At 41.1% G+C, this 72,089-nt stretch overlaps 1 long non-coding RNA gene across 2 annotated transcripts; it reads left to right on the forward strand.

Moving 5' to 3' along the window:
- The first annotated feature begins 35,429 nt into the window (after positions 1–35,429).
- LOC147250843 (uncharacterized) lies at positions 35,430–55,164 on the forward strand. 2 transcript variants are annotated; one of them, XR_015119019.1, is made up of 4 exons: positions 35,430–35,455; positions 53,490–53,561; positions 53,681–53,788; positions 54,434–55,164. It is a non-coding gene; the product is annotated as an uncharacterized LOC147250843 (long non-coding RNA). The 2 variants fall into 2 exon arrangements; XR_015119020.1 differs by lacking the exon at positions 35,430–35,455 and adding an exon at positions 52,846–52,872.
- Positions 55,165–72,089: the final 16,925 nt, after the last annotated feature.

Consider the following 72,089-nt stretch of genomic DNA (forward strand, 5'->3'; position numbering starts at 1 on the left):
AACAGAGTGATTCAGATGTCAAGTAGATTCTCAAAAAGGAAAGGATGATTAGGATTTCAAACACGCACAAACACGCACACACACGCACACACACACTTACAAAGATGAAGGTCGCTCAATATTCAAATAATTACTTATCATGTTTTTGTCACAGTGCGGGTGCTCTCTATTAACCTTAGTTAACCTTTGAACCTTATAACGGGCTAACAAGGATAAATCATATAGGGTGTTCTGGATGTAGCTGTTATTATGCAGAGAGGCTTTATTCTGTTCCGTAAATATATATTCTTCTGCTGCAGCCCAGAGGATAATTACAGCACATTGTAAATGCATTTCTGTGGTTGCCAAGAGAAATACAGTTGTTACAGTAAAGATTTAGCCCTACAGAATCCTGAATCCAAGACAAAATGTGTTCACGATTATGCACATTATCATGTTCATTATTTCAAAGTGGATGCTAAGCACTCTTACAGAAGAGTTGTCTACAGAAGGACTGAACGTTTGGAATGAAAGGCAGCGGGCCAAATGGTTTCATACTCACTCGGTGGCCAGGCATGCTAACACGCTGGCTGCCAGTGGCACTCTCCACAGGGCAAATAACTCCTCAGGGTGCAATTCACAGCTGCCTTCCAAATTGCATGTTATTTAGTTGCCTAGTCACATGACACTTTCAGTCTGCTGCATCATATGTCATCTCCTTTCAGAGAAATGAGAGTCTGTGCTTTTTTTTTTTTTTTTTCATACAGCATTTGCTTGAAGCACTATTCGGCTGGAACATTACCAAATAAAAACAAAAGTGAATATCTAGTCCATACCCAAGGATACGTGCAAAACTAAATGCGGAGTTGAAGAAATGTGGTTGTTGTGACTTTTCAGACCAAGGACCTATGCAGGTGGAGAGTTTGGTCAAAATACAAATACGCAGTGTAGCATAGCGTCACGACTTTGGATTGTGTTATTGTTGGAAGTGCTGGAGTTCTTTCATGCATTTACAGAAGTCTTGACTGTTTTTACCTCTTTATGTTTATTGTAGTAAAAGAGTTAACATGATGTTGTATTGCATCCAAACAAAACTGTAGCACGTCAAGCGTGCAAAAAAAAAATGTATTTAAATTTAGTATTGACATGAAAACAAATACTTGAGGATATGAAATTAAGGTGAAGGAGTCAATGAATAAAACATGAAGAAAATGTAGATCTGTATCATTGTGTGACTTATTTATATTTTCCTTCTGAAAAACATGTCCCCCGTCAGCCTGCATGAGGCATCAAGCCGAGCCTCTGACATATCATGTTGCATTGTTTTCTGACCTCAAGTGTTTCTGAGTCAATGATGTTGCTAAGTGACAACAACAAAGATTTGTAACTGCTGTGAAAATACGTAGACATCACATCGATGCAGATCGGTCCCACGTTTAACCAGGTCGTAATGGCAGTATGACACTGTTTTGTTAACCTAGAAAACAAAGATGCCAGCTGAAGCGTTGTTTTGTTGAAAAAAATTACTAAATAAATCAATAATAAGGATGATTGACAACGTCTCTCTGTGTGTATGACACTTTTCTGTGGCCGTGTGCAATTCTGTATGTGTAAGTTTTGTTTTGTTTCGTATATATGGATTCAGCCGTCCCGAGATGAGATAAATGGACTTGGAAGGACGGACGGATGGAGATTTCTTTATTTTCTAGTAATTTAGTTTAGTACTTGGTGTGAAGTGTTCAGATACAACAGCCTGACTGACGGACACTGTATTTTTTAATATTGATATTAGAGTTAAGGTCTTCATGCTCACAGCTCTGGAAGGTTTATACACAAGCAAAGTGATGCTTTGAGCTAAATGCTAATAACAGTGTCATATGTTGTATAAAAGCATGGATACAGCTGATGGGTACTTTTAGGCATGGCAGGATGCTACTATAAATATTGGACAAGGTCATGTCTGTAAAGTTACAATTCATCCTGAAAAGTAATTAATGTGTGTGTTATTCGTGTGTGTGTGTGTGTGTGTGTGTGTGTGTGTGTGTGTGTGTGTGTGTGTGTGTGTTATTAGAAAATCAGTAAGTAGATAACACAAACATTTTCAGTCAAACAAACAACCTCATTGTGGCTCAAAATGAAAGACATCAGGAAATCTCCAAGGTTTTTGGGATTTGTCATCAGAGGTCTTCAATGTTAAAGCACTCGTCACACACATTGGAAAAGAAAATAAACGCTACAATAACGAACATAAACCTAAGAATGGACGCTGAGGACTCACTAAAGCCAAACCGCCACATCTCAATCTGAAAAATCTTCAAGTTCAATATTGAACTCTCAAGTACACATTTTTCTCCCACATTTAGTTTTAATGAGTTATTTGACGTTGTTTAAAAAAAAAAAGCCTGTGATGTCATGATTGACAGCCGCTCCGAGTGAATTACTAGTGGTCGCGGAAGCGTGGACAGACATGTTTTTGGAAATTAAACATCAGCAAAGTCAAGAGAAGATCTAATGCCAATTTTGCCTGGAATTTTCAAAGACACGCTTCAAATATTCATAGATCTGCAGTGAACGGATCCCTTGTGATCGAGTTGAGCAGGTCTTCAGTCCTCCATCACTGCTGTGGAGACTGCTTGCAAATGATGGCCATGTCTTTATCCAGCATGTTTTGGCTTTCATTTTCAGACAGCGGGAAGAGCTGGAGACGTCAAATCGAAGCCTGCGTACCAAACAGATGAAATGTTTCAGTGGTGGGTTGACTCACACCACCAGCATGTCTCCTGTTCAAAGATACATGTGAAACAAGGGAGATCCCTCAGACGTTCCACAATGGGTTTGTAAACCGTGAAAACACAACATTTATGAACATAGCTCAGCATCAAATGACGCAAATGATGAATCAAATTAAACTTTAAAAAAAAAGTGATTATTAACTAAATGTCAGCATCAGATCTAAACAGCTAACTGGTGTCACAAGGCCAAGGAAGTCACGATTATGAAAAGTTAAACCTGCTCAGTGATTGTATTAAAAGATGAGGGTGACTGGTAATATGATTGCAATTGTCTAACAAATTACAATTCTTACGGAAGAGAGAATGAAAAGTTGTCACTTCCACTGAAAAAGAAACGAGTTACAATGGGTTACCAATGACTAAAGGCAGACAGCATAATTTCACACAATTAGCTTTTGTGGAGGCAGAGTTGTGGGAGAGAAGAGAAACATGACAGTAATGAGGAAATCGAAAAAAAAAACAAAACTGGAGAAAGTGACTGAAGTGAGCAATAACAAACCTCAGCCTCAAGAACTTGAAAAAGTCTATTGAAAGGGAGATTGAAATTTAGGAAATGAGAGGGAAGGAGAAAGATCGTTTTTATTGACGGTTTTAACAAGAAAAGAAAAACAACAAAAAAAGCTTTCATCCACGATCTGGAAGCATCTCTTAACTTGCACTCCCTGGGTTTTGGTCACCTGACTGCAGCATCATTTCACTACGTCCTAAATACAGTTGTAGTACTCAAGCATTGCAGTTGTAATTCCTTCCGTTTTGTCCTCTCAAAGGACAAAGAAGGGTAAGGTTTTTATGATGTAAATTCAAATTTAAAGAAAAAACATTTAAATCAAATGTTTTATTTGAAGTGTTTTACAATGAGAGGATTGTCAAAAGTACCTGTGGTTGTTTTTTTTAGAAGTATTTCTTATAACACACACAAACACACTGGCTCCTCCGTCCATCCCCGCACCTTTTCTGCTCTTTCTCCTCGCTTGACTACAATAGCACAAAATCCTGTCTGCTATTTGCTCCGAGGCTTGTGGTACAATAAAAACTGACCTCAAGCCACTGCACATAGATTTTCCAGACTCTAATTCTCAACTGCATAAAAGCTTTCTCATGTAGGATATAGAGACAACAGCAGAGTATCATCCATTATTTACAGTCGACCATTCGCCCGATCTCTGCGACGTCTAGAGGAGGTGTGTGAGCCTCCACGACTGGTTCCAGTATCCAAATAGTGAATGGAGAGTAATGGATTACACACATGCTGCCAATAAAATTTGTCCGATTGTTACATTTCAATTCAAACATGCCGATCTTGATTACAATACACACTTTAAAATGAGCTCCCTCAGTTCCACTGCACTTGGCAGAGCTTTACTCCATTTACTGAATCACTTGGCAAGCTGGATTACTGGATCCCACCGGTACTTAAGGAATAAACCCAATTTGCTCTCTTGTACTTTACATAGGGAGTTCTTTTGAATTCGCATGTAAAAGATATGGTTGGACTGAAAAAAATGTTTGATTAAACCAATAAATCACACAGCCTCAAACCAGTCTGCCCATTTTTTAGTTTGGTTCAGTGTGATGTCACCTCAGTTGAGTGCAAAAGGTCGTATTACGCTTCTTTCACAAAACTTTTCTGGTATTTTCAAGGCAGAGTGGATTTTTTGGTCTCTTTTCTATTATTTCCTCTCGAAATATTTCAAATATTAGTGGAAAATATCAATTTATTTGCCCCGCTGTCATCACAAGCAATTGCAAGACTTTTACCTTTTGTTGCTGTTATGCTTCGCCACTTTCAGATTTCAACCAAAGACACACTTTCATGCTCTTGAAATAATAACAAAAATATATTGAAACTGGTAATATTTTGTCTTTATTTTTGCTTTTCTATTTATTTGATTCAGTTATTCAAAAAATATGTTAGCATTTCTTTAAACACCGCAGATATAAACTGTGTATTTGACTTGTTACTGATAACAAATTATTTAGAATACTGTGAATTCTCAAAGAGGAAGAAGTCAGTCAGTCAGTGTATCATGGACTGTCATCCTTGCGATGCATCATGGATTTTATAGATTACCAGATTATTTCAAAGGAAACCACAGATCAATGCCACACAGGCTACTGACATGTGAACGTGAACATGTTAAGACAGTCCAAGTCCAACAGTATGACGTCAGGCAGTGTTTGAGGGAAAGCTGACAGGAGCAATATTCTAGATTGTCGCTATACTAAGTGAATGAAGTGTTTGTATAGTGAGGGGTTTGTGCCAGATACAGAAAATTAACAGCATTGAACTCAGTTGAACTGACTTTGAAGAAGAGCTTTCATCTTTTCAGAGTTGTTCTTGCTTTAGGGAACAAACACACACGGATTCATGGGAGGAATCAAAAATAAATATATAAAAGCGCGGCAAACAAATGGCTCTCATTCCAGACTCGGTAAATGTAGCGCAGATGTTCGAGAATGTATCGTGAAGGAAAGCAGGGAAGCTGTCTGTAGGAAGTTTGTAATTTCTGATTTACTCAACAGTTTTCTGTCTATCTAGCGTGTGTGACATCTTGCTCTGTTTAAGCTTTCAAATGGTACAATATGATACCACAAATGTTCGTTTTGGGTTTTTTTTTTGAGAGAGAGAATTTTATTTGTACTGAAAGGGAGCTGCCTTGACTTCAACTTCAGAGAAAACAAAGTCCCCCGCATCCATCCATCCAACTCACTCTCGTCAGTCAATTCATCCCTATGGCTGTTCAGCGCACTTCTACTATCCATCTGCTCCTCTGTTGTTCATATATACAACTCGCCTCCTTCTTTGTCCGCACACCCCTCGGGTGGCCTTGAAACTGTCACAATTGTGTATGAGTCAGTGAATGAATCACTCTCCTGAGCCGCACTACCTCGACATCTGACAAAAATAACTTAAAAATTAAAAGAGTGGTTTGTAAGTTGCATCTCAGGGCATTCGGTTCATCCAGGAACGTCACCGAAAAATGTGCATGAGCTGAAAAACAACTGCAAAGGTGCCTCTGATGTCTGCGAGTTTATTTTATACCAATAACTGCTGAAAGTGTGCACTGACATAAAGTGACCCTTGATGGCGATAGGACCAGCAATAAAGCTGAAGACTGACTTTGGAGAGCAGGAGAGGATTTCTGGGCACTGAGACCGACGCTGCCTCTGACCGGCAATAGAAGACCAGGGTCTGTAAAAGAGGCCATTATTGAGCTCATTTTCAGGACAGAAATATACAGCTGACGAATGGCAATAAAACAGAACACAGAACTAAAAAATATCAAGCGTATGATCTACTTTGTTCATACAGACGCATTATACAACTATAAAACCATTTTCCCACAGCACGATTCTTAAATAATATCAGCAGCTAAATTGTTGACCATCGGTAACGAAGGTGCACAGTGGGGAATGTTCAGATCTTTACTGATTTTAAAAGTGAGTCCACTGCCCATGATGGATTTAACTGGACACTTGGTATTTAATTGTAAGAACACGCACGCCAAATGATTCAAGATGGAAGTCCGCACACTTGTCGTTCATTCTAAATAATATTGGAGTGGCGATTACGGCGAGTTGGGATCTCATGGAAACTTCAAACAAACATGGAATGGAAGCGGACTAGTTTATAACTGGTTGTGTTTATATATCTTGCAGCCTGAGCTGGAAATGCTCTCAGACAGAGCAAGTCCTGTAGCTAAGATTCAATTGAGCATCCAGCACCCAGCTGGTGAGGCTTCCTGATCAACTCATTCTCATTGGCTGGGTCTAATGTCTGGGGTCTAAAGTCCATGGTGCATTGTTTATTTGTTGGTCTTCCAGGTCACAATGTTCAGTCAGTAAACTGCACCAACATGTGCACTCTGCTGGGTGCATACATACAAATTTGTATGAACAGAAACATGCAAGAATCAAATTTAATTTAGTTCAGTTTAGTTAAGCAGATCCCCCATTAGACAAAAACAAAATACATATACAGAAAATTTACAATAAATATACAATATAGAAAATATATGAAAACAACTACCATAAAAATAACAAGCATGTCACTCATGTTGAAGAATTACACAAGATATGTCAAACTTAGGGGCACCAAGGTGGTGCAGTGGTCAGCACTGTCGCCTCACAGCAAGAAGGTTCTGGGTTCGAGTCCCGGCTCCAGCACAGGATCTTTCTGTGTGGAGTCTCCATGTTCTCCCTGTTCCTGTGTGGGTTCTCTCTGGTACTCCAGCTTCCTCCCACAGTCCAAAGACATCAAGAGGGGACGAGGCTGAGTGATACTCTAAATCACAGGTGTCAAACTGATCCAGTGAAGGGCCGGTGTGGCTGCAGGGTTTCATTCCAACCAAGCAAAAGCAACACCTGAATCAACTTAAATCAATCAAGCTGTGTCCACATGGCTCATTGGTTGGATCAGGTGTTGCTTTTGCTTGGTTGGAATGAAAACCTGCAGCCACACGGCCCTTTACTGGATCAGTTTGACACCCCTGCTCTAAATTGACCGTAGGTGTGACTGTGAGTGTGAATGGTTGTCTGTCTCTATGTGATGGACTGGTGACCTGTCCAGGGTGAACCCTGACTCTCACCTGGAGGCAGCTGGGATAGGATCCAGACCCCCGTGACCCTTAACAGGATAAGCGGAAGAAAATTGATGGATGGATGTCAACCTTAAGTCAACTAAAGTGCCATCATCATCATCATTAGAAGGCGAGCTCGTGTCATCCCTCCAGACCGTAGCTCACAAGTGAACATACAATTCTACCACCCTGTGTACAATGAAATCATTCCGACGTGAAAGAACATCACTGTAAACATCACATCAAACTTCTCATGAACTTTACCTTGGGTTTGGATCAGAGATTCCTGAAGACTTTTATCCACAGCAACAAACCGCATCACGCATGATTAGTGAATCTCCCCATAGTGACAGACGGCGTGTGAATTTATTGTGTGCACGAGACGAAGCAGCACTAGTAAGCACTGAGTGTTTAAATTTCGTATAGGATCGGCGCATGAGGAGCTTTCCAGGTAATTTATTGTGTTTTGTGTTTGTTGTTTCATTCTGGAGAAGCTGCTCTCAGTGGTTGTACCTTTTTCACATTTGCAGTGACGTCTCGGCATGCGGGAAATATCGCGGGACATTTAACCAGCAAATCTAAAAAATTGTAGTTAGAAACTTGACGGGACAGAAGAACCTTGAGTACAGAGAAAACTCTCGAGGGGAAAAAAAAAAAAGTTCAGCGTTGAGCTTCTGAAATATTTTTAGACAAACCAGCGTGTAACAAGTTGTTTCCACATCAGAAATTCTGTTTGTTTGTCGAACTTGCAAGAGCCACCTCTAAATAGCAATACGCTGACATGCAGGAGCACCTTGCTCACGTGAGGACTGGGAGGCAACACTGTGATTGGTTACATTTGTGTTCATACACACCCAGTTCTGCATCCAGGATAGCCATTGTTGAACCGATTTAAATGGATTAGACAAACCATAATGCAACTTCTCTTGCAGTACGCCCACACACTGCCCTCTCTGTATGATCAAAATAAATTCCATGTCCTCTGGTTGAAATATTTGCATGAACATGCATAGTGTTTTAGTTAAGCTTGATTATAGCATTGTTGAGTGTTGCTTCTTAAAGTTTTCCATGGTGTAAAGCTTAGTGATAAAAGCTACAAATTACCATAGCTACTTAAAAGACTGCACACTCTTTTATATTTAAGACCCCCAAAAGAATATGCAGATGTAAGGTTGCATTGTCTTTATACTTCAAAGGGTTAGGGTTCATGGAGTATTTTTGCAGTTTGTTATTTTTCTTTTTTTTTTGTGTGTGTGTCTGTGAGTCGGTGTGTTTGTGACACTGCAAAGGATCAAAGTAAACTCACAAACAACACACGTCTTTATGCATAAGACGCTTAACAATTCCTGCAAGCTCGCAGTTTAAGGTACAGTATTACTCTTCATATTTTACTGCTTTTACAGGTTCAAAGCGGCAGCGTGATAACAGATAGAGTAAAATGTTTCAAGTCTCACGTTTACCCATACATACAGTCAAATTACTGAATGTTTCTATTTCAATAATAGGGGATAATTATGTGAAACATGTCATCCAGAGCAGCATTTCAATAAAAAAAGAAACACTTTTTATGGTGTAAATTGATCATGTTAGCATAAGAAAATCAACAGAAGGTGCATTTAGGGCATTTACAAGGCAGTCGAGTGAAACTACAATGACAAATTGCTACATCACGGGGGAAATAACTCTGACGTGATTTGATGAGACAAAGATTATGATGAAGTGAAAAGCTCAGTGAACCAGGACGGACTCAGTGGCTGTGGGCATCTGTCCTTATGGACAGTTACAGGAACGTGATGAAAAAAATATGCTCAGCAAAATGCATTTTTTACTGAGCAGCAGAGGCACCGCTGATAAAATAAGGAGTCATAAATGGACTCCCATTACTTTTGATGTGGAAGTTTGGAACAGTGCTGTGCTGTATCTGACCCATGTAAGGTGAAGTCCACATAAATGTATGAAGGCAGCTTCGTAGCAGCTTGCTGCATAAACGGCTGGTCTCATCTCAGGTTGTGTTCAGTCCTGCTGGTGTAGTAAATGAGCCCATTTGATGAGGAGAACAGCTACATCTCGTTTGCCTGCCATGTGCTGCTGCACATTATTAACATAAAAATCCAGCAGCACACCCAAGAGTGCCCCCACCCCCACCACGCCCACCCCCAGACTGTCTTTATCTGGCTATGTGTCTACCTATTGTCTTTGCTCTCATCCCCGATGTCTAGCATGTAAACAATTTCTCGTGTTGCAGTGATGAAAACAGAAGCCTCCCATGGAGACAGCTTTGTGTCCAGATCTGACATTTCTATTTGTTTAAAACATGGCTGATGTTTCTCTGGAAGAAAAAAACCTTAAGATGCTGGATTACAGCCTGATCATGTTTCTATTTAAGATTTAAGCAACTTGATCTTTAACAAGAATCTGTTGTGTTTATCTGCCCAACGATGTTTATTTAGGTCGGAGAGCGTGATGGCTGTCTTTGTTTCTCCTCAGGGTTAGACAAACTCCCTCCCCGAGATTAATTTCATTCAGGGGTCATAATAGGATTAAGGTGGTTCAAATTTTTTGGGGCGAATGAGTCATGTGATTTCTTCGGGATTGGCGGCTGCTTGACCTCTGCCTTTTATGAGAAAATCTTTAATCTTCAACTCACACATGAACTGCTGTCTCCTGCAAATACACGGGCACAGGCACATATAAACTATGCGCTTGCGCTCTCCCGTATGGATTAAATACACAATCTGATGTAATTGCAAAACCTTGGAATCCCATTACAAAAATGTAAGCAGATTGTACAATGTAATTTAAAAACTCATTCATTTTTTTTCTACATGTCGTTTGTTGGCCAAAAGCATATTGGAATCAAGTCAAAGTGCAATAGAAAGCTTTATTCTCCCTCCAACTTTTGCTTACAGTAGCAACTCCAGGGAGTACAAAGAAGAGTGTCACAACCACATTGATATATTTCATTGAATTAAAATCTGTTTGATGTGTTCTGGAAATGAATTGTATCCGTCTTTTAATGAAAGGAAAGCAAAGGCCTCAAATCTACACCACCAACCAACACTCTTTTTTTAGAGTCTCGGTAAATTTATTCATTCTTTCAATCATTATTTATAAACCACTTATCCTGTTGGCTGGAGCTAATCCCAGTTGACATTGGGCGAGAGGCGGGGGAACACCCTGGACAGGTCGCCAGTCAATCACAGGGCTGACGCGTAGAGACAGACAACCATTCACTCTCACATTCACACCTAAGGGCAATTTAGAGGCTCTAATTAATCTAACTGGCATGTTTTTGGACTGTGGGAGGAAGCCGGAGCACCTGGAGGAAACCAATGCATATTTATTTATCTTTGGCAATTTCTTGGTAGATATCACTCAACATAAAAATCCAGGGTAGTATATGTAAATTAGCTTATATAGAACATATCAGTTGGGTTTTAAATGAGTTACAACTGTCAGAAAAGTAGACGGGAGATTTTGGAACTTGTCAGAAGATTTTTTTTTTTTTTAATATCCAAACTGTCAAGGATAAATAATGCATTCATTTTGATATGTTAACTGTAGAAAGAAGTACTTTGTTGGAAAATAAAACTTGACCTTTGACCCCATGCCTGCAGTAGCTTGGAAATAGAGAGCAGTGATGAACCAGCAGACGGCGACAAATTGCTTTGGTCTCCCAGACTTTAAAAGAAGAAGAAGAAGACTACACATACAGTAGATGAAAACGTTCCAATGGTTTTAAGAAGCTCTGCAGGCCCTGTTCAGCTCATATTTTTTGATGGTTTTGGTCATCACTGATTAAAAACTGTGGAAAGTGATCAGACTGCATGAAAACAAGAAGGATCTGGACCATTCATCAAATTCTCCCTGGCTTGATTGATTTTAAATGCTTGTCACGGCAAGAATAATTGCAATTCATTTAGATTAATTAATTACAATACGTGTGATAATTCCTTTTTCTTCTTTTTTTGATCATTTCACAGCCCTTATCATTGTATCTGTAGGGAAAATCCCATTAAAATAATCCCATTGTTGTTCACCGTGCTGATTCTGCATGTTTGTGATACAAGCCGATGACACCTGATGACGAATCGGGTGAGAATTGTGACTCGGTACTTGCATTTTTGCACTGATTAAGACGGCAAAATTATACCCACTAATAAATAAAATCTGTTATACAATATCACAATTAGGCAATATTTAATGTACATGTGGTTGTATTGCCCAGTACTTTCTAAAGGTGACATAAGGAAGAGGGTTAGTAGTTGGCATTTTATTCACACTTGTCCTCACTAACTTTGGAATTTCAGATTATAATCATTCTGATACACTGACTGGTAACAAATAGAATTCAGATATATGGAGTAGTACATTTTTCATTCATCATTTTTAAATCATTGCATATTCCTTCCCTCCCTACTAAATGTTCCCGTTGAAGGCTCTCAGGTTAAACCGTTCGGTCGATTTTTGGTCCTAAACTTTCAGCATTAAACTTTGCGGAACTTATGAGATGATTGCTAAATAATAAATACAGGAGCCAGAATCCTGACAAATCTCATGCCACAAAAAAAAAAAAACAATCTCAATATCAAGACTTATCCTGTAACTAATCTATACATTACACTAATCCTGATTAGGACTGTGATAAAATGCAAAATAAGCCTGCAGAGATGAGTGAAGGGTCACTGAGTCTGGTATTTTCTCTTTAAGTGAGTTTTAAAACGCCACAAGTGAAAATAGTCACAACTTTAAACAAAACAACAACAACAACAAAAAACACTCAAACTCGCTTTACTCCCTCCGACGGCAGTAGCTTTACTGAAATATGTCGACAAGTATGCGAGGTCAGAGAGACGTTTAAACGCCCACTTGACATTGGGACACATGGACTAGACGAATCTCTTTATGGGTCCCTGAAGAGAAATTTCTCTAACCTTTGATAGCCGCTAAGCTACACCTCTCTGGGTATGGAGGAAACATTCAGCATTTATTGTGCCATTTTGATGTATTCTCTTTTAGTGTCCCTTTTCCCCCCGCGGACTCTATTCTGTGAGTTCAGTTTCATTGTAATTCAGTTTTACTTTTTTACTAGGAAAAAAAACCTTAAAGTACCTTCAGCAACTGCTGAGTCATAGCGCAAATATGGAGGCAAACTCAAAGTGTGGTGTAAAGGGCAAGGATCCCCACTGGTGTCAAAGTTTTTTTTTTTTTTTTTTTTCTTTCCATTTTTCTATTTTAACAGCAATGCTCCCGTTAGTTAAAAAAGACACGCTTTACCGTCTCTTTGCCTTGAAGCTTTGCTGTTCAAACAACAGCAAGTGCAAACCCCTGTCCTAATTGATCCGCTTGAAAACCGACCATCTTTTCTTCGCCTCCTCTCTTTTAAACGACTACGTTTGAGCTCACACCATCCTGCTACTGTCTTCCACAAAGCTTTCCATTTACAATCTGCTCCATATGTCCTCCTACACAACAACATCACGTCTCTTAATGAGTTTTGCGTAAGAGGGGCACTTTATAAAATGGCCACTCCAGTCTATCTATCACAGCACGCATCTTCACACCGCTATGAAACTGAATACGGATCATGTATGTGTAGGAGTTTCCTCATGAGAATAGCTGCACAGAGCGGGGGAAAGCCATTGACTGTGGATTGTGATCTGATACTCGATACAAGCAGTGTGGGCAGAGCATGTCTGATGAGCATGAATACATCATGAAGCCAATTGAGGAGCTGCTATTAACCCAAAGGCGTTTAACTTTTTTTTTATATCCGGCTAAATGGCATTAGTGAAGTATAAAAAGGAAGAGATTGTGTAAATAATTGATCAGACGGTGGACAGGAGTGCATTAGAAGCTGATTGAAGTCATGCAAACATTCAGCTCTCATGCTTCTACTAAATACCTTTTCTGCTTTTTGTCTCTGAATCTGTCTGCCTTCCTTGCTTCCCCCCTTTCTCCGCCAACTCTCTCTCTAATACACTGCAGCAGTTGTAAGTCTTACATCACCCCCCCCACCCCCACCCCTCATCATTTTGGAGGTCGGTGGAGAATATCGAACAGTCACTTACCCTCATATTGACATGACTGTAGAGAAAGCAGGGAGTACTTGATATGCATTTCTTTTTTTCTGGCTATTTCATGTTTGGCATGTGGATGGGTGGGTGGTTGAGTGAGGGGGTGTACGAGGTGATTGTCTTTCACGTGTATCGGCATTGAAAAGGCTTGATTTCACCTTGACTTATTTCCTTTGCATCTCTCACTGTCTGGGTGCTCGATGATGTGCAATTTTCACACACAACAAACCATCCTGAGTCATCAGGAGACATTTCTGCAGTGGAGATCGGTGTGTCTAGAATTCAGAGCACCATCGCGCCTCGCACACATTGATTTTTCTTCAATGCGGTGAGAACGCTATCGACTTGGAGAGGAAGACAGAGGCACTCGTGGCGAGGATGTTGGTGCATATTCTGACATTTCAGATATTTCTTGTAATACCTCCTGGTATGTTCCTTGTCATCTGGTAACAAACAGGCTCCACTGAGGTTGACATTCGGTGATATAACGGTACACAAATTATGACGAGAAAAAGACAATATATGCAGATATAGTCTATACACCGTATCACTAGTGATACCATCAAATGAAAGAACGTGTCCTGTTAGTGTGCAATAACAGGGTCTGGCATGAAAGGCATGCAGAGAAATGAATGAAGCAGACCTTCTCACTGTTTCATTTAATTAGATATTATCATTCAAAGCTTAAAAATACTCACACACAAAGAACTATCCTGCCTTTCCAAAACCCACACGTCCTTCCACAGCACAAAGCCATGAGTCTAACGTACGCCATTTCAACACATATATCTGTTCATGTGGAGATAAAATAATATATGGAGGAGAAGAAAGCAACCTTCACTTCCATGCTCGCTAATTACCACCACTCCTGGGAAACACACATGTGGCTCCTACAATATATACATAAACCATGCCACGTGTAGCATGAAACCTCTCTTGTTTATAAATTAATACACTTTAAAATGTAAACAGCGTGCACTTAGATGAAAAGAGGCTTGACACAAATCAGTCTACCTCTGCGCTGAGGGACAACTCGTGTGATTTCATTTCAGATGAAAAGATTCATTTGTGGCGTGACGTCAAAGAGTGATTCTGATGTGTGTAGAGGAGAAAAAAAAGAAGGGACCAAAGCAGAGTTGTTTAAGTTTTCTTTTTCCTTCCACATGTCTTATGTGGCTCATCATTGAACAAGATTCTGAGGTTCTCATTACCGACTCTCTTGTGTTACTGCCTAACAAGAAGAATGATTTTTTTAAACTGATAAATGTTCGTCTTATTCTTGAATGAAGCTGAGTGCGTTGCTCTGCTGCCGCACATAAACAGTCATATCAATTTTGCATATTTTTTATTTCACAACTCCAAGAGCTAATGAGATGAATGGGTATAATCTAGTGTAACGGCAGGATCCCACCGGGGACGGTTTTGTTCCTGCGTGTGGCTTAATATGCCACCGGGAGCATTTCAGAGGCAGAGCGCTCTGTTTGTCATGACTTGCTGATTTGGTCATTTTCCTGTTGGTGGTTTTAGACTCTTAGGAGGGCTGCTTAAATACTGCACTGATTTTATGTCAGCACCTCTAAATATAGAATTGTTAATAGGAATTATTTTCTGGAATCATTTTATTATGCAAACATTTCTATTACACGGAGAAATGTATACATGTTTAAAGGAAAGAAGGTTAAATATCCAATTTTCTTTACAAAGTCACAATATGAAACTGTAGTAAAGTAGAGTAAGTGGTGGCATGTTTATCATATGCCAGTGAAACAGATGAAATTATTTGAATCATTTTAACATTAACCCAGAGATCATCAGATGGGGCTGACCCTAGATCTGATCTTAAACTCGCTTCAGCATTTTCCTTAAATTTCACAGCACCTGTTGAGGAAAAGAGGAGCTTAACGAGTTAAACAGTCCATTCTTACATGATGTTATGCTACTTTTTTTGTGTTGTGAACTATAATTTAATTCAGTTCAGTCAGTTCACTTTGTGATTTTCAGTTTCAAAAATTGTTGATGTTGAAAAATATTTTGAAAATCCATCAGATGATGGCTCCTTTGGATGTCTGACTTCCTGACTGGCTGCGTCTGCTCTATGAATAACGATGCAGCCTCCATGATCAGTAAACTGGGTTGGGATTGTCCTCTTAAAACACTGTAGTAATGTAATGTGATGGTTAGATGTCATACATAAATCACACTCATACGTATTACTAACTCGTCTTCTTCTCCGGAGCCTTCAGGCTCCCCTCATCCCAGATCCTGGTGCTGCTGGAGGAGGCTGCAGACCTGAAGAGGCTCAAGCTGCCACCCTTAGCTCCACCTGCTCTCGTCCCTGTCTGTCCATCAGTCTCTTCCCTTTCTCTCTCTCTTGATCTCTGTCCCTCTCTTTCCTTCTGTATATCTGTCTTCCTCCATTGTCTGTCTTTATCTCTGTCCCACTCTCCTGCTCTCTTTCCCCCCAACCGGTCAAAGCAGAAGGCCGTCCCCATTGATCCTGGATCTGCTCGACGTTCCTGCCTGTTCAAAGGAAGGTTTTCGTCGCCGCTGTTGCAGGATGTGCTGCTGATGGAGAATTGTTGGGTGTAAATTCATTGAAGGAGTGTGGTACTAGACCTGCTCTACCTGTGAAGTGTCATGAGATCACTTTTGTTGTGATTTGGCGCTATATAAATAAAAGTGACTTGACTAGATGCTGAATAAACGTACAAATGCTGAAAATTGTTGCAATCAAATGTCCATGATTAAGTCAGCTTGGTTAAATTTGTATTTTTACAACTTTGAGATGAGGTGGATGCTGGTCCTGATAAAACTTTTCTCTATTCTAGTGTATAATTTAAGCTGTTTTTAAGATTCTATTTTATAAATTTATTTCAAATACCATAAAGTCATAAGAGGATTTGTATAAGATTGGAAATAATTTAAAAAGAACCTAATTGTTTTGAAAGGAAAAACACTCCTGTAACAAAAACCAACAGCATTTGAGTATAAAACATTTATTTTTGGTTGTGTTTGACAGGCCTCTGCGAGCATTTGTGTGCAGCGTTTGTACGTTTCAAGCCCCTGCAGAGTAGTGGGGGTCACGAGAATCGAGGTGCTGCAAAGATTGTGATTGACACTGTTGCTTTTTAGTTCACTATTTGGACTTCTAGCGCAACAACTTTTCAAAGGCAGCGTGACTTGTGACATCTTGGATCTGTATTTTTTTTTTTTAATGAAACATTTGTATTGCTTTTTTTCTAATTTTATATTTGCATGTGTTGTGTAGCCACGCAGCAGGCAGTCACGTCCTCTTTAATTCACTCTAACAGTTCCATCATTAGACGCATTTTGATCAGGCTCTTTGCCTGCGGTATTGACGGCCGACCAGATTTATCCCTCACAGCGTGAGCTGAGGAGGAGCATTGAAAAGCTTAGCGCACTGTTGACGTCGGGGGCTCTCAGATTCAGCAAAGCAGTGAACTTTCTGTTTTGGGATAAATAAATCCTATAAATGGAATATTCACTCAGGAGGGTGTTGAGTTCTGTGGTTATGGGGGAGTCAGTAATCCTATAAAGTCTGGATTTGCCTTTCTTTATGAGGCTCAGCATTGTATTGGATCCTGTGTGTTTATGAGCTGTCAAACAGGCACAAATTACAAATAATTGACAAAACCAGAGCCCCGATTACTGATTGTGGAAAATCAAAGATAAACAGCTTTTCCTGTGTGCCACTCCACTATCCTTACTCTGTGAGATGATGTGTGCTGCACAGCACCTCCGAGAATCAATGGCAGATACTGTCTAATACGTACTCTGTAACCAGCTCCTTTATTTTCATCCCTACACTGTTGCAAAAATGTTCCCACTCTCCCTCGTGCCTTGTAGCATCCTCCTGTCATTTCACATAGATAACGCGTAATATTGGCCAGCTGTACACTCAATAATCTGGTAGATTTCGGACAGCCCCGGCACATTTTGTGACACTGAACAAAGTCAGTGTGGATTTGTGAAAAACCGCATGTCTTTGAGACACAATTCTTCGCCGCTGCCTCTTTGAGGACGTCTTTAAAACTTGTTTACTTTACAAAGCGCGGCATTCTTTGCATTTCTACTGTGTGTTGACAGCGACCAAACACCGTAAAGCTGACATGGACAACAAAGACACAGAAGAAATGTTGACAGTAGATTTGTTTGGATAGAAAACAATGATTGTGTAACCGGCTTGCATGGTATATTTGTCGAGTGATAGAGTGCGTCTCACCCGCTGACAGTGTTTTCATTCACATCTGAATCCCCCCTCAAACAATGGGGTGTGTCCAGATACATTTATAGCAGGGGCTGGCTGATTGTGAGATGTGTAAATTCCTCCTGGTCCTCATGCAGTGCACTACAGAATGATTAATCCTACTGCAAATCTCACGAGAGAAAATCTTGTGGATGGACTGTAAAGTATATTTAAGATTCTTAATTTTTAATAGCAATTATAAACCGAACAAAGAAAATCTTTGCAATAAAATCTAATCTAAGGGAATGTTATTTTCGGCTACACTCATTAAAACAAAAACATATTTGTGCTGATTTGTAGACAATTAAATGGTTTTATCATGTAGAGTCTTTGCTTTGCATATAGTGAAGATGTGTGTGTTAATCATTTCTATTATAACTAAACCTTTTATGCTCTGGAGTTGCGATGGTAATTATTAAGTGCATAAAAACAAAGCATAATTATGAGATTCACCACACCGAAACCTGCAGTTGTCCTCTTTTAATCAGCATAGCCACATATCCATCATGGCAGTGTGACAATCAAATAGGAATATTAACTTTTTTTTCCCTTCGTCACATGATGTACAACATATACCAGTATTCTTGACCTTCGCTTTCATGCTTAGGAAAACTGAAGCTTATGGTTGTATCACATGACCATCATTATGAGACATCATATATCCATCCATCCATCCATTTACTACATCTTATCCTGTTAAGGGTCGCGGGGGGGGGGGGTGGAGCCTATCCCAGCAGCCTCCAGGTGAGAGGCAGGGTTCACCCTGGACAGGTCAACAGTCCATCTCAGGACCAACACATAGAGACAGACAACCATTCACACTCACAGCCACACCTACGGTCAATTTAGAGTATCAATCAGCCTCGTCCCCTCTTGATGTCTTTGGACTGTGGGAGGAAGCTGGAGTACCAGAGAGAACCCACACAGGAACAGGGAGAACATGGAGACTCCACACAGAAAGATCCTGTGATGGAGCCAGGACTCGAACCTGGAACCTTCTTGTGGTGAGGCGACAGTGATGACCACTGCACCACCGTGCTGCCCCCTCTTTTCAAGAGTTTACCATTTATTTCAGATTTATTTAAATGAATGTCTTACATTTCTCTGGTATTTGCTTCAGCCGCGTTAGTTCTTCATCACTCACGCCCATCATAGATTCAGAGATGATCAAATTTAAATTGTTTTTTTCTTCTTCTGGAACTGAAAGACCGAGATGACGTGCTTAGAAATAAATTAAATTCGAACATCTAAAATTGGTTGTTTGTTGTCTGATAAAAAAAAAAAAAAAACCTTCCAGGGTCAACAATTGTGCAATTTCAGCTTAGCAATCATAACCAGGCCCAGCAGGTTAGTCAAGCTCTCTATATACACATGATGAAGTGGTGTGCAAGGGACAGTCGTAGTAAAAGCAATGCTCCATGTCGAGGAATATGGAGGGTGTTGTTAGTATCCAAAATCAAATATGCACTAAACTGTGGGTTTGACTGCTGTTTTAAAAGGGCAACACCTCCTCTTTGGTGCTGTGTGCTTTAGGCACTGTGGACTTTGTGACATGTTCCGTCACTTTTTATCTCCCCTGACATGACATGTCAGCAAATTTTTTTTGGGGGGGGGGGGGCAGGTGTCTTGTGCCGCCCCTGGCAAGATGGTGCCCTGGGTGGCTGTCTGTGTCACCTGTGTCACCCATACCTTCTACCACACATCAAATTGTAGGGTGACATGGGCAGCTCTGTCTTCTTCTTCTCTCTGGCACGATTTTGAACCCCTCATCGCATCAGGCAACAGAATACTTCCCTTTAAAATGTTTTTTTTTTCTTTCTGCTGTAACACACAAAGTGGAATCACCTACCCTTTTAATATACGAACAGAACTGAATAAACAGCGGAACCCCTGAGGCTCTCCGTCATGTCCAAATGTGGTAACCTCTGGTCGCAAAAACCCAAAGATAGCAACATCAGACTATTTAAAAAGGTCCTCAAACCAACGGCTGATGTCACTCTTGCGCTTACTCGTTCCGCCACTTACACTAATCTAGAGAGAGTGTTTTCAGATGAATCAAGAAGCTTAACTTAAGGTGTATTAATTCAAGGACCTGCTTCAAAACTGAAGAATTTCAAGGTCTCTACCTGCTGGTGAGCTCATGAAATCATCTCAGCTGTGCAAATGGAAAGTTTGACAGGCAAAACTCCTGAGTGGTTACAAGTTGCTTCACAAGATGCTAATAAACTGTAGGTGCAATGATAGGAGCTGGAAAAAAAAATTAAAAGATCAAAATTAGATATCATGGCCATGTCATCACGAGTTCAAAAGTGAGAATATTTCCTCAGTGACACTTAAAGTTATGGTTTGTAGCGTCTATGGATGCTGTGTTGATACAGAGGTCATTTTAGGAATTCAAGCTGTTTAAAATAAAGTTTCTGAAAAAAAAGTAATATTGACAATAAATGAATTGTTTTCCATTTACCTCTAATTTTCTGTTTTGCTAAATGCATAAAGATTAAATAAAACACAATCTGACAAGGGAATTCTTTGTAAATTTACTCAACAGGAATCAAATTAAATGCAGTGAAACAAATAGTGAACACAATGCGGTGTTCTCAAGCAAAACTATTAATTCTAAATATGCAAACATCTGGCTGTTTTAAGGTCAGCGTGGAGAAAGTTAACTTTAACAAACGACTGGTACCTCCTGGGGGGTCGCTCCGCGCAAACCTGAGGCTAAATTAAATGTGACCTTGGGCTTTTTTCTTTTTGTGTTGTGATGTTGTGTGAGATACGGCTGTTGGTGAGGTTATATCAGATTGCTGGGGAAATGATAATGATGTTGACTCGCCAAACACGCCTGATGGTGCCTCAGGCTCCAACTTTAGAGGCCATTCCCATGGGGAGTTGTTATTTTTTCGGTTGAGAATTTTCGGTAAAACAAATGATCAATTACTCTCAGGTTAAAGATGCTGCCATTAAATCCCAAGATTGTTTGATTAAATGTAAATGATCTGGATATACTGTAGAGAGCATTATTAGGATGAATGACCTAATGAAAGGCACTGTGTATTGCTTTGTACCATGTTAAGCCTGCAATATACTGGAAGAGCATGATTGAGATAAAGGAAATTAAATAGAATGCAGCAGCAGACTGTAAAAGAATATGGGTTCATAAAGATCTAATTTGTATTTTATGTTTGACTTTGATGGCCCTCTGGCTTCTATGTACGTCCAGCTAGGAACATTCGAATAGCTCATAATGATGTGGAAATTTATGAGCTCTATTGTTTATAATGGCGAGGTCCTCTACGGGCAGAGCAGTGCACGTCCAGGCTCCGAGCACACAATAGAACATATCAAGTGTCAGAGAAATCCTGACGATTCAGGCAAGTTATTCTACAAAGTTCTGTTCAGGCCAAAAAACTAATTTTCAACTCATTGTACATCACTCTTTAACACAATGGTGACACAGCAGAACCTGTATCCCAGAACTCTGGCTGAAATATCTGCCTCGCCGTGCCAGAAAACAGTTCAATATAGCCCACAATATGAATTCGCAGCAAAAGCAACAGCACAGGCAGTTTCTGCGAGATTGAAAGAAGGCTAAGAAGTATTTGCAAAGCTGCTGCTCAATGAGCTCACTTTCTAATATGCAGAATTGAATGCTAGAAAACTAATGTGTGAGGTTAGACATCCAGGCACGACAGATGCGATGAAGAGAGAGAGCGTAAATGATCCCCGCAGCAACTGGCTTCTCAGCCTCCGAGAGCTTCATACTTCGTTGTGTTTACTCAAATGAAGCCCTGGATCCATCAGCGAAAGATATAATTACTTTATGCTCTTTAAATATTAAGTACTCTCTCACTCTTCTGTAAAAGCACGACTTCATACCATGTAAGATATTTCCTCTGACTTAAATTAAACATTTCTCACAAAGCATTAACTATAGGGGTAAAAAAAAAAAAACCTCTTTTAACGCCACTTTCTGCAGTCTTGAGACAGATTAAAATGTATAGGCACACCACTGCTGTTGGCCCCAAAGTGATCATAGCAGAGTGACGTTTGGTGCACAGAGGAAGAGGGAGCTCGACCTGTGACTGAGCTGGTTGTGTAGCTTACACTTGTTTCCTATAAGAAAAACAACACAGCTTCTCTAGACACATGCTAAGATGTAGATGCACATGCTCCCGTAATGGTAACATGTGTTAACACATGTAAAAGGACGCATTTTAAAAAAAGCTTTGCATGCATCAAAGAGAAGAGCGATGCATGATTTGGGTGTTTCACTGCTGAGATAGCCATCCGCTCTCTTGTTATTTAACAGCTGACATAAATTTGTGCAGCAGGCTGCTAGTTTCCCTCTCCGCCGCTGGAGGGACGGGAGTGGACACGTCAACTGAGTCCCGGCACAGAGACGAGGCCATTAATCTGTGTTAAAGTCATGTGATATCAGAGAGGACCTGGCACACTGGTTTCAAAACAGAAAAAAGTGACCTTCCAGGATGTTAACATGCTGTTTAACATGCAGTTGCTGACTAGCTAATTAGCTACCTAGCCTGCATACCATAACCTGGATATCTTTGGGTTACCTCACCTTAAGCAGCCTAATTACATATTTAATGTGATCAAACTGGATCATTCTTGGATCATGTATAGATTGTTACAGTTGATGATAAAAGTGCAAGCGGGGAGGTTGCATATAGGGAGAAACCGTCTGAGCCAGTCAAGAAAAAAGTGCTACATTAAACAAAAACGGCTAACAGAGAGACACCAAAACAAGTGATCACTTGCACGAAGGCAACTGTGAGTATTTCACTGGCCCAGATATTACCCAAGCTTCCATGTTGGTCAGAGTTGAGCCCTGTAAGCAATACTGACCATTCACATTTGAGGAGAATTCAGTTCTATACAGGTAAACAGTCTGTGTGCAGGGCAGAAGAAATGATTCATTTCAGAGAGTCCAACTGCAGCCTCACAAACCGTCTGCACCATCCATCGATGATTTCGCTGCTAAATCGATCTGCCTTCATACCTAAGAGCTGACACACAAATGCATTCTTTTCACCTCCGTCTTCCTTATGCGTTATTGTACAGCATTTAACCGTAAGAGCTCTGTTCCAAAAACAGCTCCGGTGTGATTGGGATACACAGTTAAAAAAAAGAAGAAGAAGAAGAAGATGTTGTGTAAAAGGAGCTTCCAGCTAAGAAGGCTTATATTTGGCTCTTGGACTCAAGTGCTCGGTTTAATGTGCAGTCATGTTCATGAGAGCCTATACCAACAGGCTCCCAAGTCAAAGCAGATTGTAATTGTTTGTTTTTGGTCTGCGGGTGTTGTGCTGACCCACTGTGGTCAACAAGGTGGCTGACTTGCATTGATGTAATCCAGACCAGACACAGCTGTGTAAATATTGAGCCAGGCCAAGCTGAGACGTGGCCATCAGCCACGTGTGTCGCTGCACGCTCTGGCATCAGGTTGTTTGACCAATGGCTCTATTTTCTAGCGTCCTGCCTCCATAAATGCCTTTTATTCCTCCGTCTCTCAGGTGTACAGCATCTGTGGCCATGTTGCTGATGCTGTTTCATACGTTTGTGTTCATCTGTTCAGTTGAACACATTTACTCAAGAACTTCCTCCGAGGGTTTCCTCTACAACATTCCTGATTTGATCTCAGGACATCATTCTGCATACATTTGCATATCAATAACCAAAAGATGGATTATGTTCAAATCTCTGTGTTTCTACTTGATGCTTTACAATAATATCATATTAATACAGCTTGGGTTATGCAAAAACGGGGATGTTGACAGACTTTTTTCCAATTCATGCATTAATTAGCTTAATTAATGACCTTGTTATCATAACTAGTTATGTTTAATATATAATGGCGATTATGCCTGAACAGAAGGCACTTGAAATGCCTCTCTCTTTTTTTATTTTATAGCCTCTGATCTGAAATGAGTCAAAGGATTTAAAGACCAGACTTTCATGAATAATTGCACATTTTAGAACAGACTACTTGGGTTGATCTTCTGTAATTAGGCCAACCCAGTGTGTAAGGCTCTGCAGCTTGTGGTACAGCACAGCAACTATAGGAGAAAAACAAGGGAAATGCATTTATCCCCATTGCACCTTTTTGCAAAAGGTTTAATTTGCACTCTGTGTTTTGTCCAATTGGGTAGCTGCTTCCTGTTATAGCCAGCCAGGGAGCGTCCATTAATGGTCTGCAGACTCAGATAATATAACATTATCAGCTTTGCGAAGCCATTTGGGTCGTGCTCGAAGGAAAAGCATTGCCTGTATAGATGTGTGTTACATAAACCAGAGAGTGACAGGAAAACAACACATACAAGCCCGGTTTATTCCCACTCGGACTGAGATGTGTCAGGCTTCATCCTCTGCACTGTTGTCATGGCAAATGAAAACGCAAACATCTGAAGTGATGGATTGTCTGGAAAAGTAGGCTTTGGACACTGAGTCAGACTGTTGTGTAAAAATCTCTTAAGCTATGTGTGTTATTTGGAAGGTCTAGGAGCAATTTGCAATGAAAAAGCTCACAGAGGAGCAGACAGTGAACAAGCACTAACACAGACGTGCTCCATTCAACAGAGAAAACCTGTCGCTGACAAAGAGAAGGAAGCATGATGACTGAAGAGGAACAGGTAACATGACTTCAACCAGATTTTTCAATGTCTGATCTCTTATCATTCTTTTATTTTTTTAATTTTACATATTCAACTGAAGAGCGGCACGGTGGTGCAGTGGTCAGCACTGTCGCCTCACAGCAAGAAGGTTCCGGGTGCGAGCCCCGGCTCGAGCACAGGATCTTTCTGTGTGGAGTCCGCGTGTTCTCCCTGTGTCTGCGTGGGTTCTCTATGGGTACTCCGGCTACAGGATAAGCAGTGGAAAATGGATGGATATTCAAGAGTGGACAGAATAAATTTATTAACGCTGATATGTAAATATGCTGGATTGTATAGCCACAGGTTAATTTCTATCTGCAGTCCCTTGGCAGATTGATGTTGGAACATAGATAAAACACACATAAAACACACACACACACACACACACACACACACACAATAAAACTAAAAAGATCTTCACTACATAATAAAGACAGTTTGCTGAGGATAGAGAACATCAGACAACTGTAATTATGTGCATCATAGAATTAAGTGTTTTATACATTTTGTGTGTGATCCCATAACAAGATATAAAATGCTGGGAGAATTGCACATGAACCTACTGCATGCTTTACTGTTTACACTTGGTCACAGGTTTGGTTTACCCTTAACAACAGCTTCAACTGACACTTAAAAGTAACAAAGCTTGAGTGCTCTCCCTCCTTAAATGACACTTTAAGAAGAGGACGTCCGTCAGAATGGAGCCACTGATAGACTTCTTTCTAAAAGATTCATTCAGGTGTTGGGATTCAAAGCCATGGGAGTGATGGGGGGTGGGGGGGGGGGCATGGTTCAGAGGTAGACTGGTCATCTAGCAGCCGAAGGGTCACTGGTTCGATCCTCACTTCCCCCAGTGACCATGGTGACCATGTCCAAGTAGCCTTTGTCAAGCTACTGAGCCCCTAATTGCTCCTGATGGCCCTGTGATGGACTGGCGACTCACCAGGGTGAACCCCGCCTCTCACCCAATTTCAGCTGGGATAGGTTCCACACACAACACCCCCCCCCCCCCCCCCCACCACCACCACCACCCTTAACGAATAAGTGATACAGAAGATGGATGGATGGATGAATGGATGGATGAATGGATAAAAAGTGATGCTCATCAATGTTGCTGAGAGAGAGAGGAGGAGAGAGGGGTTTCCTGTCCAGGACTTTCAAGGCTTTTTTAAAGCACGATTCGATAGGTTTTAAAGTTGAAACACGAGTTAATGACCAGCTTGTGATGCAGTAATCGATGTGCAAGAGTACCATGGGATGTAAAAACATGAAGAACCGTCCATTAGATTCGTTTCATTGTTTTTCTTATGAAGGGTGGACATGTTTTTATTCTTCACACCTATACCATGCACTGCAAGGCCGCTATTCCTTTTGTTATGTGTTGACATTTTGGATGAATGAACATTTTTCTCTTGAGAATCTTTCAGTGATCATCAATATAGTCAGTGCTGTGTCAAAATAATCATAGTTGACACAAAAGATGTGCTCCCTAGCATGCAGTCAAGAGCATCACAATGTGAGTGTTTTACAGTTTTGTCAAAAAACTCAAGAACCATCACGAGGAGTCGAAACTCTTTTTATTGTGGGATTCAAGAATGAAGCTGATTCTTTCTTTGCTCAGATAGAAATATTTAGCCATAATAGATTTCAAGTTATTTCAACTTTCCCTCAATTTCCCTCAACCCTCAATTGATACTGGGTATGTTGGATTCCTGCAACTTCATCTTGTAGCACCAAAACCATGAGAGCGCCACCGTGTGGTCATTCAAGAAATAATTTGAACTTTGCATGCACACATTTTCATCAGTGACAGCAGATCAGAATCAGAAATACTTTATTGTCCCCTGAGGAGAAATTCTTGTTTTGCAGGTGCTCCCATTCAAGTACAGAAAATAAAGGAGAATGTTCTATTCTGAGTCATATGGAAAACATGGTGAAACATGATTGTGGTTTAATTAGAGGGAGGTTATTGAAGGCGAAAAATAAGCAGAATGGAAAGTTTATTTTCACCTGTATGAAAATCTTCACCATTGTTACATTTTGAATGCAATCAAACAAGCAGCGTAAGAGGACGTTTCACCTCGCTCGCCCCTGCCTATTATCACGAGAAAATCCAACTGACACAACTCAGTATAGAATATGCTTCTCTGATATTATATTTGTCAATATAATTTGATCTTGACGGGTCCTCAAAGACACTGATAGATAATTATTTCAGAAAATGAGTTCCTCTGCTGAGCTCTGATAAAACCCATGATCCCCTGGTACTGTAGGTCATGAAAGGCTGGGCTCTGACTATGAGCCGTACACACCAGTCTCGTTCAACTGCAGCCTGATGGAATATTTATCACTCCAGATCCATCTTTACAGCTTTGATAAAGCATGCAGTGCATTGCTCCAAATTCTTAATGACCTCGGTAGAAACCTGCAGCTGCAGTGCATAATAACAGGATCCTTCACAGTTTCAAGCGTTTAAATAGCTATCATGGTAGTTTCTCAATAGAGTATGTCGAAAATGAAATTAATTATACATCAGTGACTGAGAAAGAAATATAATCTGTAACTCTTCATCATTTAGCAATTACTTGTAAGACCAAACTTCAGAAAACATATTCCCAAAAGCAGTTACGCTTGCCTATTATTACAAAAACACCATCTGCACCGAACACGAATGGCACCACTAGTGAACTTAGTTGCGCTGTTATTAAATGCTGTAAAAGAAAATGATTGCAGGTTGTGTCAAAATGCCATCTGTTTGATGCTTCTGTTTATAGTTTAGTCTGTTGTCACTTACCGAGCACTAATGAAAATTATATCTGATGCGCAAGTTTATGTCTTGTTGAATATATGACGACCCGAACAGATTGTAATTATACAACATGAGTGAAGGTGAAATCTGCAGCATCCAAAAACTGACCTCTCTTAGTCTTTTGACTCCGTAGGAAACTGCATAACCCTGAAAACCAAAGCTTGACTGAGGTGAAACTCAAGATCCACAAAAGATCAATCAAAGACTTTGTCAGTGAATCTGCGTCATACATTTGAAATGCTCATATTTATTACAAAGTAACATTTCCAATAAAATGTTATGCAAGTCGCAGCAACTTCAGTCTTTCGAGGTCAGGGACAACATCTCTGCTTTCCCAAAATGTAAACAGAAAATGGGGGTTGGTTGACATGATTTGATTGCAATAGTGTAATTTATTCTACAGATGTTTGCTGCAGAATCTGCTGCCTACACCGGGGAGGCATGATTAATTTATTTGTGTTTGGATTCGAACACGTACCCAAGGCCTGATAATATTGCTGCAATTCAGCAGAGCTGGCGAGAGAAGCCAACAACTGTACTCCAGTAAAAGCATTTCTATGAAATGAAAAGCACTCAAATAACAACTTAAGCAAAATGTATTCACTGTAAAAAGAAAGATTTGAATAGCAAGTTGATCCTTTTATTTGATGCGAAAATGATGGAAGTGAACGCGCACCTGGTGGAAGTCATCATCTCCAATTTAGATACAGACATATACACCGCGACAATGTTGTACTTCTCAAATGTGATCACAGTATCACATTTATTTTATAGCCTTTACAATACATCAATTAGTGTTTTTATTACATTCTATGCTCGTTACTTCCATGGGCATTGAAAGAAAACCTCGCTTGTAGTCTTATTTTATTTAAAAGCTTCTCACTGTAAGGGAAAGGTGGTGGTGCGTGTTGAAATCAAACAGTTGATGACAACAACTAACATCTGGGACCCCAAGCAACAATTTGCACGTAGACTAGCTGAGGTGCGGCTTTCATTTCCTTGAGCTCTACGTCTGTTTCTCCACTTTTTAAATCGACCTGATTGAGACCCTCACTGCCTTGAAGTGGTGCAGCACAAAACAGTACAGGACATACATGCTGAAAGTTGAGAGAAGGGGAAAAAAAGAAGAAGAAGAAGAAGAAGAAGAAGAAGAAGAATGAAACCCTTATTTCCCTCTAAACATTAACATACCACTCTTCTCTCAGGGTCACATCCTCTCCAGGGCTGCTGTGTCTGCTTCTGTGCCATCACACCTCATGTTGCTCATTATATGCTGTTTCACACGTACACCAGGGTCCTGATCAATGGTCATGGTATGAGATCGTTCATAAAGGTTGTCACAGGAACCCCCCCCCCCCCAAAATGTCTCAAACTGGTTGTTGTTTGTTTTTTAGCGTGTGATGAAAACTAGCAACGTGACGCATCTGTGAGTACTGACAAAAGTACTATTAATCAACTCCACTTATCATAGTAAAAATAATCAGACTAACTGAATAATCGTCATCAAGACAGTATGTATTCAGATATTTGCTCCAGGTTGTAATTCTCCCTCCATATTCCTGATTTTGGAAATGTTTATTCAGCCTGTGAGGTGGAAAGGGCTTTATTTAAATAATCCTCCCATAAACGGCAATATGAGCATTATAACAAATTTTAGCCGCAACACAAGCAGGGACTATTTATTGGATGGCTGATCTCGTGTGTGTATATGCATGCATTCAGTTGTTTGATTATTTAACTACTGCATATTTAGTCATAATTATCCACATTATTGGCTCAGGAGTCCAAACTCATTCACCTTCGACCAGCACAATGTTAAACTCGCTGTAATGTTATCACATCTGGGCACTGGCCTTTTCCACAGCTCTAAACCCTCTTTGTCCAAATCCCTCTGCCCATTTCCCTTTGTTATAACAGCCACTAATGCCACAAACTGATTAAGCTCTATTAACTTGCAAATTAGTTCTTTTGTTCTAACGTCATCCCTGTCAGCTCTGCCCATTTTAAAGACAGTTTGTATAGCTAAAAAAAAAAAAAATTAAAAACTGTTTTGTCAGTGTTAAATTGTCCTCTTCCCACTTCAAGTATATCTGTTTGCATCGAGGGGAATGGGACATTTTTGGCATCTTTACACACAAAAGCTTTTTTTTTTTTTTTTTTGTGCAACAGAGTATCAGTGTAGTCTGAAAGCCCTACGAGCCTTGAACTTGAAAATCTAACTCGTCAAGTGTTAAGCAAGAGTTTTTGCCTTGGTGAGAGTGGCTCGTAACAAATCAGATGTTGTTCAAAAGCCTGGGAGAGAGGTGCAATACTCTGTCCAACAAAGCCCTGAATAATTAACAGCACAGAAAGCCACAGCATACTGCTAAGTAAAGGCAGAAACATGGTTGCTGTCACTTAAAATCATCTAAATGGATCCAAGTGTCACAACTGAGCTTGTAGCAGGGAGGGAAACATCCATGTTTGTCTTAATGTAAGCCAATCTGGTTTGAGGAGATGCCTTGGACATCTCCCTTTACCTCAGGTACCTTTTGTTTCACTACAAATTCTGTCCTTTTAGCCCGAGCGACCGCTCACTAAGTGCCATCTGTGCAGCTGTCTTTGGCTTGTTTGGTCGTCAGCGGTGAGACGCGGCACAAAAACAGACAATAAAGACCTATTTTTGCATGCGTCCTCAGATAACAGCACAGCGTCTTCAAACTGCCTTGACATCCCTCAGAAAAGACAGTTCTGCTCAAAAGGCTAATGTTTGTGAATCACAGCCTTATGTTTTTATGAGGCATTCCTCACGTGTAGCGATTCCATACCTTGACAGTTTCATGTCATGGAAGAACTGGACACTTAGCTAATATTCAATTTCTGCTGGCAAATAAATGTAACATGACGAAAGCCATTTTCCCCGACATCATGTTGCACTGGGATATACGCTGTTGACTATGATGACAAGTGGCTGTTACGGCAAAAAAACTGGATACAACACAGATTTTCAATATGGTGTGACATTTATTGTTTGCTTAGTGGACTGTAATGAGTACATGCTTTCTTTGTAAACGTCTTTTTCATCGAACATTTAAGATAACAACAATTGAACAACCCCCCAGGTTTCCCGTGAACCTTTCAACCACAAAAAAGAAGAAGAAGAAAAAAAAAAGCCTCTCATCAAGATCCCCATAGCCTTTGCTTGGGCTGCAACATACAACTATTGATTTGTTTTTTTTTAAATGGTGAAAATATTTTCGTGTTATGTGAATGCAAACAATTTGTGGTCAAAGGTCGTTTCAAATCTTCAGATTAGGCAGCAAAGCGTAGCAGAGCAGCAGGACAGCACCGGAATCAAAGCTTAAACCAACCTCAGGCAACAAAAACAATTTTTGCAACATTGATCATAATGTGTATGGTGTGGCTGTTGTCAGTATTGATAAATGTATTTTACAGAAGCGGTCACAGATTGCCTGCAGGCTTAGGGGCTAGCGCTGCTTCACTGAGACCTGGTTGTGAGACCTGGTTGCATGCGTGTAGACATGACTCATTCGTGTCTTCCGGCAGGAGATCTGCCATATGAGTTGAGCAGTAGCATGACAAGACAGGCACGAGGAGAGGCAGTTTGTGCGTTAACAATCGCCAGGCTTTCCTGCGAATGGAAATATAAATTCAGCATATATTTCTTCTCATAATGTGACCATTGAGTGGGCATCGCAACAGTAAACCAGCAGCTGGCTTCGTGAACACTGCCTCACTTCTAACTCGTGGTAGTAAACATTTTTCTACTTTGGGTTGGAGAAGAATGGTAGTAATTACCCTCTTCCCTGACAGACATTTCAAAAAACATTGCAGGTTTTCTGGGCTCGTATGTAATTGGAGCTGAAAATGGCTTTTAAAAAATTGAAGAAATATGAAAACCAAGTGGCTCATTTTAATTTAAATGGCATAAATTACCTGTGTCTTTGTTTGGCAAGTAATAATTATCATTGATTAAGCAGAGCACAATAGTTTTTAGAGTAGTTCCATGTGTGATGAATGCAACTGAGAGCGATTGTGATGCTAAATGAAACACAAACGTTAAACCTGTAATTTGGTTTCAATTACAGTTGCTCACATATTTAAAAATCACTGTCAATGACACGCAACCCTAAACAAGCTAATGAGGGGCAAACTAAGATTTGAGCTGTGAATCGTTCACTTTATAGACATCAGGAATCACAAAGCCATCTAACAGGTGCGCACACCACTCGGTTTTCTCGACTTGGATGCAGGAGCTCCACATTTACGTCGCAGAAATCGTCTGACGGCGCATCGACGGCTGAGGAAGAGTAATAAAAAAGAAATATATACATTTGTAAACTGTGACACACAATGAATAATGTAAGGCATGGCTCCTGCCTGTGACATACGCTGCAGTATCTTTGCTGACCCTTTCGACCTCCAATACAGTCTTCACCGTGACAAGAGATATTATGTTCAGAGGACAGTGTGAAACAACAAAGATGAATCTGGGCTACATGTTGGGAATCATAACAAGCGTTTCAGTTTCTTGTCTTAATTCGCCCATTTGTTACTAAATTTTGGGAGTGTTCCATCTCTGTTATACAACAACAACAATCGTGTTTCCAACATCAATTTCTAAAACATTATCATTCAAATGAATACAAACAATATTGCAATATGAGACTCAAATGACTATTTATTGTGGATGCTAATGATATTAGATTTGGTAGCAAAGATACCTATAAGATCCATCCATTTTCCTCCGCTTATCCTGTTCAGGGGGGTGGAGCCTATCCCAGGAGCCTTTGAGCGAGAGGCGGGGTTCACCCTGGAGAGGTCGCCAGTCCATCACAGGGCCAACACATAGAGACAAACAACCATTCACGCTCACACTCACACCTACGGTCAATTTAGAGGATGTCCATGATATGTGTTTAAGACATCATTCAGCTGCATTTATGGTTAGTTTAACCAAATGAGGCTTATTCAAAGTGGTAGAAAACTATCCCACTCTTGAGTCAGCTGCACTGATTTCTCTCAATCTCCTCCAACCAGTCACAACCTGACACGTTTCTGACGAGCCAATCATCTGCCTGCTGTCAAATTTAAAACCCATTTGTCTCCCTCTCTGCTGTCAGATGTCACTTCAGCTCTGACATCTCCACGGGCCACCTCCACCCTCCACAACCTGGACCTCCTTCTGTCAGTTCTCCGAATCATCTCTGAGGATCATTTACTTAGTAGGCAGAATGTGCAACACAAGTAAGAAATGCATTACAGTAGGACACAGACTGCGTGTGTGTGGATGGTGGGCGTGGCACTGCCATGACTTTCCCGCTGCCCTAGTTAATCATCCCTTCACCTGACATACCTGACAGTCATCGTCTCATCAAGCCCACACTTTATCTTCCCCGTCCATTCTTCACCTGATCGGTGATCAGCCAGCGGGTGCCTCTACTTCCCTCCTTCTTCCCTGAAAAACTCATTTAAACTGGCTTGCTTTTTTTCAAATGTGTTCTGCAATTTTCTCACAAAGTGTTTCAGCCAACGGTCAAAGATCGGCTCCATGGTCGAGGCGCTGTAAGTGAGATCAGCACAATCACACACTCAAGATCACCAGAGAACAGTCACACCTTTGTCATTACAGGTGATTTCTATTCCTGAATTTGAGTCCATCCAATCTCTACCCCCCTCTTCTCTCATCTGTTTTATCTTAGAAGGGAATCCCATGTTCCCCCAACCTGAACTTCATTCCGGGGATCTGGGTGAGTGCCAGGCGTTCCTGTTCCAGTGCTCCCTTGGATTTTTTGGAGCAGTTTATCCATCTGATAGGTCTAAAATAATTTATGTCATGGGGTTACTTAGGGGACGTGAGTTAGCCTGGGCTACAGCAGTTTGGGAATCTCAGTCTGCCATTAGTTCCTCTTTTACTTACTTTATTGAAGTGTTTGAAGAAAGTGCTTGACCATTCAGACAGCGCTAAAGATGCCACTAACTGGCTAATCGCTCCACATCAGGTCCCCGCAGCTCGGCTGAATATTTTAATAGAGTTCAGAGTCAGGGTTGAATGACGAAACAGTCGAGGATCCGACGTGAAACCAGCGGCTCAGACTCTCTTTTTACCGTTACATTAGATAATCGCTTTTGTAAAAAACCAGAGAGAGCGCTAGCGGGCTAACCGCTGTGCCCACTTCTGGTTTAACTCTACCTCCTCTCACAAGTTGCTCCTCAACTTCATGTCTCCCTGGCAGCTCACCTAACTGCAAAGTGCAGAACCCAGGAGGCTGGGCTGTAATAATAGCTGCTGAATCTATCTGCTGCGGTCAGTCTGCTCATTTGCTTTCCTCTTGTAGTGGTCCCCACCAGCTACTCAGCCCCTGATTTGTCCTCGCTTCCTTCAGAATATCATGATTTGCAGGAGTTTTTTAGCAAGGAAGAAGCACTTTCTCCCTGGTACAACACTCCCCTCCAGTCGTATATATATATCCTCTCCTGTCCTGAGCGTGAAGATATGGAAAAATACATCAATGACTCCCTTGCTGCTGGCATTATCCACCCTTCCTTCTCCCCAGTTGGTGCTGACTCCTTTTTTAGTCTCAAAGAAAGATAAATCCCTGTTATCTTGCATTGATTACAGAGATTTTAAAAAACATCACAGTGGGAAAACAAATATTCTCAACTTCTAATAAGCTGCTTTCAAACCTATCCATGGAGCTGCTGTTTTTTTACAAGCTGGAATTCAGCGATGCCGACCATTAAGTCAGGATAAAAGAAGGAGATAAATGGATTGAACTCTGACATTTTGAATACCTTGTTATGCCCTTTGGTTTGATGAATGTCCCTGCAGTCTTTTTCACGTCCTGGTAAATGATGGTCTCAGAGATGTTCAGAGACAGCACTTTTGTCTTCCTTTAACGGGATGATGTGATGATTTTCTCTCATGGCTTCAGAAAATATACTTTGTGTCTATCAAATCTGAGGATCTCGCCTGGTGGTACGGGTCAGACATTAAAACGCAGGTTCTGGTTGATGACATCTCCGTACTGACCTTAGTTAATTCATTCACTAATATTTCAGCAGTGTAGAAAAATTGTAAGACAAGGTTTGTGTATGGAGTTTATAGAAGTGTCATCATCTGACGAACTCTGGCTCCAGATCAGACAGCTGTATGCAAGGTGTCTGCTAGGAGAAAAAAAAGAGATCCAACAGAGCACCCATTTACAAAATTCATTGCGTGATGTTTCGAGCTCAAGGCATCCGAATAGATGCAGACTGTGGAAGAGCCTTGAGCTCGAAACAGGAGGTCTTTGCTGTGTGGATCTATTTTTTTCCCCCTTTGCTCAGCTTTTTTTTCTGATCCAGCATCCATCCCGTTGGGTAACTGGGTATCTACATTGCATTCTTTCATGTCCACTTCAAAGAAATGATATCTTCATGTTGCCAACCTATTGCAGGTCTTGTGAAGTTTTCAAAGACCCAGGGTCACCTCCTAAATGGGCTGTTGACCATGAGACAATTTGTCTTGGATTAGTGTCTTCTGAGATGTGTTAGTCACTGACAAACTGTGAGCTTGAAGAATTCCTTCAAAAGCGGTCCCTTTTCCATGGTAGTTTACTAGAGTTTACAGGTCTTTAAAGTACATAAAAATGTGGACTTCATCGACAAGGGATTTTCAGATTGAGATGTGAGCATCCCTTAGACTTTGAATAAGGAACTCACTGTACCCCAGCTTAGAGTATTAAAGGGGACCTATTATGCTTGTCAAGATTTTCAGACTTATAAATATGTTTAAAATGTTGGATGAAGAGAACATGAACGCCTCATATCATGAGGTAGGCGTGTGTTAAAGTCATCCCCGGGCGCAGTTTCAGGCAGGTCTGCACTGCTGAAAACATTTGAATTCTGAGAGTTTTTGTCTCATTTTGTCACGTCACATCTTCAAGGGAAGCTCCATATACGACTCAGTGCCCAGTGGTATGGCCGCCCACCCCACTCTGCCACGGTGGTACATCGCAGACTACAGATCTACGGTGTTGTTGTCAAAATGGCTAACAGAAAGTATTTTTTTAGGGTGCAAACACTACTTATCTTTCCATGGACAAATTAAGGTGGAAATGGGAAGATTTTTTTGTTTTCGGGGGGGCAAGTAACTCTTTCGCCTTCGCCGCTCGTGTGCTCTCAGCATCTCAAGGACAGCAGTTCCCTGAACAAACCTCAGTTTGACGCTGGATTTGAGATTTCATCCTGAAGGCAACTGCTGTCCCGTCTTTACATGGTCGTGAGGACACCGAACCACAGGCTGTAAGTAACATTTGGTCAGTGAATTGTCTGTTTTTAGCTCTGAACTGCGGTGGAAGCAGGAAAGAGACAGAATGGAGGAGTACACAGACTGCGATATGCGATAATTTTGGAGTTTTTTTTTATTGATTGAATCTTTCATTAGTGCACCACCGGGGTCCAACACCGTATCACAAGCCCTTGATATACGCATAATAGGGCCTCTTTAAGGTCTTTGCCTGATGCAGCTCACTGAAAAACTGGCGAGTGCATCTCTTAAGGTGTTGGGGAGGGAGGTTTACTCCCTGCACTGTACTGCTAGCCACCATTACACAAATGGTGTTCTTTTCTAGATCTCCGCAGTCCAAAAAAAACCTAAATCTGCTGATGTCATATCTTTAGTTATGATTAATGCGATCAACCCTTGCATTGAAAACACATTATTTTGTAGCAGAAGTTATTGGAAATAGCAATAAAATGAGAATAAGACAAAGCGCAATTCAGTCAAGAGAAGTGAGGAAAAGGGATGTGGTTTATTTGGCAGTCTTAGTTCTGGAGTCACAAACACAACAAAAACCGCTGAAGGGAAAAAGAGAAGCTATCAACAGAGCAAAGGACCCTAGCAGAGGTAAAGTTATGGTCAGACTACAAACCACTGATAAAAAAGCACATCAGTTCACACAAGGACATCCCAGCCATAACACCGCTGCTACAATTACCCAAAAATAATACGGCCTAATAAAATTTAGTACACACTCAAATTTTACTATGCAATTTGTGTGAACAGTAAATTGTACATTTCAATATAAGTGTGTGTGTGCGTGTTGTAAATTATAATAACAAATGCAAGCTGGCCGTTTCAGTTCCACTTCATCATATTAGGCTTGACTTGCTTTAAAAACGCCGAGTCAGAAGTATTCCAGAGGTCAGCGTGTTCCTGCTTCTTTTCTTCTTCTTTTTTTTAAGTTTATGTGTGTCCAAAAAAATTTAAACATCATTGATAGATGGGAGCGCTGGTGTGTCCGGTTCACCGGCGACGGCGAGAAGACCGAGTATCTTTAACAATCCAACCTAACTGATGCAGTGAATCAGATAAACAAGACCAGAATCGGAGCTCATGTTGGCTCAGAACCGTCGCCAGTGGACCAGCGCAGTCAGAGATATGAGTATGAAGGGAGGCAGAGACAGGTCACTGATTGGAGACTTGTTACAGCTGAGACACATTCATGGCATTTACTGGTGGCCCCGTCTGTATAAGGCTCCCTAAAGAGTGGTGTTGGACCTGAATTACAAGCTGTCTGAATCGTCTCGGACAATTCTGATACGGGAGTTAATTATGTGTCCAACCTCCTGCACTTCTTCGCTTGTGAAAACTGACCTTGGCGAGTCAGCAGACAAGAAGAATCCTGAGGAGGAATACAGATTTATTCTTCTTCCTCGGGTATGAGGAAGACACCGGCCCTCAGCAGCGGCAGATCGGTCAAACCCAGCTTACCGACACACTGACTCACTCTCCCAATAGTTATTTAGGCCAAAACACACCCAAGTCACACGCACTTAGAATGGCTCCTGGATATTGTCTAAGCAGTCGGGACTATGTTTGTTGACTACGACTAAATATCACAGCAGGTAACGGCGCATCTAAACTGAAGAGAAAATAAACGAAACGAATGATCCTCTCTCGTTGACTTTCTGGTATTAATGCAACACTTCAAATACAACATAAGAAAGGGAAAGTTGGAAGAACACATACAGTGAGGTCAGCTGTGGGACATCTGAGGCAAAATGTCTCCTAATGTAGGACAAAGACAAAAATTGAGAGAATTTACAGAGAGAACTGCGATATAATATAAATGGCTAGAATTTGTGCCCAACTGTGCATTTAGAGATGTTTCTGGCGGGGCGGCGTGTTCGCCTGCTGAGCCCCATTAATCAGCACCAGTGAAAAGTGAATATTAAATCCTTAATTTAAAAAAAACCCCATCTCTTCCATGGGTCTGACACTGCATCTCAATTCTACATTTCACTAAAACTTGTTTCTCCATCCAAGAACTTATGATATAATAGCGATACTATGAACATGACACACTTTCTTACAAAGGAGACGGTAGTTAAACAGATTTTGATTGAATAATGAAATGTTTTAAATGAAAAACTAAAACTCTTCTGTAGATGAGTAATGCATTTGGGTGATAAGGAAAGCAGAAATGATTGCTCCAAATAAAAAATGTCACTTTTCTTTTGCGTGTCTGGCATGCTGTGATCCTCTGATCTCCCCCTGCAGCCCTCTGGATATGGATCATATCTATATCTATATATACATACAGGTGAATGACCATCCTTGAGCCATATAGGTAAGCGCTGGGGGCATCCATCCGGAGAGCTGCACCCTCTCCACCTCCCCGGACTCCCAAGACTCCACTGCTCCTCCTGGGTGAATTAACTACGTAGTGAATGACACTGAGTGAGCGTCAAAGACGATTAGCGTCAGCATCATCCAAAATGTCAAAAAAGACCAAAACTGTCTCAAGGAAGAAAAAAAAAAAAGGGAGAGGAATGGGAAAATGAATGTGACGTTAACTTTTAGAACTTTGCTTAATCTGTGAGTCGGTTGTGTTTGCTAATTTAATAAATTGCTAAAGCTCGTGACTCAGACTCACACTGGAGAGCTGGAAACACTTTTCCAGCATGATTTAAAGAAATGCCGTTTTTTTTTTTTTCTCTGCAGTCAGCAGAGGTTGTTTTTCGGAGATATTTGATTTTCCCGAATGCCATAAAATCAAATGCTTCACTCAACCGTTTCCATCAGTCTTTTTAAAATCGGGACGACTTCAGCTGAAATGATCTTCAACCAAAAACTGTATTGAGTCGGAAGACTGAGTGTTTCCTCTACAATCAGCTGTATATGTAATTATGGCCTAGTTAAACATTTTGTAGTATAAACACATTTTTGAGTTGAATACTCAATAAAATCAAGTTACGCCGTCTTCTTTTTCCAACACTGTACTTAATTATAACCACTTAATATTTAACTTTTAACTTCAAATTGTGACCCAAGCCCTAAATATCATAGCTAACCTGTCTTTGGGAAAACCTGGATTTAGACATTAAATCAATTCAGGATGAAATGTGCAGCACTCTCTGGTGCTTTTATTCCTCTCATAACCGTAACAGCTGCTAATTTCAGTCAGAAATCAACTCCAGAGTCTGTGGATGGATGTGACGTTTCCCTCATGGCGTTCGAGTTAGCCCTGCTTGTAACAATCAATTAATGCATTTCCTTTTTCACCTCCCAGTAATTATTAGTCATGGCTTTGCATTCTCATTAATTATTAGTCTGATATAAGAGTCGGGATGAGTCATGATAAGAGATTTTTTCACCGGATACATGTTTCGGAGGCAAGAATGCTGTTCAGGTTAAGAATATAGTATATCGATAGTACCGGCGGGTTTCACCATCAGCAGATTTTTTATTAATATAATATAGCACCAACTGGTCACTTTAATCCCACCCCTGTTAATCCTGGGCCTGACACCTTCTCCGCCTCACCACTTTCCAGTGATGCAGCATCGATCAACCCCCCCACCCCCACCCCCACCCCCCACCTAAGCACAGACAGGTGAGCCCATAAACTTGTTTATGCCTCCACTCTCCTCTTTAATACTGTTTTTTGTGGGGGGTTTATTGTTTCTAAAAGAAAGGAAATCACAAACACATAAAACTAGAAAGTTTCCGAGTGAGTTTATGACAATAGTGATTGGTGGTGGAGCTGGTTGGAATAGAAAACGGTAGCAAGCCCCCCCCCCCGCCCCCCCCAACATCAAACTGATCACGCTGTCTGTCAATTTAAAAGGGAGGGTTGTAAATATTCCATCATAATACAAATAAAAGAATTACAACAACTATCACCCGGCATTTTAATTTCATTCTCTTTACAAGTAATATGCTTTATGATGTTATTTAATAGGATTTCTTTTTAAATGCTATTACTTTTAATAACTCAATCGCAGTAACACATTTATAAGGGCATTGAGAGACACGATGATCGGAGACAATTTTCACGAGAACATTATAACGAGTAAATGCTACAGAAACGATTATCATTAGGTTTTTAAAGGATTTTCCAATTCCACAAGCTCTCACTTCACTGGGTGGAAATCCCACCCAGCATGCACCAGGGCGTGGCTGTTGACAATACACTGCCCTCCGGGTTCTGATCCGTCAAAATGATGGACGGCCTTCACATTTTTCCATCATTACAAAAACATTCACACTTCTGCTTGTAAATGCGTTTGGAGTCAGAGGACCTTAGCAGTAGCGTTAGCCGCTAATGCTAATACTGCTCAACCGAGGGTGACTCCTGCTCACTGTCAGAGAACAGTGGAGGTACATATGAACAAAATCCCATCATCGCAATGCTCAGGCAGACATGAAGACAGAGAGAAAGTAGCCAGTTTCATCATGATGAGATTTTTGTATTGATTTGCTGTAATTTGATTCAATTCGAGGGCCTTCAATGGATCCGAGACCATCAACGCAATCAATTAGGTTTACATTATCAACTTAGAAAAAGCAACGCAAATTTGGTTTCAGAAGTTATTCCTCGGATGGCATTGAAATCCTGAATATTCATACTATGAAGTGAAGAACAATCAATTTTCTTTTTTTTTTATAAAAACTATACGAAGCAGCTGACTGCAGAGCTGTGGGAAAGGTACAGCAGGATGTGCCTGGGGATTTCACAAACACATACACCTAAGACATTGGACTGCTAGTTAGAATTTGCATCATTGCTCATCGTTGTAGCTCACCGCCGCTGTGAGACAGCACGGTCTTGCTCTTGTGTTCTCAGAATATTTCGGGTAGCGTGATATTGGGGTTTTAGTTGATTGCGGTGTACTGGACCAAGACGGAGGAACACACGTTAGAATTTAATTTATATGAAAGTGGCTGAAGTGTGTAGGCGTGTCCACTTCTGATAGATATTATTAGAACTGGACATTACGAGTTACTTATCAGCCAATTCGGTGATTGCAGCTCTCAGGCATCTTGAAGAACCTCATGTGATTTACAAGGTAAAATAAAATGTAACTTTGTTTTCAGAACAGGAATTTATCCTGAACTACAGTAATCCGCTTTTATACACACACCTCTGTTGTGCACTCTTCCTTGGGCTGTAATAATTTATCCACACAATTATCATGAAAGAGACATTCACGCATCATTGTGATACCTACAGAAAGAATTTAACAAAATGTTATCAGTCACATGCATTGATTATCGCGTTATTTTTGGGATGGAAAAAGTAGCATTAACAGGCAGGTAAGCAACTGGATTATTTGCAGTGTTATCCTATAAGGAGACACCGTTTTTCTTCATTATTATTATTATTATTATTATTATTTTGAATGTCATGGTTAGCATACAACCCTAAGCCTTAGTTGAACTTAAACAATTCCATGTAACGTTACACAGATGTGAATAAAAATGCAAACATTTCACTGTTGATTAAATTTAAAAAAAAGACATCGCCGGTCCAGTTAACACCATTTGTATTCTGTCGAAACGCAATGTAAAACAAGCATTCAACACACCCAAAATGTTTTGGCTGCAGAATGGGTTGCTATTCAATCACAGCTTTAATGTAATTAAATCAACACTTTCAGTTGCTCTCTATTCAGAGTTAGAGCTCGGTAATACATCACTTGTCCCGCGGAGGCCCATAAACAATCCAACGAACCATCCTGATGTATACAACTCCTGACAAGCAGCGTTTTCTCTATTCCCGACCCTGAAAGCCAGTCTGTGTTTGTCATAAGAAGCAAATATAACGCTGTTGTTAAAATGCTGTATAGATAATAAAATGCACCCCGCTTGTATACATCTCGGATAAAACCTGTGTCTATTTGCTGACCTACGTTTATGATGAGTATGTGAAAGTAAATCCTTGTAATGACTGCATATCAGGGCATGCTCATAAACATGGCATGAAGCTAAGGGCAAAATAAGAGTGATGGATGTTGCCCAAGGACATATCCATGATCATCTCACTATAATGCCCCCCAGTGCTCCAAATAATCTGTTCTAATAGGGTGGTCATATGGCTGCAGCATGTACAGTCATGGATCTTTAACTCGGCTATTGTAGGTTTTGCTTCCCCCCTCCCTCCTATATCATATGGCAGTGGCGGTTGCCTTGGGCTTTGCGTTCCCTGCTCTCTGTCTCTTCGTCTCTGGGTATCAGCGGTAAACGGCAGCAGCAGACAGAGGTTAAGCAGGTTATGGATGTGACCTGCAAGACTGAAAAACAAAACAAAATAAACCAAGGTCCTTTTCCATTCGGTGTTTTTAAGAAGCCAAACAGATGTTTTGTTTTAGGTTTTTGTTTTTTTTTGTTTAATGTAAAAGGAAAAGGCAAATTAATTGATCCAAGCCCACAGAAGTTTCCCAGCTGCTGGCCTGATAATAGGAGACCCGTCATCATTAGGATTGATGGCACCAATTTATTATTAATGATTCGTAAAATGAGATCCAGTAGACCCCATTTTAAATACATTTTCCATTAGAGAGGAGCTGGCTAGCAACACTGCTGATTTTCAGCCTTTCACTGTCTCTGTTTCTCAGGAATACAGTATCCCTACTTCACCCTGTGCTACGTCTTTCTTTGGTAATGCTTGGATTGTCCCAAATTGAAAGCATTTGTTTTAAAGCTGAGAGGTGGATTTTAAGCCTTGTCATGTTCAAGTGTTTTATTCTAGACACACCATCTTACAGTACATCCCAAAAGATATTCTCTTTTCCTCCAATGTCCCATCATTAGCCCAGGAATTTCAAACATCCGCTGTGATATGATTTTCTGTCGATCAAACTGCAGTTATTATTAGGACTGGTGATACTGAATGAATACCAATGCTGAGATACCCCGTCTGTTAAGTAATTTACATAAGTCGTGATTCAGAATATCTCCGTTTCCCTTTAGTAGAGAAATGTGACAAAACACTGATGAAATCAATGCGTAACAGGGTATTATAGAATTAATGGCTGTGCTGCGTTATTATTCTAATATCTGACTGCATCTCTGATAGCAGGAGAAAAAAGAAAGCTCTTATTTGCCCAACAAAAGTAAATGCAACCTGAATGGATACAAAATAAGACAAAAGCAGCAAAAGTCACAGTTGTTTTAAATACAGACAACGTTAAAAATGCCTTTGGAGCCAATATAAATTATTTCAGACTCCCAAATTAGACATCTACCTTCTTACAGTAGATAAAGCTTCCTCCCCAAAAATACCATTAGCAACGCCTGGAGTGCACTTAAAAATTGATGACTGGAGCATCCATGATAATTAAGAGTTAAGTGAGCACATGGGTAGGTGTGCATGTGCACTTCAAGGCCCTGCAAATGTGTGTGGTGATATCTTTGTGTCTGTTTCCACAGTTGGAGTCTGTGTTTGTGCGTGGTTTCACTCCTGTAGAATAGGTGCTGATTCCTGTAGAGCTGTGAAAACAGCAGTTTAACATGGTGGTGAATCACCCCTCATCGCCTTTACACTCATGCTGATGAAAGGGGAATTCTGGGAAATCATTAGGCCAAATTGCTCTCATTTTTCTGACAATAGTTTAGCGCAGCAGAGGGATGTCGTGCAGCTGAAATCTATATCTTAGAGAATGCTGTTCTTTTCTCCAGCAGCAAGAAATGTTCAGCAAAAATAGTGGGATTTTTATATATATATATATATATATATATATATATATATATATATATATATATATATGCAAAGCCTAAATCAAGTTATCTAAGAAATGCTTAGCTAACTGATGTGCATTGGTTAGTACCAACCAAACGTGGTCCAAGGAAGAAAAACAGCCTTGTTGATGCAAAAGTGGAAGCAAAACAACACCACGGGACACTTTGAGCTCTAGTAGTGTCCTAGCTAGCGGTCTGGCAGCTGTTGTAGCACTTTCTTATACCAACAGACATTGTGGGCGATAAATAAAGTCTCTGAAACATGAATTCAATCAATCAATCAATCAATCAAACTTTAGTTATAAAGCTCTTTTAATACATTACATGTAACTCAAAGTGCTTTACACAGACAAATAAAAACATTCAAACCCCACCACTCACCCCCAACCTTTGCCTAACATGAACAATTAAAAGCATTCCCTTTAAACCCACGACCACCCAACAGTTCACACACACACACGCACGCACTGTTTCACTCATACACAACCATGCACACATACACACACTAGAATAGTGGACATTCGGCTGAGTATGGATGAACCAGCCAAGAGACTAAAAAGCGGCATCAGAGGAAATTTTCTTTAGTTGTCTTTTCCTGTTACAAGAAAGGGGTCGCAGATACAGAGTCGCTTGTGTCTTTAGAAGCAGCTCAAAGGAAACACGATATCACATTCGACTTTATACATTGATGTGAGCGCACGTCTGCATTCAACAGCTTCAAAAATGAACTATCATGCGCTGATCATGCACTGTGCACACGAATCAATACCTTTTCATCCCACTGCAGAGAATCACAGCGGGGAGTCAGACAAGCAGTTGAAGAATAGCTGTCCTTCCACAGAGCACAAGAAGGACTTACACAACTGTATGTCTAGTTTTAATGTTTCCGATGATCGTGTTTATCCCTACAAAAGTTAGAAGTGAAGTGAAATTCAACTTTTCACATGTTGAAGTAGAATGTTTCTGTAGTTCATAATTGAAGCAAAAACAAAAACCCCAGAAGAGGATGAAGGTGTAAAATGGTTCGACTGGCAAAAACCAAATAGCCATGAAGGCAGGACACACACACACACACACACACACGCACGCACAGTGGCAAACAATTGGTCTTTTATTTATCCGCATGGTTTGGACTCTCACAAGTTAGTTCAAAGAATATTCAAACCAAGAAACTAAAAAGACACATTTAAAGCGGAAGGCAAACACGCAGGAATAGCAGCTGTGAAGTTTAAAACCCAATCTAAGAAAACAGAGCTTTATTATTCTGAGAAATGTTGACCAGCAAGAGACAACAAGGTTAGAAAATCAAACCAAGACAAGAAGCTAAGTACAAATCTGATGTATGGGGGGGGGGGGGGGGGGGACATAAAATAACTTTAAATTGAGAAATTTAAAGCAGAATAACTACAGCGGCCAAATAAGAGCCAGGCAAGTATCAACATTTATGAAATAAAAAGCTTTTAACTGTACAGTATTTCTGACATGTTAAACATATAACATCATCATGCGGAAAACATGGTAAAGTCATGTCTTTTTTCTATAAAAGTAAGTCTGCGTTCAAAAAATTACACTGAACAGCTCAACTCAACATGTCACCCAGCGGTTAGTTCGTTTACATGATTTTGTATTTACGCTTAATATCATTCTGCTCAAGCGATTTTCTCTCATGAGAGGATTTGTTGAGTTAAAGACACCAGCTGCTGCCTACTGACATGGATCTTTGGCATCTAATTAAACAATATTTTAATTTTACTGATTGCAAATCACCATTCTCCAAAGTATATCTAATTAATTAACAAGTCAATCATACTTTATAGGCCATTGTAAATTGCGTCTTAAGAGATGGCCGTTAAAAGCAACCAACACCTCCAGTGGATGAATGCAGATTTAAAATGCAACGTAAACAATTGGTGGCCAACATTTCTGCATCAGTCAGATTTAGCTGACAATTCCAACCACAGGAAGTAAGTTGTTGGGTTGGAAAATCTAAAAAATAATGTTTCTATCGATACCCGTATCACCTGTGCTTTCTCTGGCAGTGATGAAGACTTCGTTTATAATGCATTATTCTCTTGAGATGTAAGTATACAAATTTATGTAACACCGGATGGATTAACGTTCAGGATTCTCTTCACGTGGTGGTTCGACGCCGTCACCGCAGCTCTCGGCGCGGGGAGCTGTTTAACAGTAGCAAGAAGAGTTTGTTTTGTATCACCACTTGTAAATTCTGTGTCTGCTTATTTTGTCTCTGCTGAATTGTGGCATTCTCAGTTGAGTACAAAGCAGCTGTAACCCAACTCCCACTCCTGCTAGGCGGAGATGAAAAAAAAAAGCACTAAAAAAAATAAAACAAACACTGTGTAGCAGAGAGCACCCGCTGGTGCTGATTCTTTAGGGCAGACACATCTGACATCCGACTTTTTAAAACATGATGCATCAATAATAATAATGTGCTGAATAATACAACAGAAAGTGAGCTTTTTGTGTTCAGCTCATGTTCCAGGTTATAATATTCCACATTATGAGAACAAACGCTACATTTATAAGTGTAGAGACTTTGAAATATGCTCAACACATTTTTCAGCATGACCGGCTCTTACTGTATAAATAGGTTACTGCGCACAATGTTGCATCGTGTATTCACTCGTAATTAAAGTCATACTTCACCAAAAAGTGTGTTGTACCTTTCAAGTATTCACAAATAGGTTCCTTGAGCTCAGCAACACATTTTTATCAAACTCTGCGTCACATCTGTGTGATTCCGGAATGTAGAAAGAGCCAGCTACATACAGTATATTTAGCTTGAAGCCAAACATAGGACACCACGGGGAGCAAGCAGCAAGCCAAAGGGTTTATTCTTAGTTTGCTCAAATCAAAGTGTTCCTTGAGCGGCAAAGACGTGATGCGGCAGTGAAAAGATGTCTTGGCGAGCTGAAGGCAACTATTTGTGAGTACTTGAAAGATAAGATGTACTTTTTAGGCGAAGTATCACTTTAAGGTTGTTAATTAAATCTGGTGAATAAGTAGAGCTACAGAGTTGCTGTTTCTGTTACAACTTCACTAGCTTCTAAGATGCACAGAGGATGAAAAGGTCAAAAAAGGCTCCAGGAACACTTTATTAGACTGCTGCTTTATGGCTTCTGGCTTTCATCGGGGTCTTCGTTTAAAGTTCAGCTGCTGGCAGGAATGTACATGTTGAAGTGTCCCCACCAGGTCGAGGCCAAGTTCATATCAGCATTAGTGCTGTAGGGAAAAACTCACGTCCATCTGCAGGCAGATGTGGCTCAAATCAGATGTTTTTTATTCATTGTGAAATGTCAAATCAAATGGATTCTTTGATATGCAGTGCTGACGACAGATTCAGATCAGCTTTTTTTGCAGTCCCACCTCAGTATGAAGAGGCAAATAAGAATGCATGCGTTCTTGGCATCAATCTAGAGCCAAATTTGTCACAATTCTGCACGGGCAGGCATCACTGTGAAAAAACACGCAAGACAGTGAGGAGACAGACCTGCTACTGAAGCCTCGTATCATCAATATATATTCATAGACTTCCACGAGACGTCTTCTTTAATGTTCATTGGCAGTTGGAAAACAGCCTTTAAAGTGCTTCCCTGCCACCAACTGAGCTGCAGATGCTGTTGGGAAGTGCACCCCATGTGACCTCATTGTCATGATGGTGAAGGCTGTGACCCGTTCACACTGGAATCTGACACGGGTCCCATTTAAACAATAAATGTAAGACAAGACAAACCGTAGCACACACACATACACTTAATCACGCGTATACACACATACACGCATGGAGCGCACAGCTGACCCATAAACACACACTCAGACATTTATCTTAAAATTATATTAAACCAAATGGTAAGCCTGCACCGGAAACTCTGCAACCAATGTTTTTTCATTCTTTTTCTTTTGTTGTTGTTACTTTTTCTTTGTTTGTTTATTTGGTTGTTGTTTGGGTTTTTTTGTTTGTTTTTTTGTGGGTTTTTTTATTGTTGTTGTTTTTTTCTCTGCTATTGCTGTTGTTGTTTTTGTCTCCCCCCTCCCCCTTGTCTTCACTGTCCTGTCCCTGTTCTCTCTTCCTATCCACTCCTGTCCTCAGTCCGGTCGCTTTATCAATGAACCAACACCATTCCTATTAAAATTAAACAGAAATGGCAATAGGAGGAGTTTATCAGATTCCTCCTATGCTTCAGTACAACAAGGCACCAGGAACATTGATGCTGCTTGCCCCAGCTACTGAACAGGACAGGTTAAAAAAAAAACCCAATAAATGTAATTCAACAATAAAGTGGGAAAGCTTACAGAGTCATCATTGCTACAGAAGGTTGTTGCATGCATTTTTGCGACGTCTATCAGAGAGATAATTCACCGACCGACTGAATAAATGCAAGCGCGTATTCTCTTGACGTGACTTTTTCCTATTACCTTAACAACAAATGCTAAAAGTGTGTGTTGCCTTGATAACCTCAAAGACTTCTTGTCTCATAGTATAATAAAGTGCCATGCAGTGTTGTGGCATTTGACAAGCCTTCAAAGCCATAAATCTAAAGCTCAAACCAGCCTGACTGGAAGCCATTTCATCATCTGACAAGTACCTGAAAACACCTGCCCCCACTGACGCTCCCCCAAGCTGTTTTCAGTCTAAATACCCACTTAATCACCAGCTCATTGATTCTGAGCAACAAACTTGCATCACTTACAGGTATATTGTGGTCATTCTGAGAAATATGACAACAAAATTGTTGCGTGTTACGCCTTTAACTGTAGCAGCCCCAATCTCTCTCTCTCTCACACACACACTCACACACGCACACACACACACACTCACGCACGCACGCACACACATAGGACTCCTAAAATGTAACTGTTTATTTTAATCTGCTCAGCACACAACGTGAATGGGGATTAACATACTAAGTCTATTAAGATCATTAGAAGCATACAGGGTTGGAAATTAGCACCCACCACTGGCCTAAAGCCACTGCTTTTTCTGCCATGATGGTGGTGGGGAGGGTGTTAGATTAAAGTAGCATTTGACAACAAAATATGCATTTGTTAGGGCGCGATTTCTGACTAAATAACGAGTCCGCGCGTTCCCTGCGGAAGTTTTAATAGGGACGACCGAGGCAAGCTGAGATGAAGCAAGTAGCTTCCCTTCTTCAACCTCTCATCTTACCCTGCCATCATGGTTCCTCCACTCGGTGGTGTGTAAGCGCCCCACACACACGGAGAGGGAGTGAAGGTAATGGAACTCTAGGTTCTAGGAGTACAGGTGCAACACTCTGGTACAGCCAAAGGTCCTTCACAACAGGACTCACTCTTGGAGTTGGAGGAGCTCCAGAAAGACTTCAGACAAAAGACGGTGCTACTTAGCACTCACTATGACCTGTAGAGACAAGACAAGACGCATGTGCAGGAGCTGATCCAGGCACTTACAAATGACATCTACGAAGTGTTAACTGCTAAGAAGTTAGTGTCTATAGAGACTATTTGCAGGTCCTGAGACTGAGCGGCAGCACAGATTATGATCGATTCTTTCACCCTTTAGTCACACAATTGGACCAATTTTTCACACTTACCTTTTACAAATATTCTGACTCAAATGTTTTGGGGTTTTTTTTCAGACAAATCAAGAGAAAATTAACTTAGTTTGTGATCTGTCTTTTCTCACCAGATCTGGCGACGCATTTTTCTCTCTGTCGGAGAGGGAAAAAAATGGTTTGCTGCTGCTTTCTAACCAGATAAATCTTGAATGGCGTTTCATTCATTCCCATTAAGATTATCAACACCTCAAAAGCAGGCGGGGGGATGGCAGGAGAGGTGGTGTACGTATCCAGTCAAAGATGACACAGTTTGGAACGTGTCATCTTTTATTTGCTAGGCTGAAGCTTATTGTCACCCAACTGAGTCACACTAAAGTCGGTGCAAATGACACTCAAGAGTCTGATCAGCTGCGTATGAAAAGCTTGACTTGTCTGTTTACGTTTTTTTGGTTTTTTTTTTACTGCTTAATAGACCACAGGCTCTTCCTCAGGGGGGACATACGACAGCAGGTGGAACAAAGTGAATTGCACAACAGTCTGGTAGACAATAAAAGAAGAACAACTTCATGCATTTGGAGGTAATTTCTTTTTTTTTTTTAAATTGTGTTTTTGTTCTGAACTCATCCTGAACCGTGATGTCATCGCTGTGGTGCGGACTGAGCTGAGACTTCTGTGACACCATTAAAATGCGTGCACATTAGAGAGAGCGAGACAGAGAGATACGGTCATGTCTCCATCAATGCATCGTGACGCACATGTTGTAATATTGCATCAGAAAATGTTGATACACAAAAGAAGTGTTTACACTTCTTTGACATGCATTTTGCTTTTTTCAAGCGTTACCGTGCAAACCACAAACCGCTGGAAGAAACCCCTCTTTTGAATAAGCTGTTGTCATCTTCACGGATATTCCCAAATTTTGTCTTCATCTCCGGACAGAAAGAAACATGTCTAATACTGGCTGGGACCAAAAAAACAATTACATCTCTGTCACAGCCATGCATTATGTATTCGCTCCAAACCAAACCAGTTGATGGAAACTCGCCTAATTTGCATATCTTTCTTTGCAACATATCCACAGTCAAGATGAAATTTTCTCGACAGTTAAATAGAAAACCCCCTTTGAGAGTTTCTCTTATACAATAACATAACCCATTTACCTAAATATTCATTTGTTAAAACAAGTAGAAGCCACCAACCGTAGCGGCAGGTGGAGTAAAAAGGTTAATTTGCAACCCCGGGACCAGAGTTCACTGAAAGGTTGCTCATCAGAAACTAAGTGCCTCTCTCAATGCCCTATAGACAACCCATGTCCATTAGGTTTGCATGCGTTTAAATCAGTGTTGAGAATTAATTTCTACTTGACCAGGGGCTTGCACACAAACAGATGGTTCCCTTGTGTATGTGCTGCGTGCTGTAACAAAAGTGCATATGCATCCACATATGCTCAAATGGGAATTTTAGTTCAATTCAGCTCATAAAGCGCAGTGGTAGAGAGAACAACATTACATCTGTATAGCCACCTTCCATTATTCATTTTGTGTGATTCATCCTGTTAGCCAGCCTGGAAAATGAAATGCATGAATTCAAAACACACTCACACTGTACCGTGTAATTAGAGCGTATTATGCACTTAACTGCAATTTGAATAATACAATGCAAATCATTTTCCATTGAGACTTTTAAAGGAGGATACTTTACTTTTCACTGACACCCAAGAAGGCACAGCAAGGAAATCAAAAACAGGGTCTTCCTTTGAAAATTCCATTAGGAGGGTCTGGCCCTCTTCTTTTGACTCAGCTGTTAGCCTGGTAGCACTTTGTACAGACGACATGATGTGTCAAGCTAATCACCACAGAGCAGCTGCAAACTCTTCTACACGCGCAAAGCTGATGAACATACACACCCCATGAAGCTGACCTCAATTAGCTTTAAGTCTCTCAAGCAAACCATCATCTACCCCCCAAAAACGCTCATCCCGGTTCTTATAGTTATCATAACCACACTATATTTGTTAAAGCGACTCACTGTAACTGTCAGAAGGTTTTGATAAAATGCTTCTCTCAGTTTCGCTTCTCGCGCACTCGTGGCAGGAGGCAGACGGTAATCGTCTTTGATAGCACAAGCCTCGTAGGTCCTAAATTGAATCTCGAAGGTGCATTTCTCTAAATGTAATACAGATTTATTGAATTATATATCTGCTTTAGATTTATCATTTGCTGTAAGCATATAAATCTATGGAGAGTTTTATTCTATAAAGTATCTCAAAGCACAAGAGGACTTTCAATGGGCTGGACTTTAAATTATAATGATAAACTAACGTGGGCTACATAAAATACTGTGCTATTACTAAGTAAATTATGTGCCAGACGAGAACTGTCTCCTAATAGGAGGCTCTTCAAACTTCAGAGGGATGTAATATTGGCTGAGACATTGCAGCAGCCTCTCCACTGAGCCGAGGAAAAATTGATGGCAATATAAACACATTTTAATGAGTCTGATGATCACTGGAATTCAATGCTAATTTGATTGAGTATTACAACCAAATGTAGCTTTGTGAAATGTGGAACAGACAAGCTGATGCCAAAACTTTCCCATTAATTGGTGTATGCAATTAAATTATGCATTGGATTTTTCTTTTTTCTTTTTTTTAAAACTCTGACCAGAAAGCGAACATGACGGTCTGTGAGCATCCACTTCATTAATAAGCCGTATAGTGAATATCAAACCCATATAGCAGCTAATCTAATTGTTCTTCCCTCTACTGAACGACCAAAAAGTTCTAAATAACCTAATAAAAGGTACTCATTTGATACACTTGGAACCGTTTGCAGAACAGGCCAACGCATGATCAATTGGTTTCTCAGCTGCTGCCACACATCTATCAAATTGCAGATTTTAGGGAATGGCCTGTCTAGAATTTATGATTACGATTGGAGACACTGGCATGAGTGCAAAACCAAGACAGTGAGAGCACTGTCTTGGTTTTGATATATATTTTTGTGGAGACTTTACTTCAATAAAAAGATTAAATCCAGCGTGAGCCAAAAATATTTCATTCTTATGAACCACAGAGTGCTGTATTTATGCCAGCCAATAATCAGAGACCTAAAGACTGGAGTCCCAAAGGGGAATTGGATGTATGGTGACGGGCAGAAAACTGCTCTAGCATGATGGATCTTGTCCTTCACTGGAGGACTCCTCATTGATACCACTCTCACATTCTGTACCATGGCATGACACACACACACACACACACACACACACACTTGCAGCTGACTATCTGATCTAATGTTTCTTCTGTTTCAGGAGAGTGTGACTAAACAATCCATTACAACCTGTTGTCTATTATTTAATATAGTTCAATACGTTACAGGAGAGCTTATTGCTGCGTATCATTCCCCACACTAGTAATGCCATCTAATTGCGCTCTACAGATTTTTTTGAGCGTACTTCAGCTTGTATTATTTCGGTTTCATGACCTTTACTGGTTTGTTCAACCTAATCCCAATAATAATGAGGTGTTTGCATTGTACATTTCTGCCAGCCACATGTGTGTGTAATCTCCACATTTCTGCGCAAAAAAAATGTTTCGTATCAAACGTCTTATGTTCAGGCACAAAACCACTTGGCTATGGTTTAAGAAATGTCATAGCTTGGCTGACAGCTGTGAGGCTCACTGAAATAGAACATAAACAACGTGCTGCAGCAAGGTCCAGTGTCTGATAGAGACGTCCTCGTATTATCTCCTTCACCCATCAGAAATATTGATAAGTGTTTCTAGTTCAGAAACTTACTAAAATACTAAGATCTTATTCAGGTGACTTTGTTTCTATCTGCCCAGCCCCCCATAACACACGGGTAAATAAAATAAAAAAAGAAGTTGCTGATTTCACTGCTAAAACATCGTATCAGCCATAAAAGTGCTAAAAGCAGAATAAAATTGTTCTCAATTGGGTGTTGGGTTAATGGCCACATATCCTGCATCCATTTGGAGCATTGACTGTGCACATCCTTAGAAATTGACACAATGCATCTGCGAGATGCAATTTTCTGTGTGATGTGACAGGGTCAGAGGTCAGAACATACAGTGAGTATGTGAGCAAGCATGCTCCCGATGCTGCAGCCTTCCACTGTCGGTAAGGGGCAAAGATGTATCCTCTTCTCTTCTTGTCCTCCTCCTTTTCTTTTTTCCACCCTAAGAACCGGCACCTGAGCACTTCTAGCTAGTGGACCGTCCTCGAGCGCAAGATCAGTGTTTAGCTGCATAGTGCAGATGCTGAGAGCCCAGGGGAGGAGTGCAGCATCCGAATCATGACAAATTCTGTCTACATTTTCTGCTTTGGAAGCTTTGGGAAAGAGGCCTGAACTCAGAGGACACTTTACCCTCGTTGGCTGTATCCAGCAAGCGAGACTAGCTGACTTTAAACAGCTCGGCTGGAATAAGGTCACGAGCAAAGGTGGATGACTTGCTAATGACTTCCTGCTAATTGCAACACTGATTGCATCTTCTGTCATCATATTATTGAATGACATTCTGGATGGAGCTTCATAGAGATCCCAGGGAGTTGTTTCATCCACATTCAAATTATCCACTCTTTGTAACTTTTTCAGGGCCAATCGAGGCTTTTTTAATTTAGAAAACTGCTGCTTCTAATCAATTTCATAATCATTTGAAATCTTTTTTAAAATAACATTTTCATTCTGGAAATTAACGTTTCTTTTAGAGTGCATTTGACCATGATTATGCTTTTAGGGTGTGGCTACCTCGTGCTTCACTCCTCCACAGCGCCGTCAAATCACGGTCGCGCAAAGCCAAGAGCGCCGGGTAAGAAAGCCTTGTCCACTAAACAGTGAGCGGTATCACAACTTCTCCATCCACATCTTCTACGGTCTGGGGTGTGTTTTCCTGGCATCAGCTCATCTTACTCTGATCTTCATCCTCAGCCATCCAGTCAGCTCCTTCATCATCATCAACCAATCTAATCATGACTGCCATCCGAGCAGCAGTGGAAACTATCACCCGCATCAGCCTGCAGTCCTGGGAACAAGAAGGTCAGCTAAGATGTTACATCTTTTATATTTTCTGATGATATAAAGTTTATTTGCTCTTTTACTCACCAGACAGACTCAATTCAATGAGACCTTTAGTTTATCATTGAAATGTACAAGGTCAGTAATAGTCGTATTTGAAAAGAAATATTAAATTTATAGTCGTAAAGGTCATTTCATGTATGGAAAGTAGTTCTGCTACAAACTATTCAAGGAATTATAAGTTACAAAAAAGACAAACAACAACCTAGAAACACGGTTGTATGCCTGGACAAGGTATACCTGGGCGTTGTGTGCCCATCACAGTGAGCTTGACCTTTGACCTCCAGAATCTTTTCAGTTCACCTTTGAGTCCCCGCTGACATTTGAGTGAAAATGTGAAGAAATTCGTTTGGGATTGGTGTTAAGCTTTGAGAAAAGAAAACTGTTGGGGTGAGAGAAATCACGGAGCAAAGTGTGTATTCTCCTTCTCCTCCTTGTACCTTAACAGTCGTTTTAAAAGCTATCACACACAGAAGAATCTGACAAGGTGACTGAGGTAGTTGAATAAAGGCAATATTGGGTTTGAAATGCAAATACAGGCCTTTCTAGGAGGGAGTTGTACTTCTTGAAAAACTTGTACTTTCCCATTATCTGTTTGTTTTCCAGGAAATCACAAGCAGCCATCAGGTGCTCAAACATCAGGCAGGTGCCTGAATGCAAGAGTGCAGTTAAACCGGAACATTATTGATGTTGATAATTAACAGGGAATAGAAAGCAGCATAAATGGTACAAGGATATAAAAACGAAAGAATAGGCTAATGCTGAAGAGCTTGTTTTAGGTCTTTCTCAATGACAAGGACGGACCATTTGTGTTTTGAGGATCACTGAAGGACTGTTCCAAGATCCAGCACCCTTCAAACTTCGCAGAGGTCTAGGATCTCTCAAGAGTATTTATGTGCAGCAATAATTTGGAGGATTTGGTTTGGGAAAGACAAAATACGTTGCACAAGAATCCCCTCCACACCACAAATTAAGCATACTTTAGAGTGTCCCAAACAATTTAGTGCATTGCACTTCTGTTTTGTGTTTAACGATCCAGCTGTTGTTACTTTGGTGGTAATTAAACATTTGCTTTATGAAATTGATGGAACCGCTTGTTGGGATGCAACCGGAGCTTTGATTGTTAAAAATTGAACAAGCACAATGTTATTCTTCTTTTTTACAACCCGACATTTTGTAAGACAATAACAGGCGTTACTAATAAAATTAACGACGGCTCCCTGTGTATCCAGCGAGCGCTGACAGTCGGCCAGCTTCACTGATCAGGACCCCTAAAACTAAGGCTGATAAAGTAGGTTTCATTCATCATTAATTTTATATTAATTGACACATGTACTTTTCCCGGTATGAGCCTGTAGTAGTAGATCCCATACAGACTGTAATTTGTGTGAAATTAAGCATGTATGAAGTCATAAAATGTTTTCTACACTATCGGGAGTTTCGGGTTTCATTTAAGAGTATTTTCCAAGGAAAAGGGAAGTAAATTACAATGACTCGTTTGTGTCATAACCTAAGTCACGTAACGCGGTTTCATAAACTAATGGCTGATGGACAAAAAGCCGCAACAAAAACAAAAAAAAAATGATGAAACTATAATCAGGAAAACACACAAGATTTTGGGCATAAGTTTGGCCTCTGTTAACGAAACCATCTCGCCCGAGCATATGTGCTTAAACATGTGGCCAATTAGTCACAGGAGCTTGTCTGTGTGCCAATAATGTGATTTCCTGTATAGTAAATGCTCATCTGCAGTTTCCCAGCAGCCCCAGTAATTGGGCTGCTGGTGTTTAAGTCTACAATTGTCACTTTGCTTGATTACTATAAGAGTAAGAGGAGTAATTTAGAAACAATGGGCCTCTTCACAAAGAAGATACTAGAAGACATGATTCATACTCTGTGTGCCAGTTTCATCATTGCTTAGAGCTCCTGAGTAAAATGTAATTCTCAACCGGTCAAAACCAACCTTTCTGCTGAGTTCTGGTAAAAAATTATTCTCTGCTTTTTCCATTTCAGTTCAACATGGTGACAGCACTGTGCTCTCCTCTTCTTTATCAGAGGAGGATGAGGCGCTCCTCCCCAGGGGGGCTCCAGACAGTTTCAGGGGAGGCTCAGAGAAAGGAGGTGAAAGAATAGTTATCAAGAGGACATGTAGAGCAGCCTGAATGCGATTGGTTTAAGATACGGTTAAGAGATCCACTAGTTTTGGGGAAATTGTTTTATTGGTTTTTTTCTGCTTAGTCAGAAATTCATAAATGATTCAGGACTGTTTTCATGTATTTGGTGACTGAACTATGTAAAACAACCCCCCCCCCCCCCACACACACACACACACACTCATTCATTCTCTGTATGAGGCAAGGAAGTAGAGCTGATCAAACATGAATCAAGATTCTGTGGCCGCAGTACACTCTATAGCTGCTAAATGAGATTGTGTATCGCACCGCTAGTGTGGTTGTCATGACCGCCGAATTCAGATCAAGACTTCGAGAAGTCAAGACAAAGACAAGAGCAGGGATGGTCTTGTTAGAGTCGCGTAGCTCCATACATCCACAGACAGCTGAATGTTGTTTTTTTTTCAGATTTTGTTTTCATATGAAATCTTTACGGTTTATGATGTTGCCAAGTTAAATGATGAATGAATCAAGCTGCATGTGAAGGGGTGAGGTAGGAGCAGCCGTTAACAACAAAGACTCCAGTAGGGTTCAAAGGTAATTAGTCAAGTATTTGGTTGCATTTGAAGCCTGGAGTTTTCATATCCAATCGGATGATACACGGGCAGTTTTGGGGTCTTGACATAAAATCTCGAGTTCACTTGACCAAGACCAACACCAAGTAGAACTGCAGTCCATTTTCAGGCCAGATCTTCGAAAGTGGTCTCAAGAACCACCACGCTTGGCCACCATGTTGGATCCCCGGCGGTAAGTTCACAACCATTCTTTTGAAAGAGCAGCAGCCAACGAGAAACTCCGAGACTCCACCGCTGATCCGCGATCACTGTCACGTTCTCATTTACAGGGCAGCTTCTTCTCCCCATTCCAGCTCAGAAAACCTAACCGATGAGATCAGTTGCTCACTTGTATCTCGACCTCACTGGCTGTCATTAGATGTGCTGTTTAAACCCACATCTTCCTGTTCCTCTGCAGAACAAACATCCCATTCAGTATTAATAAACTCTGATATTCTACCAAAGTTTTTTTTTTATTCAAGGCACTAACTGATTCCCCGGACTATGATTTGACTTAAAGTGCACAATAAGCGCAAAATGGTTTTCATTAAAATGGGAGGTTGTAAACTGCAATGGACCATTTGTTTTGAGCAGTGCACTAGCGGATGTGTTTCGACATCATTATATTGTATATTTAATGGGATGCTGATATTATGGAGAGTGTCCAAGTTAAGGTGGCCCATGGGTAATAAGAGGTGCAGGTCAGACAGAGAGATGATGGCTAGAAAAACTTTGATGTTTTTTAATTCTTTTCATAAATATTACATCCCCACTCTTCACTCCTGGCTCCCACAGGGTTTGCTCAGATGGACGTCTTGATGAAACGACAGCAAACAAACACATTATGTTCCCGCAGAAGACAACAGAGAAGTTCCTAAATCACCCATCACCTTATATTCTTCAGTACATTTCCCCGGTAATTCACAGCTAATGTGTTCACAGTTGCATTATCCCAGCATGCAGTCAATTAGCATTAATCTGGTGGAAGCTGCTGGCTGAAAATATGAGTTGACATGCAGGCTAATGTCGCTAACGTAAAGGGGGCTGCATCCTGTTCATTTCTGCAGCCTCTGATGTCATTACAGTCCATGCTGTTTTGTTTACTACAACCGAGATGCTAATGGTAGCTAACTCAAGCAATAAAACACAGAGAAGCATCACACACATTCGTCATCTTATTAGTATTAACAGTGTTTCACAGGCGGAATCAGGGCACGTTGAAACAGGAGAAACACGGGCAAAGTTGTTCTTTAACGTCTGGTTGTCTATGTGGTGTAAAACATCCCAGTCCTTCAGGTCAGCATCAGTGTGAAGGCTGATGGACAGAAAGTAGAGGATAAATGTTTCAGTTTTTTGTAAGATTGAAGTGAAAAAGGCAACGAAATGATTCGTGAATGAAATTCAGTTTCGAGTTGGAGGACAAACATCGACCTGACTGCAGCTTTGTGTGTTTTCTTGTGCCTGAAATCTTCAGCAGTTTTCATTTATTTTCATTTACCTTTGCCAAAGAGCTCATGTTTTCGGTGCTTTTTATCTGTCTGTTTGTTTGCATGCACAAAACCTACCAGCTCAGTGGAGAAGGGGAGCTTTGGCCCTGGCAGAATCATAGCACGTCATGGCTGCGCGTGTTTAGTTCTGAGTTATTAATCTGTTTCTTTCTTCCCTTTCTCAGCCAGAGCTGTCGAGAGGCGCGGGGCTGATCCACTGGAGAGCAGGACTCACCTGCATGCAATCATCATCAACAGGCTTCTTAGGCCAGCTCCGCCATTCTCCCCTTGGCAAACGATTTAGTGTCCCGACCCGTCTTCTAGTGGCTGCTCTCCAGTGTATCCCCGGCTCTGTGTATGGGTGTTCCCACTTAGTTGGGGACATTTTTTCGTTATAGCAATCCTACTAGCGAGCTTATTCTCCTGGACATTTTCTGTTTCCTTGGTAGCGCCCTTTTTCCCCGGTGGTGATTTTGTGTTGCACTTTGTTGTTCCCCGATCCGGGTTTTTTTTTTTGGTTTTGTTATTCCTACGTGCAAATAACTTCTTCTCGTTATACGATTCTGCGCTTGGGTCCCGGTTCCTCCGTGCACGCAGCAGCACAGATACGCTCACTGTACAAGTGTCTCATGGTGCAGCGTATAAGGATCTTATCAGGTACAGCGAAGGTTGGCTAAATAATCAAACCTGCTAATTTTGATTCATTAATTATAGATGAGATAATATATTAAAAAAATCATAACGCAATTAAGCACTCCTTTGCCACATGAGCCATGTGTGAGTTAAGCTTGTAAATGGAGAGCTGAGGGCAGTACCACACCTTTGCTGCATCCAGTCTGCCATAATCTAAAAAGATTTTGACCAAAAATGTATCGATTCATTTACTCACACATTAACCAAAATACATTTGAACTGAAATCTTTTAAATTGTTGTTGCCCGTACTGACATATGGGATTCGTTAAAGTTCATTTACAAAACATGTAATACATTTTCAAATTTTATTTTAGAGTTTTAGATTTGTTTTTCTTCGGGCAGGTACGTCTGGATCCTTGGTGATCTAAAGCCGCTATGAGATGGTGGAGCCTGGACAGACAAACACTGTTTGCCAATTCGTGTAACAAAACATGTGACACCATCGCATGACAAATCCTTTAAGAAGAACAGCAAAAAATGTCTTTTCCACCAAGAAACTGCACCGGTGGATCCTCCTGATCTTGTTTAATACCTGTTAGTGGGTCTGTTTCTGCAGTAGCTGCGTTGACACACATTATATTAACCCCTTCATCACCTGGTGAATGATATTTGTTACAGGAGGTTCTGTGACCTCTGTATCACCGGTTTTATTATATTTTTGGGTAGTTGTGATGTTTTAGTTTGTTTTTGTATTCGTCAGCATAGCCAATAAACACCACTTAAAAAAAAAAAGGAAGAATTTTCTGGCAATTTTTTGGAGGTTCAGGTTTTACAGGGCAAACATTGCTGTTTGTTGCTTCGAGATACCCTATTTTCAACTGTTCTGTTATCCAGCGGCGGCGTTATGTTCAAACCATCGACTACGAGAACCAATCAGGAGCTGCATTGCCGCGGCGCTGCAGAAGAGCAGTTAGAACGCTGATGGTTCTCATTTCTCGTAGGGATTTGACCGAGGCACCACACGTAACTGCAGGGCTCAATTTTTGAAGCTGCAAGATTGGAATGGTCTCAGCAGGCTCACAAAACCTTTATATTGCATATAATATTTATGAGCCTTAATCAATGAAGCTAAATCAACAATGCTGACCTTGTCTGTACCTCAGCTACTCCACGGTTGAGCATGTTAACAAGTTAACAGTGTGTGAGACACGCCCAACAAGTCAGGAGAGCCAGAGTTTTGTTTTATTTTGTTTTTTAAAAGTTCACAATTCAAAATAAGTGATTAAAAAAAAAAAAGCTGTGGATTCAGGCTATGTTTAGCAATGTCAGACTTAATTACACCCATTTGTTCTCAAATTAGGACAGTGATTGAATGACAATATAACCCTGTTTTTATTGACTGTTCCACTGTCACACACAATCCTACCATTCAGCTAAAAAGCAAAACCATCTGAAATTCTGACATACAGATTTTCTTTTTTTTTCATTTGTTATTCAGCCCCTTGCACTCTTCCTCCTCTCTCCTACAAACACACCAGATGAACCTGTTTCATCATGTCCCCATTTAAACCAGTGCACACTTTTAACAGTCATGAGGAACCATTTGTGTTTCTACACACAACCTTACCCCCCTGGGGGGGGGGGGGGGGGGGGGGCATGAACATATCAGCTGGTAGTTGGGGCTGACGATGGATAGTTGTAAAATTTGACGTATCACCCAACCCTACTGGACTTAATGTGAAGAAATTCCATCTAGGCGTTCCCGAGATACCACATTCACAAGAAAGGAAATTGAGGGGCGCAACTGAAGACATAATGCCTCCGGCCGCGTCTGCTGCGGCGCAGAGGCAGAAAAAAAATGGTGTAAATTTCAGGAACCATGATGACATTCTGATCTCAGCGGCGTAAAGGAACCCTCTCTAACCCCACTGACAAATTTATGTGTGGCAACTAAGCTGGGAATTTACTGGGCAACCCCCAAAGCAGCTGGAGATCAGATGGAGATGTACTTTCAAGGGGTGGGGGGTTGGGGATACTCTGGTATTTGAAGTGCTGGCCAAGAACCTTTCACCTACAGCCCCAACATTTATCAAGAAGGAAAAGCACTTGTGGGATAAATCCTGCAGGCAGCAGGTATCCATCAAAGGGCTGGAGTCGACCATCTTTAAAATCCTTCCCAGCTATGTTTACACCTGCTGTCATATCCCCCAGGAGACATGACAGCAGGTGTAAACGTAGCTGATACAACTCCTACCACCAATTAAAATCTCATTAGTCTGACTTTTTTTTGGGGGGGGGGGGGATTTTAGTTCATTGGCATTAATACTTACACATCCAGCAGTTACCAAGCAACATTATCTTTCAGTTGGTGTCGTGTTTCTGTCCCCCTGGTGAATGCAGGTTCAATATTCATCAGCTCATATTGCAGCTAAATGCTCCGCTGTGTTCACTAGCTTGTTGTTGACTGTGTTTGTTTGTTGCCTGGTGAGCAGGCAGTGTGCAACTGAGGTTTTCTCAGTAACAGCTGCCCGGTGTGGCCAAAAATATACTATTGGAAGATTCAATTCATTTTTGTGGAGATCTGATTTAAATTTTGGGGGGTAATTGGTTGAATATTGAATATGTTTTTATTTGTGCATCCTTATATTACAATTAATCAGCATTCACAGACAACAGAGAGTGATATGGAAGTCTTCAGGATGCTGTATACTAAAGAGTGAGTTTTACAATCGTTCTGAACAGGCATTTAAATGCTCACTCCAGTTTTACTTTGTTGCTGAGTTTTCCTCTCTCTTATTTCAAGAGCGGGATATTTTACTTCTTAATTTCACATTTAGATATTCATGCTTGCACTCAGATAACCATGATTGCACAAACTTTCAGTGCCCCGGCATCAACCGTCCTCTTCCATTCAGGCTGCCTTGAAAAAAATAATCATAAAATTGTGTTTGAAATATGTGAATAAATTGGATTGTATAACCCTTTCAAATCTATCACATATGCATAGCTTTTAAAAGCAATGTCAATGAAAAAGAGCAAGCGCCCTGAAACTATGCGATGTGACCTCAAACCTCTAAATGCACCTTGTTTGACGGTGACATGTAATGTGTTAACGTTCCAATATGTTAATGTCAGTGTAAATCAGCTCGGTTGCTCTGCAGTGGCTTCAGAAAAAAAGCTCACGGGGTTAGGAGTTCCACAGCAGAGGGCTGGATGTTGACTCTGCAGTGAGAAATAGATGTTTAGAGCACCCACCATCACAGCTACAAGGGTTTTGTGTTCCAGAACAGACCTTCACAATGCTGAACATTATTTTCCAACAGCGAATGCAACTTCAAGAATCGTAAGTGACTAATGACAAAATAAAGTTTTCGAAGCTTAAAAAAAACAACAATTAACTACCCCCCCACCCTCAAAAAAAAAAAAAAATCTCCTTATTGACTTCCTGCTCCATGGCACTGGCATTTAATGTTAACAAATGTCCCGCCACCAGCACGTAACGCCGCGTCAATGGGTCATCACGCATATTTCTGTAAGAGCTGGTTGCAAGGAAAACTCAGTGAAAACGACATCAGTTTCAGTGACTCTGATTTTGTCACAATTTCCGGTCCCGTTGTGACTAATGAACACAAAACAAGCCTCTCTTTGTAGCTGATGAAAACACTGGGAAACTGCATGGGGTGAATACCTCGCAATACCTAAATGAGAGAGTCGGAAGATATTAAATAAACATTGTTCCTGTGGTTAGTTATTCTGAATGGAGTATTTTGAAGTAAGCTTCTTTACCGCGTGCAGTGAAACATGCCAGCAAAATCTGAATTGCTAATGAGCATCCTTTGAAGGTGAGAAAAGAATCCTCTTATATTTGAAAGTACATGATACATCCCAGTGGGAAGTACGTGGCGGGGTGCAGCAGAGTGATTTCCTGTGGTCAGACAGCAACACTGGGTCAAACAGATACAGAATCTGCTCTGCAAGTAGATAATGATTAGATGTATGCCGGTGATTCAAGATGTGGCTTCGGAGGCGGGCGGAGTTATCGTCTGACAGGGAGGTTGAAGATCTTTCTATCTGATCGTAACCTTGTCTAACAGAGAAAATTTCAGATGCGGCGGTGCAAGATTAAAGCTGCAGGTAAAGAGGACGGAGGTCAACACGCGTATTCACTCCTCTCATGTTTTCTTGTACGGCAGCAAGAATTGAGGCTGACGCTGAGTGACAGTGAGCATTTCAGAGGGTTTTAGTGCTGCTTGCAGGTTCAAAGATAACAAAAACTTAATTTCCGGCACAAAATTGTCATATCTAAATTAAAAGGTAACACTTTTAGAAATTACTTTAAAAAAAAAGAAGTCTAAAGTGAAAATTAAAGATCCAAGTTTCCAAATTACATGTCTGCTGATACAATGGGCAGTTAATAACATGTTCAGGATTATGAAGCCGCATTCTGATTCCTAATAGACTTGTGGGTTTTTTTTTTTCCTTATGCTGAGAAAAGGCGCTCTCTGACCTGAGATGTTCAAAGAGAGGTTTAGAGCCGGTGCAGGAGCAGTGCATGAGAGAACATAATAATTAGCAGCTCAAATGTCACCATCACCACAGAGCAACCAATTTAGCATGCAGACATCCTGTCTCAGCCTCATTCTGTTGAGGACAGTAGAGCACTCTGTGCTGACGGAGAGAGGAAAAAAGAGAGTTATAGGCAAAAATAAGGTCTGCGGGGAATGTGACCTCCTATACATCCCTCCCCTGAGAGGTCTGCCAGCCTCTGTGCCTCCCTGAGGACACTGGTCTGTAGGCATGGCTAAGCTCGACCTATCCCTTGAGATATGAGCAGTTGTCCCCCTCCACCCATTACCACAACCCCCCTCCCACACTGCTGCTGTACAAATACTCCTCCACTTCTGAATCTCTGCTCTGGGAGGCAGCAATCAGCCTGTAGCCTACCTCCACTCATAGCCACAAGAGCAGTGATTCTATTAACCCAAGTTTGACAATACGATGTTATCTCTGTGCGTCCAGGCAGTGTGTTGCAATCTCCATTGGACGTGCATCATGTGTTTGAAGTGAGGACTTAATGTCAGCATGTGTGGCGTGACACTTGTGTGCAGAAGAGGGTTGTGGAGCGGTAGCTCACCAGAATAAACTGCTCTCATGATTAGATTCTTTAAGAGCTTGGGCAGAGATAAGACTTGTGTGGATAAGCCTTTGCGTGGCCGGGTATGTACAGCCTGTGTGTATGTGTGTGTGCGTGTGTGCATGCCTGTGATGGAGGAGGTGGCAGAGTGATGGGGGAGGGTCATACACCTTTCATGGTGTGCATGTAAAGTTGCTGTCAAGGCCAGAGACGCCTCCACAGTGCACAGAGAGGGCTGACACTTCTCTCCTGCCATTTCTAAGCAGATTATTTCTCCTCTGTATTGACCTCTTTTGAGCCCTCACCAGTACGCAGAGAGCAAGTCGTGTTAATCTGGAAAAATCATCACAAAGGTTATACGTGTCACAGTCAATATTTAATAGAAGCCTTTTCAGTGTACGCCTGTGGAGGCATTTATGACAGCAAGACTAGAGCTCCGGCAAACCGGAGCATTACAAGATATTACAGCGCCACAGGTTCTCACGACCACGGCGATCATTTTCATCGCCTTAATCGGCTGCAGCCATGAGGAGGAGCAGCACCTCTTCTTCTCTTCAAATATGAAGTCCCAACAATTGAAGACAGGCAGAGAAGTCAGGCAGCACTGCTAAATCTGCTGCACACTGAATCCCCGCTCTTATATCCATACTGTACTTCCGTTGTAAAGATTGATATTTAAAGATGCAGAGCAACATCCCATGAGGAACACTGCCAATTTAACTAATCAAGGTGAAAGCAAAGTGCTTTTGCAAAGATTAATTTTTTGTGTTGTTTTCCGTCTTACCACTGCTCTCAATTTATTTTTCCCCTCCATTTCCTTCATTTTATGGTGTGAAAATAATGTCACAAACTAATTTAGTATGCATGCTGACATCTTATATAGTCGCTCTTCTTGCATGAATACACGACACGGTCAATTATGGTCTATCAAGACAAATGAACCGCGGCTAACAGGGAACAGAGTATCAACAGAAACACAAACTTCTGTCACAGAGGAAGTTCAGGTTTTCACATCTCATGAAAGGCCCAACAAAGCAGATGTCGTATCTGACTGTATCTTGTGGTGACTCTGCTCTCCCTGCCTTTAGCTTCCATCCCAGAACAGAGCCACAAAGCAGAATTTAAAATAATTTCGCCAAAACCGGCAACATAGCATTTTCTTTTTCCGAAAGAAATGTGGTACCATGTCGCCGAAGAGCTCTGGGATTTTATCTCGTGTCCAAAAAAAAACAAAACAACAACAAATATTTTTTGCCTTTCCACTGAATTGTTAAGTTGTCTAACCACGATTCCACAACCTGCAGTAATTTTGGCTGAGAGCGGCCCTGACTGATCTGATCAATCACCTCCAACTCTTCCTATCAGCTGTTACACAGCAGTTTTCACAGGAGGAAGTATTCAAACATCCTATCTGGCACGAGCATTTGGCATTTTCAACTGCTTTGTCCGTAGCAATTTCGGAACTAAAACTGTGCGTGTGTGAAGACCGACAGTTTCTATGTTTGCCATAAATCTTAAAATGTGGCAAACCTTGAAAGTGAAGCTACTGGCTGCACGTCGTCTCTCATTCAGCAGCAGAGGACAGGAGGAGGGACGGATACTGACTGATGCCTGTGTTCTTCATACTTTCCAAACAGCTACTTTCATGTCAGGGATATTATTCTACTAAGATTTTAGATTGTTTGTGGGGAGATATCAGTGTATTTGCCATTCTGAACTGATTCTAGAACCTTTATCCTCCCCATGACCAGGACCAAAAATGTGCTAAAACAGCATATAAAACAATAAATTACACAGAAAATGTTTAACAGAACTTGCAAAAAAAAAAATAGTTTCATCTAAGGGTCAAAGAGAAGACGCCTTCACGGTTGCAGATTCACGTTATTCAGCGTTATTTAAGCCTTTAACATCAAGAGAGACCTTCTTATTAATTATTTAAAAGCTTGTTCTGCGTTGAGATGCACTGAATTGTTTTCCTCGCCGCCATTTGACCTAACCTAACTGTACTTTGTGAGGGATGTAAAGTGGACTCTCGTACGCTCCAGCGGTTGAATCAAACGGGGCTGGTACATCTACACACCACATCCTCATGCTGAGGCCCTCAGGCAGCAGTGTTAGCACTAAATTGATAAAGCAACTAGATGTGACAGGAGGAGTCATAAAATCGCATTTTGTAGGATCAGTGTCGGACCACCCACCCGCCCCCCGGCCCACTCCCCCCGCCCCCTCATTGTGTCCCTTAACACTTCAAAAATGTGATCATTGTTCAATTTAGACCAATATGATTTATCTTAGTCTTGATCCATGTTACCCTCTCGTACAGATAAGATGGAAGAAGATGAACCGTGGAGCCTCTGGGGACGACGTGGAGGGTTGCCATGGTTCTATCAGCTCCTCTCTTGTCTCTGACAAGTACACACCGATGTAAGATGTTTCATCAAAGCTTCAAGTTTTCTTGTTTTTGTCAGTGTCTTACCGAGCCGTTTATGGCTCTCAGGTAGAACATTTTTCCCTTTTTTTTCCTCTGCTAAGATGTTAGACAGTGATTGCAGCCGAGCCATTCTCACAGTTGAGTTGTTCATGCCAGGGATGTCACATGAATCAGTACCATGTTGATGCCAAAATTCTGAAAACCTATTTGTTTTCCTTTGGTACTGGTGATACTGGAGATAATTGACTACCAGAAAATGCCAAATGATGGTGACAAGAGCAGGTGCATTAACAGCTCTACTTGATTTGTGGAGAAAAAACATGCGCGCACACGCGTGTGTGTGTGTGTGTGTGTGTGTGTGTGTGTGTGTTTGTGTACGGTCTGGAAATTGGGAATATGGGTTTGAACACTTGAATATTTCGGAGACTTTAAGTGCCACGGATCAACCAAACACTTTGCATGCCAACACTGAAAAGCAAATTTGTCCCGTTCCTGTTGAGTCGAGGAGTTCCCTGTTTGTGGATTTTTCTGGCGCGTCATGTTCAGCGTCACAAACCCTGTCACAGCAGGGGAAAGGAGTCAAAGTGTAGTGTCACTTGCTAGTATTCCATCTTTGGTAGCTGTTGTTAAAGCAGCATGGAGGACAGTGACGGTAGTTCTGTTGCATTTTAGTTGAACTTTGCAGCCGATACCACAAGATTTCATCGCTTCTATGGTACATACTGTTCTGTAGCCGTGCCTGCATGGCTAAATGTATGTCTGACTGAGAGCAATGTGTCAGAAGCAGCCCGAAAATGACTGTGTTGATCCAGGTTTCATGTCCCAATCTATGCCAGTCGGAGCGGGAGCCAATAAATAGCCATATATACTGCAGGGTCATTTGACCTTGGACTGAATACTGAGTAAACCTGTTCCCACTGCAGAAAAAAGACAGATGTCAGTGGGTTTTTTGGCCAGTGGCAAAGGGGCTTAACTGATGCCACAGTTACGGATTAACAGAAAATGTTAAAACTCCTTAAGACCCAAGCCATGTTCCAGTATTTTGGGAGTGAGAGAGTTAGCGGTTAACCTTCGGGCCTAAAGTGATCGCCAACATCAGCCCAGTCGAACTCTTTAAGCTCAGGACTTCTTCCTTTTAGCCACAATCCGCAGATAGGATGACTGATACAGTTACAACCAGAGACATCAGGTGTGACTACTGGAAGGTGGTCATGTGATTTGTTTTTCAAACGTTAGAATAAGGATGATGCTTTTCTACAGGAACCTGAGGCTGCTGGGCCCTGTGCACCTTTGTGATTGCCAGAGAGAGAGAGAGAGAGAGACAGAGAGAGAGAGACACACACACATCCCTCTGAGCAAAGATGAAATGTATCAATGCTACTGGAGCCCCCCCCTTAATTTCCTGGATGCTACAGTGGAGTAGATTGCAGCTCGGCTCTGTGAAGCATGAAGCTCTGGCTGAATTCTGGGTCAGCTAATCTCAGACCACACAGATACAGTGGCCCTCGTTCCATACTGGTCCCCACCCACGGACGGCAAACTGAGATGACACATAATCGAAAATGCTGGACTGAAGCTTTTCGTGACTCAAAACCATGTACCCCAAGTTGTTGTTTTGTTGGCTTTCAGTGTAAATTAGAGTCAAACTTCCTATTTCAGTTACTTATTAAAGAGAAGCTCCACCGTCACGTAATTGTGTCGTGTCATGCACGCCTCGGCCTAGCTCAACCAGACGCTAGCAGCGATAAACTGTGGTATCTCGGATCATGTAAATTCTCTGCTCTTAATGCTAATCCACATGCAGTTAACAGCTGCTGACTGCAATGCTAACGCCGATTGTGGGTGCTAATGATCACAATAGAACACTGCAGCATGCCATTTATTGTCCTCCATAACATACCACCACCCCACATACAGTGCAATGCAAATGCATTTGCAACATTAATATTATGAGCCATTATAAAAAAGAATAATGTGATGAATCCACACATTTCAGATGAAAGAACAAAAGCCATTTGTAGTAAGAATCTCCACAGATGCAAGCATGCATGGGAAGGATGAAGTAACATTTGCCTGCTCAATTAATTTAATGGTTTTTACACTATTAAGCACAATTTATCCGGAGAATATTACATCGCCCTCTTTCTTTCTTGTCTTCCTGATATTTTCTTCGCACTTTCCTGTGTTTTAATCGGGTGTGTTAATATTCTGGTTGTCACTCTGTTCGTCAGAGCAGCAGGGGGACAAAATTATGTTTTCCTGTAATTTTGGGAGGAAGCACAAGCATCCCTGGTACTGCACAGCTCCTCCTCATCCTCATAATCATCACAACGGATGTATTAAACCTAATTCAGGTACAGCCGAACACCGGGATGTTACTGGGTTTCACATACATGAAATTATTTTAATTGTGCTTTGAATGTGATTTTAATCTGGCTTTACATCACTCTCAACTAACATTAGACAGGCTTATTCTCAAAGCCCCGATCCTACCAAAAGGGTTGTCAAACAATGCCAAACCCAGAATAGTAGATGTGAGCAGGACAAGAAGTTGTAGTGAATTTTATTATTAATGCATCGTTTTGGTTTTCTCACATCGCACTCAAAATGCTGGGTTCAAGCCCAACGCAAAGTTTGGGCAAGCAGTGAGCTGAACTTATCCTCCAATACGCACGACACAGACTGTCTCACACGGCTCCTGCTTTGTTATATTTGAGGTCAAAATGCAGAGCTGGCAGTGGCAGCATCAAACCTGAGGAAGCCCCTGGTCTCACACACACACACTCACACACTCACACACACACAAACACACCTACAGAGGTTTCGCATAAGTTATTCAGGTTTGAAGGAAGTGTGAAAGCAACTGTGCCAAAACAAGGAAGTGAGTTGCTTTGTAACGGTCAACAACTTGTCTGTTTCTCACCTTACGGACGAACGCCAGTGCCAGTCAGCGAGCAGAGTCACAGAGGTATAGCTGACAGTCTCCTGTCTCCTCTGAAACCTAAGTAGTTTATTTATGTGTTGCATGGGCCCACTTCGTCCTCTGAGCAGTACCGGACATGGTGTAGCATCCAATAATAAGAAAAATCCAAAATAACTAACCAGCCACACTAAAGCTAACAATGTTGAGGATTACTCAGAACAACAACAGAAAGAGAAGAATAAAAAATGGAAACATGTTGAAGTTAAATTCTTATAAAACACAACAGATCCTTTACACACAGCAACTGAATAATTCCCCTCAAAAAAGGCATACAAGATCATCAATAACCATCAAGATTACAACACACGGAGTGAAGTTTGCTTTGGTTTATTTAAGTACAAACAAATGCATTATTTGTGTTTTACATTTCAAAACTCGCTTGCTTCAAAACTGCTTGAATGAATAAAGTATTTTCAAATTAAAATTTCAGAGGCAGATATCTCAATATGTCAGCACATAAAACCAAAACCCTCTGTCAAGCTAAGTGGTACTCCAGATGAACTGACCCTATAATTAAACAATTTAAGAGACCAAAAACTGCCAATGAGCCTATTTAAAGATTTAGGCACCGTGTGTCAACAAGCATTAGTGGCGTCTATAAAGTTAAGCGTTTTGTCCTGAAGAGGAGAGCTGAATCTGAAAGTGGCAAATTAAACCACCTTGAAAGAAAATCTCATCCGCCGCCACGTCAAAAGAAGGTGGATCTCATGTTTCCCCGTCAGCGCTCCTCATGTATGTTCCTCAGCGCCGCAGCTGAAGCGAGCGCACCGCTGATTCCTACCTGTCCTCTAGACGTGTGACAGCAGCAGGATGATGGTGAGGGTGATACCGTTCCGCAGAGTGTTGTTTATTGGCAGCCATTTAGCCAAGCATGTCTTCAAAACCTCGACAGAATAATTCATCAGTTTGTAGTACGCGGCCCGTATTCGCACAGCGATAGGGGCAAAGAAACGGGAGTGTGAGAAATGTCAAGAGATTACAGATACCTAGTGTGGCGGTAGTGTGTGTTACATGGGGGAATTCAGCCTCATCATGTTTGGAAAAGGAAAATATTCTGATTTCTCTCTGGCAATGACATGCAAACTGAATCAATCCACAGGGATGTAAACACGTCACTCTTTCAGTCATTTCTCTGTTTTTCATCACAATATCATATTTCATTAAAAGCTTCATTGATCCTAAAGCACACGATAGGAAATGGTTTTTGTCAAGGGGTGATGCAATGAAAGGCGAGATTACGGGATAAACCTACTTTTTGATAGGATATTCACAAAGTTCTTTGGCTTGTGAAGAGTCAGATTAAACTCAAATAGCATAATAGGAACAAAAGTGAGCGTGGAATTTCAAGGCACACCAAAGGTTATTGGACAGAATCTCCGCGTCTCCTGCATCTGCTGTGTTATCAGCGTACACTTTCATGGGAGATGCTGAGAAAAAAAAAGAGACGCATTCATTTCGCTGGCACATCACGTGCCAACACATTTGAATGACGGCGGTTCAATTTACAGTTACATGAAATGTGCTGCAAGAAAACAAAACAAATGCCCCTCCTGCCCCGTGGTGTACAAACAACTATACGGATGTGGTTGGAAAAAAAAGAAAAGAAGCTGTAAAAAAAAAAATCTGAATTTCCCTCTCAGACTTAATCTGTTCACACTGCCTGGGGCTTGGTGTCCAACCTCGGGGGAGCCCCTGCACCCCCCCAACTGTCTCTAGAGACCAGCAGAGAGAAATGTGCAACAGAATGGAAATCTCAACACTCTCAGCCCTCCCAGATTGCTATTGAAAGCATTTACAGTACACTGGCTAAGACACGCAGCCAAGCATTGATAATGAGGCAGCCAGTGAAAAAGAGCAATATTTGCAGGCGAGAGAGAGCCAATTTATCTAACTATTACAACTCCGGCTCTTTGATCAGGAGTTAGCGAGCTTGTGAATGACCATCGTGAGACAGGTGAGAGACGCTTTCGCATGCAGGGCTGGGACGAGGAGCAGTTGAGAACTTTAAACATGCAATCGACTGCCACAGAAGTGGACTGTGAGACAAACTCCGAGAGAACAATTACCCCAGACAGGCGTGACATGCCCTGTAGGGCTCATTGCCTCCCTGCTGCTGGTAACAGGGGAGGTTCAGAGGGAGTACACTCTGCAGATGACTGCAGTATTTATAGATGAAAGAGGATCCACAACAGAGCGATCAATGCACAGATGAGACCAGTTACCGAACAGCGTTTGGATGCACAACAGTGTGAAAAGTGAACAGGTGCAGAGGTATTTTAATCGCTCCCTTCCCCCGTTCCTTAAAAAAAAAAAAAAAAAAAAAACCCAGCCATTAAAAAAGCCACTTTTATCATTCGTACCGGAGGAAAAACGTCACTCACGTCCTCATTTGGGAGAAACGGTAAACGAGCCAGCGAGACCATAGAGGAGTCACGCCTCTTTAGGCAGAACGGTTCGCTGCCATGTTTCGACGTTTTGGACACATTCCTGTACACGAGCACCCTCACAAATCTTTTGTTATCACCAGAGTGGGCGCGTTGAAACCACTACAGCATGTGTGATACAGACTGCTCGTGCTAGCCAGGCCACTGCAGGAAGGATAGGAAGCAGGACCAAGGAGAGTACATTAACCCACACCGATCTGCCAAATACAGCAGCAATTTCACGCCTGAGTGGATAAAAACATGATCATTCATTTTTTGCTGGTGACAGGAGGGGGAAAAAAAAAAACCCTCACAGCTTAAATTCAACCGGGGTGTATGAGGCATATGTTCCCCATCATTCAAGGCGAGGTTTGCAGCAGCTGGGCAAGACATCACATTTATTTGATTATAATTGTCGATTCAATTACCCCCCCCCCCATCACTT

This window comes from Aulostomus chinensis, chromosome 13, assembly GCF_037954235.1.
Source record: "Aulostomus chinensis isolate RoL2024-O1b breed Wild chromosome 13, RoL_Achi_v1.0, whole genome shotgun sequence".
In the NCBI taxonomy this organism is placed as follows: Eukaryota; Metazoa; Chordata; class Actinopteri; order Syngnathiformes; family Aulostomidae; genus Aulostomus; species Aulostomus chinensis.